Source organism: Corythoichthys intestinalis, chromosome 6, assembly GCF_030265065.1.
Source record: "Corythoichthys intestinalis isolate RoL2023-P3 chromosome 6, ASM3026506v1, whole genome shotgun sequence".
Classification (NCBI taxonomy): domain Eukaryota; kingdom Metazoa; phylum Chordata; class Actinopteri; order Syngnathiformes; family Syngnathidae; genus Corythoichthys; species Corythoichthys intestinalis.
This window is the reverse complement of record NC_080400.1, coordinates 23,772,972-23,830,821: the sequence shown is the minus strand read 5'-3', so window position 1 is coordinate 23,830,821 and position 57,850 is coordinate 23,772,972. Positions and strand designations below refer to the sequence as shown.

The 57,850-nt window shown below is 38.8% G+C and overlaps 2 protein-coding genes and 1 long non-coding RNA gene across 8 annotated transcripts; all 3 read left to right on the top strand.

The window, feature by feature from the left end:
* The first annotated feature begins 2,220 nt into the window (after window positions 1-2,220).
* rtn2a (reticulon 2a) lies at window positions 2,221-34,526 on the top strand. Of its 2 annotated transcripts, none has more exons than XM_057838705.1 (10): window positions 2,221-2,388; window positions 11,638-11,691; window positions 12,138-12,647; window positions 16,526-16,714; window positions 27,230-27,437; window positions 27,520-27,658; window positions 30,850-30,919; window positions 30,993-31,039; window positions 31,123-31,181; window positions 33,460-34,526. In XM_057838705.1, exons 1-10 carry the CDS (start codon window positions 2,358-2,360, stop codon window positions 33,533-33,535), a joined length of 1,383 nt encoding a protein of 460 aa, XP_057694688.1. In that variant the 5' UTR covers window positions 2,221-2,357; the 3' UTR covers window positions 33,536-34,526. The 2 variants fall into 2 exon arrangements, with proteins under 2 accessions (XP_057694688.1, XP_057694687.1); XM_057838704.1 differs by having other exon boundaries at window positions 16,523-16,714.
* On the top strand, window positions 3,464-6,881 carry LOC130917375 (uncharacterized). Of its 5 annotated transcripts, none has more exons than XR_009063454.1 (9): window positions 3,464-3,631; window positions 4,150-4,248; window positions 4,314-4,420; window positions 5,633-5,693; window positions 5,766-5,816; window positions 6,017-6,085; window positions 6,200-6,308; window positions 6,391-6,460; window positions 6,595-6,881. It is a non-coding gene; the product is annotated as an uncharacterized LOC130917375 (long non-coding RNA). The 5 variants fall into 5 exon arrangements; XR_009063452.1 differs by having other exon boundaries at window positions 6,206-6,303; window positions 6,595-6,880; XR_009063451.1 differs by having other exon boundaries at window positions 6,200-6,303; window positions 6,595-6,880.
* A 640-nt stretch (window positions 34,527-35,166) lies between the features above and the next one.
* Window positions 35,167-53,030, top strand: rhoub (ras homolog family member Ub). Its single transcript, XM_057838707.1, has 3 exons — window positions 35,167-35,572; window positions 44,335-44,393; window positions 51,901-53,030. Exons 1-3 carry the CDS (start codon window positions 35,353-35,355, stop codon window positions 52,354-52,356), a joined length of 735 nt encoding a protein of 244 aa, XP_057694690.1. The 5' UTR covers window positions 35,167-35,352; the 3' UTR covers window positions 52,357-53,030.
* Window positions 53,031-57,850: the final 4,820 nt, after the last annotated feature.

The window sequence follows — 57,850 nt, the reverse complement described above, 5'->3', positions numbered from 1 at the left end:
CGGCAAAGTGACTACGGCGTCAATGAGCATTCGATAGTTCTGCGGTGAGGGAACGCGTTGCTCTGTAATTCACCGCCAAGCCACTAGAGGGGTGTGGCGTTATGTTTGTACGGTTCTGGAGAATGCTTGTTGACTTTAAAAAATAATAATAATAATAATGCAAGATGGCACGCTTGAATGTGGATCTTCTGCTCATCAACATTGAATAAATGTTGATCATACAAATGTTGAGGCGCAGGTGACGCAGAAGACTGTTTCGGGGCGGTCCGTCCGACTTTTGATGCCGCACAGAGAGTTCTAGCCTTGGGTGGTAACCAGCAAGCTGTGGCGGCTAGCTTCAAACTGGCGTCGAGCATTGCGTCCAGCGTTTTATCTGCAAAGCCCTCAAACCCGATTTGTTTGCCGTGTCTTACAACCAGCCAGTGGGAAGACATAGCAGATTTCTGGCAGCTTTGGAACTTCTCAAACTGCGTTGGAAGCCTTGATGTTATCGCACTGAGGCGCTCTCAATCTGTGATGAGAGTGTGAACTGTCTGTTGTTGAAAATTAAACATCAAAACAACTCTTTTGACACCAAACCTGTGCTTTATTCTTCATATACTTGTAGTGTGACACGTAAATAAGTCACAGACTCACAGCAAACATACAGCCTATTTGATACACTGCCAATGGGTTTTCCCATTGGCAGTGTATCAAACACTTGTTCTCCCCACTGCATGTACACAATAAAGATGACGTGCGGCAACCAAAAATACAACAAAGTGATAAAAAGCTGGCAGTTTTTGGCCGACTGGGTCACCGCTTCTTGTGGCCATTCGATTCCGAACACACACATACTTGTCTCGGTGGTTCTTCCATTTTTTTATCCAAACTTTGTCTGACCTCCAGCCCCGTATTTTCTCCTCCCACGAATTGCTTGCCATTTGGCAATCTTCATAATGTCTTGACGAGACATTGTAGTAGTTGTCGTACTTGCTCTTCGTTGATACTTTCGTCTGCTTGATCAATTTTTGCTTGTAGCAAAGTCATGTTTGACAATGGCGGTGATTTCGCGATGAACCGGAAGCAACAGTCTGAGCGGACCAATCACAGTCCATTTCCACCACGTCCCTTGCATTGACGCGACGCAAAGTCAGAAGATTGAGAAGGAGCAAGAGAGGCTACGGCGGAAGGTTGTAAATCGGGTCTTCTACGACGGCGCAGGTCTGACGCGGAAGCATAACTCGGCCTTAAGTAATGTAAAAAGACGTCAATGTTGTGGAGGTGGGGAACACACCCCACATTTGGGATACTGAAAGTCCGACCTGCATCAGAGTTAGCATAACATGAGTGTGTGCGAATTTGTCAAACTCGAGGAGGAAGCTGCTTTGAGAGAAATATCTTTCTGTATGTTTTCTACTGTTAACGTTAATTAAACTAAGAAATTGAGTAAACCAAGGTTTACTCTCTTCTCCCCAGTTTTCTTTTTTATTTTATTTATGTGGTTTTTAAGCAGGCCAAAAGAGCTTTCATTTTTTTGTTGAGTTTGGCTGTTGTGGACAAAAACAGTTGTGTTTTACCTGAAGGAAGGCTCCATTTTTGTTTATTTTTGTTATTTCCTGACTAAGAAGTTTTTTTGTCATATTTAATTTATTCAGACAGACAATTTTGAGTGGTATTAAGACAGATAACCAATTATGAGACCAAACCTACGCCCTAGGTATAAAGCACCTTGTAATAGATTCAAAACAACAACAACTCTGTATCTCTCCTGCTGTGCATGAGCTGCAGCTAAACATTTCCCCCTTGTGGTATCTCTGTAGAACATATTTTAGAAGGCTGTGTTGACAAAAACTAAAGGATTCCAGGAGCACTTTGGCGTTCTTCACCATTCATCAATTTCTGTTACACACAAGATTAAAATGCAGTAATGCCGTGGATGACACACAACATAAAAGTGTCAATATTGTTTGTGTGCTCTCTTCTCATTCATTATTGATGGCTCCTCCCTTACCCCATTAGATGCTCAGATGGCTGGTCCGTGACGACCAGGCGTCCAGACCAGAGCCATTCGCTCATGCATCTCCCTGTTTACTGTAGCATACCCTGCTAGCTGCAGCTGCAGCATTGATGTGAGAGCAAGCAGAGGGCGGGGGAGGAGGTGTGGGAGTATGAGGGGGATGCTGGTGCGAGGCAGGGCGGGGCTGTTGAGAGCCGGAGGCAGAAAGCCGCTCACGCACATCGCAGAGGACCACAGAGGCAACAGGAGTGAAGGACCAGAGGGTTTTTCCTCACGATTCCCTGGCAATACATGAGAGTGGAAAGGGGCTGGGGGGTGTCTTCCAGGCTGGGAGGGCTCAGCGATGTCTTGATGGAGTATGGGCCAGATCTTAGGATTCTCCCACTGCCGTGAGTCTTCTCCTCTTTCCTCGTTTTCTGGCTGACGCGGGAGCATATTCCTGCTTCTCCTCGTCATAGCTCTCGCTAGCCATATCATATGTTAGCCCTCCTCTTCGGCTTGCTTCCTTTTCATCACTTTCTCTGGAAAACGGGTTGTAGCATCACCGCTGGTGTCACGCACTGAGTTATATTTGTCCACACAAGGGCAAAAAAAGACCTATTTCATCATTAATAGTTGCTGGCTAACTACTGTAGCAATAGCTACAGAGGAACCTCGAAAACCCAAATACCACAAAAGTCAATATGGTGAAATATATCAGTAGATTTCCGCTAACAATATTTCGAAAACATTTGTCCCACACACCACAAGGGTAGTGCACTTTAGCTTGTGAAATCTTGATATAAAGTGAAACATGTAGACATGACCTAGTTGAGCAAAACCATTGCCACATTTCAATTCAGTGAATCAAAATTGTCTAAAATAAGATAAAAGAAAAGAATGTAACACAGTAAATTTGTTGACTGTTGCATTTTTTAATCATTTGAAAAAGAAACGAACATGCCGTTGTCTACCCAAACGATGTAGTTCAGTCATAACAACAATAATGACAATGCAATGGATTTATATGAAGCTTTTCAGGACACTTAAAAACACTTTACATAGCATTATTCTTACACTCCACACTAGATGGTGGTAACCTACTAAAGTAGCCACCGCTGCAGCAGTCTTGACAGAGGCAGCCAATTTGTACCACTGGCCCATCTGACTACCATCAACCACTCATTTTCTCACTACTTTCACACAGGCAAGTAGGGTGAAATGTCCGTCCCAAGGACACAGCGACCAGTGTTGTAACAGATTACTTGAAAAAGTAATTTAATTACTGATTACGCCTCAAAAAGGTAATCTACTTACTTTACTGATTACCTTATTATCAAAGTAACTAAGTTACTTTTGAAGTAATTTATCAGTTACCTTTTACCATTTTTTTCTCCCTTTGCTGCCTCAACATAAGAAAATGTCATCGCATGCATTTCCGATAATTGAATTTAAAGGGGAAGATCAGAATTTTTGAGAGGAGTCTGGCTGCAGCCCGCCTCTCTCAGTACCCTGCGCCGCTCTTCTCAGTACCCATCCCGCAGACAGGAAATGACGCAATACCGCCGCTCTCAGTCCCCTCAGACCGGAAATGTCGTCAACCCTTGCGACGAAAACAAGTTACGTTATTTCACCTCTCGCGAAGAAAACACGGTAAGTGGCCGCACTGAAAAAAAGTTTTTAAAAGCGTATGCATGTTTAAAAATGTTAAATAGTTAAACAACACTTGCGGTGAAAATATGAAGTGTTTATTCTGAGTTGAAAAGACCGTACTTATATCTAGTATTCTTAATGTAATTTAAATAATGTATTCCTTTACTAACTGCATGTGACTTTGCTCTACTTATATTGTTTAATACGTACTGATGAATTCAGCAGCGAATTGGCTAATGCTGCTAATGCTTTTTACATTTTTTTTTTCACAATGAACAGTCTTCTTTGTGTAGTTTTCATTATATTGCACTCTTATTTTTCATTATGTACATGCCTGCAATTCGCAGCTCGCTGTTTTTGTTGTTGTATGGTGTTGTTTTGCCTTCATTTGTTTTGTCTGGTCCTTTGTCGTTTGAATGTTGTCACATGATCCAAATAGGACAAGGTTGTAATTTTTTCTTGATATTGTTACTCTGCTTAGCTATATATTTTTTCATTATTTTGTTTTTTTTTACTAGCTCCAAGATCACCACCCCATTGGGAAGAAACTAAATCACGACCCCCAAATGGTAGTCTTCCCATGCAGATACAGGGATGTCACACAGATCCAAATGGAAGTAAGTAGCATAAGTAGTAATGTACTTTAGATTTTGGACTGTGCTTAACACTTTTTTTTTGATAGACATCGAACACAGTAAAACCCACGTGGCAGACAGGACCAATGGTGACAATATAAGACCATGCCGAGCTTCATGGACGGTTCAAACTCATCCTGCCCAGGAACGGCTGGTATGTTTTTATGTCTGAGACAAATGTTGTGCTCAGTGGAAATCTGGATAGGCTTATTATTCCTTATATTAGTTAACAATTGGACATAATTGATTATTTACTCTTTGTTTATTTAACCAATCAACATTCTCATGAGCTTATGCAAATCTTGAATATAAAGAGGCCAGAAATGGTGTTGATTGTCTAAAAAAAAGAAAGTTTGATTGACACGTGCTGACTTTTGGAACGTTGGCCTGAACAATGAAATGGAATCAACTGTGAATTTTGAGGATTTAGTTTCTCTAAAGAACATAATGTCACTTGTACAATTAAGTAAAATGTAACTTTTTGTGTTTGTTTTTTGCAGATATGAAATGCATATTTATAACTTGTCTAACAAGTAGCTCATTCAAAGGTATAAAAAAGTATTTTTTGGCGTGTGTAGGGTATTTTAACTATGTAGCCTACAGAATGCTTGTATGGGCTCATGTAGGTGTCTGCGTACGTTTGTATTTATATAACATATGTCCGTGTGTATAGATTATGTATTTTTCAGGGAAGGACCATATTTGTGGCTGACCCCTATGTTGTTGCAACATGGTGAAAGCCTACAGGATGTGACCCACACATGCATTTGCCTGTAAGGCTGATTAGTAACAACTACAACTTGGAGCATTGGTTCATTTTCAAAGAACAGTCAAATCATAACAAATTAAATGATCCAAATTCCAATTATTTGTGGGAAGAAAAACAGATCCAATCATGAGATCAGGGAACTATTGTTATCTCTAATGAAATTCAGTATCCATTCATATTGGCATGGCGTTTCCATGATGATCCAGAATAGCCTTGTTTGGTTTTGAAGGTATGTTCCAGTCGATCCTTTTATGTTGCCCCTTCAATTAAAGCAGAATTGCACTCCAGATGATTCATCCAATCATTTGAAGCAAAATTCTAAAATTGCGAATGTTTTGTTTCAAGGACGTTGGCCCGGTCTCAACATTGGTAGGGACGAATATAATGCAAATAAGGTTGCTGAAAAGTTGGTGGGGACAACTTTAGCATCCTGAAAAGTTGGTCGTGTTATGTCCCTACCGTCCCTATGCAAACCTACGCCCTTGTTTTGTTTGCATGAATCATTTAAACCTGACTGGTTGGTGTTCTTATGCATGGAAACACGTTTGTAATTGTTTAGCTACTGTATTTAATATGAACCTATATTTTCAATTGCAGAAAACGTTGACAGTCAGTCAACAGGGGGACATGGAAAGAGAGGATTGGAAGTGAAATAGAGGTATTTGTAAAAGTGTGTATATTCATTGATTCAAAACTTGAAGGAAGTGACTCGGTTAAATTCTTACGTTAGGGTTTTCCGGGACAGCCATAGGGGAAGGACTGTGGCATCTTCATGTTGATGGTAGGTGAGTTTAACTGTCCAATTTTGTCCTCTGTGATATTTGTATTCATTTGTCCATTTGTAGTATGCTCTTTGCACTGTTCTGGATGCTCTCTTTGAGTTTAACCATTGTAAAATGAAGTTCACCGAATCATTCAAATTGGGCTACAAAATATCCTTGTCGTTATTCTTTATTTACACTTGTTTTTAATTTTTGTTAGACTGATATGCCAACTCTGAGGAAGTGGTGGTGTATATTGCTAGCGGACAATTTCAAACTTGGGTGCATGGTAAGTCTTTGAAACTGTTGATATGGCATTCATACGAAAGTAGGTGCACAGCACCTTAATTCTTTGTTGGAAAATGTGGAATACTTATTTTTGTATTTTTTCAACTTATGTGAGCCACAGGAAAGAGTTTGCCCATTGGACAGATGAGGCAAAAGCATTACTGCAGGGTGAAGTGCCACCAGTCTATCAGTTACAGAAGAGAAATTTGAATATAATTGGTGAGGTCAGCTTTTAAAGACTTTTTAGTGTCCATTACTCTGACGCACTTTTGAACATGCCCCCTTTATTCACTGATTTATTTTTAGGAAGAGGTGCAACCACAGCTCCTTCAAGTTAGTGGTGGCCCACTCCAAAAAGATATGGCGGGAAAAAATGGTAAGATTGTTTATATACCTAGTTTAATGCAATGCCTGAAAAGAAAAATCAAGTATAAAATTAACAAAGCATCATTTTTATTTTACTTATGTAATATTCAAATAGCTCTTTTCTTTCTCTTTTCCAATGAACAGTTTTGGTAAAAGGATTGTGCAAGACAGCACAAAAGCCTCGGACAGGGCTAGGGGGGAAAAAAAATCAATGCAGTAGGAGTTCCCAAGCATCCTGCAGATGGAAGAGGATGAGCACGAACTACAATGTCTTGGAGCCATTCAAGTTCTGTTTCAACCATCTGGAAGATGGATTTACCTTTTTTGAGGAGATTGTTGACTAAAGAAAAGATCTATTCTCTCAATAATAATAAAAAATAATAAAACTAAAAAAATAAAGTTTACCACATCAGAACTGGTTGTATTGAGTTCATTTTTCTACACTTATAAATTAGTTGATTTTTTTTCTTTTATCCCAGATGTTAGTTGTAGGTAGTTTTAATTACCTGTGATGAAGGCGGGAGTGCTTGCCGAAAAATGTCAGGTAATTAAAACAACCTACAACTATTGTCTGGGATAAAAGAAAAAAACAACTAACACATGACAACTTTTGTCATTTCTGTTTGAAATAAAGGTGCCTTTCCTGGAGCAGAAAGTTTAATATAGTTTCTGAATTAGTTAATTAGGATCTTCACCCACATGAATGAATTTAAGTAGCAAAATGAAAGACAAAATTGGTTTGGTTGCAACATTGAGAGAATATTACGTTTTAGATACATTAAATTGTAATGAAGCTATATTAATGTGTCCGTTCATAAAAATGTAAGGATGACAGCAATTTTGTAATGATTCTCAATTGGAGTATATTTTACAATTGACAAACTAAAGTACACACTGTGATAGGTCACAGGCGATCTTTCAGTCACTAATTAAACCTTTATTGCAGTAGTGTGTATTTTAATTTTGATGTACTGTAACCGTGTTTTTCATTTTGGTAAAATCAGCAGGCTTTAACAAACTGACCGCGCTTAAAGAGTTAATCTCTCGATTACACCAAATCAATTTAAGGAGCATGTAAATAAATTATTATTTAAATAATAATGAGTGATGCTGAAACCGAAAATAAAAGACGTGCGAAAAGAAAAGTAAACTAGTATTTACGTTCGAATGGACGCTAACTATTACGATAAAACCGGAAGCTCGGAGCTCGAGCGCTGCTTCATGTTGTCATTTCCGGTCTGAGAGCTGCGATATTACGTCACTTCCTGTCTGCGGGATGGGTACTGAGACGAGCGGCGCAGGGTACTGAGAGAGGCGGGCTGCAGCCAGACTCTCTTGGAATTTTTCACATAAGGCTTAATCTTCGAGTTAGCGGGGGTTTAATTAGTTGATGGAGTTGATTTTAACCATCGCTGACTTGCGCTATCTTAAGCCACTCCGGACTAAACTAACAAATAACTGACAATCTGCATGGAATTTGTTGAAATCAACTCCCCCAACTAATTAAACCCCCTACTAACTCGAAAATTAGGCCGGATGTAAAAAATTCTGAACTTCGGGTTAGGGGTTACGGTTAACATCATATCAGTGTCATTGTAAAACAATGCATATTGAATGCACAATAATCAACAACACACAAATGAATTGCACAGTGCAATAAACACAAAGGTGGGGGCACAACACGGAAGTACGCCGTAGACACACGCGGTCAATTTGGCCACAAAATGTGGCGGCATCTAAGCACTTTACACTCAATCCATCCCAGAGATGCTAAACGAACACGTCACCTCGCGCCATAAATGTGCAACATGAATATAATGTAAGCAATGCTCCCCGACTTCTCAAGGACGAGTGGGAGCGATGACTACCCGCCTTTGCAATGCCAAAGCTACGAAACTGCCTCACATGTAGCGGCTCCTACCTATCGCAGGAACCCTCCAGAATGAAGGAAAAATACTCGTCATATCTCAACAGGTGGCTGCACTCGGCTCGAATATTACCTGCGCTGGCACATGCCTTTCTCAGTCCCATAACTTTAAACATGTGTGACTCGAGAGCAAAACAGGAAGTAGCTATTAACGGTAACCATGGAAAGGAACGCATTGTAGGAACCTTTCTATTCAAAATGCTCTTCGTACATGACTACAATATTCTTCATTCTACATACATTATGAGGCAATAACAAATTAGTAACACACATACTCTAAGAAAAATAGCTTTAATCAGATTAGTGGTTTGGAAAAATGAATGCGTTAAATTGCTTGTTACTGAAAAAAAGTAATCAGATTACAATAACGCGTTTACACTGACAACAACAGCATGCACAAGTGGAAGCTGGATTTGAAATTCCGATCTTTTGCTCAATGGATGAGCCAGTCAACCACCTGCAACATCATCTCCCCTAAAAATGCATTTCTTTGCCTAAAATCAACAACACTCAAATAAAAAACAGGAAATACAGACGGGAACGCATGACGACTTAATAGTTAAAAGTTAGCATGTTATGACACAATGTACATATATGAGGCCTCCTTTTGGTTAGGGAAGACACCGTGTATGCTGGATAGGGATGGGAATCGAGAACCGGTTCCCTGTGCTTTAATTCCATGGAATCGTTTGGCAGTTTATCTAATGATTCTCTTATCGATTCCAACCATTATGATTTACGTCATGTAACTTACATGTAACTTACATGCATGCTACGCACATTCAATTCAGCAAGCAAGACTACATGATTACTCAATGATGGACCACTCACCAAGTATAATATGGAAAACCGTAGCTGAGTGAATTTGCATCGAGTTTCACAGGCCATGTCCTTATTCATGAGACTACTTAAAGAAATGGTGATTTTTTTTCCTCAAGTCTATTAATGGGTCTATCATATTCCTCGTCGATTACTCTATAAGAAAAATATAACATACAGTGGGGAGAACAAGTATTTGATACACTGCCAATGCATCTAAAATATTCCTAAACGGTTTTATTAGCAATTTTAATACTCCTGTTAGAACGGTTCCTTGGGTATGCGTTCATTCCCATAGCAACCAGTCAATTACTTCCTGTTACTGTCCTACGTCACAAGCGCTGCGTATTCTGGGACCGAGAATAGGCGTAAAGTGCGCATTTTGAGTGTGGCCACCTGTTAATCTCTGTGTGTCCATGAACGAATGTAAATATTTCCTCTTCATGTCATAAAGTTCTTATGATAAGTTACAGCCGTTATCAGCGCGACCGTTTTGTGTCTTCACTGTTACGTTGGCTGGTTGCTCCCGCTCGCCCTCGCTGTGTCTGTGTTGTTTACATTATATTCGTGTTGCACATTTGTGCTAAGAGGGAATGTGTGAGTTTAGCATTTTAAGATGATGTTGTAAATCCATATGAGTGTACAGTGCTTAGTTTTCGCAACTTTTATTGCCAAGAAGACCGCACGTGCCCGCAGCGGGTAGCGCGCTTCCGGGATGTGCGCACGCACTCACGCCCCCCCCACCTTGTGTTCATTACACTGTGCGAGTCATGTATGTGTGTTATTGACTGCTTTACAGTCAGTTTGCATTGTTTATTGCATCAGTACTAATTTTCTTTCCTTTCATAACCACACATATGCCCACACATCCCAGTCTTCTTTCACACACATACAAATACATCAACATCTTTCCACGCATGCTCTCACCTGCTCATTGAGTGATTCTCATATCAAGTGCCATTGCCTGTATATAGTTGTGCCTGTTTGTTGTTTGTTATGCCAAGTTGGATTAAAAGTGCCAAAGACCAACTCCACTCTACGCTCCTTGTGTTCCAACCGACACTCGGAGGTGAATGAAACATAAAATATATAGAACCCAGAACCTCACGCAGTCCATTAGTCCGAATTAAAATGGATAAAGAATCGAATCGTTAAGCAATATTGATAATGGAATCGGAATCGTAAAAATCTTATCAATTTCCATCCCTAATGCTGAAGTACTGTATTTTTCGGACTATAAGTTGCACCTGAGTATAAGTCGCACCAGCCATAAAATGGCCAACGAAGAGGAAAAAAACATATATAAGTCACACCGGAGTATAAGTCGCATTTTGGGGGGAAATTTACTTGATAAAATCCAACACAAAGAACAGATATGTCATCTTGAAAGGCAATTAAAAAAAAATACTAGCTGAATAAGTGTAAAGTATGATAATGTTACTTGATGCACGAACAACCAAAAGCGAACGTGGCCGGTATGTTAATGTAACTTCGCTATTAAGAGTTATTCAGATAAAATAGCATAAAGAATATGCTAACAAGTTTACCAAATCGTCAGTGTCAAACACCAAAATAACATGTGAAATGATTAGGGCTTTCAAAATTATCGCGTAACGGGCCGTAATTAATTTTTAAAAGTAATCACGTGAAAATATTTGACGCATTTAACGCACATGCCCCGCTCAAACAGATTAAAATGACAGCACAGTGTAATGTCCACTTGTTACTTGTGTTTTTGGTGTTTTGTCGCCCTCTGCTGGCGCTTGGGTGCGACTGATTTTATGGGTTTCAGCACCATGAGCATTGTGTAATTATTGACATCAACAATGGCGAGCTACTAGTTTATTTTTTGATTTAAAATTTTACAAATTTTATTAAAACGAAAACATTAAGAGGGGTTTTAATATAAAATTTCTATAACTTGTACTAACATTTATCTTCTAAGAGCTACAATTCTTTCTAATACAGTACTTATGTGCCATATGTTGCGTGTATATATCCGTCTTGTGTCTTATCTTTCCATTCCAATAATAATTTACAGAAAAATATGGCATATTTATAGATGGTTTGAATTGCGATTAATTACGATTAATTAGTTTTTAAGCTGTAATTAACTCGATTAAAATTTTTAATCGTTTGACAGCCCTAGAAATGATATAATAATGTGTTAATAATTTCACACATAAGTCACTCCTGAGTATAAGTTGCACCCCCAGCCAAACTATGAAAAAACTGCGACTTATAGCCCGAAAAATACGGTACTTAATAATAACCGGAATCTCAAAAACTGTTGCTTAAAAATGCTTCGAGGTAATACGGGTTCACCTGACATTCATTTGCATTTACAGGATTAAGATAGTTGGCTACATTTTGCAAATCTAATGCATTGCATGTTTTTAGAGGAACCGTTTAAAAAAAAAAAAACCTTTGTTGTCTTACAGAGGAATATGGCTCAGTGGCTTCCACTCCAGATTCAACGCCCCCGTGCACTGATGGTATGAAAGCTGCAATCAAACAATCTGACATACAACTTACTGGAGTTTCTTTTTGTTGGAATATAATAGTACATAGTGAGCTGACATCTCTCTCTCCCTCCTCAAAATATATGAATTGAACAGCCACAAGTGTTCGCTTGCCTCTTTTCTGATACCTCAAAGACGCTTTTGGCACTTTCATCAGACATCAAACATTAGACACTCCTGAGGAGATTTTATTTGAATAAACGAGTGATACAGAGATGAAGAAACCACCACATTACAAATACAGTTAGTTAGTAAAAAGATCATAATATGCGTTCTAATCGAAATTGAGTTTGTGAAATGCTAATGCTAAAACATGGATAGCCTCCTTGAATTTGAGAAATAAGTATCCAGAAAATCAAGTCTTGTCAGAAGCAGAAACTCTAGCTGGGAAAAAAAAGTAAATCACTCTATTTTTCCAGGTGGTAATGAGGAATCAGAGCTGTATGAGCTACAAACTGCGAGGGACTGGTCCGAAGATGAAACAGCGGGATTCGATGATGACGACACGCTGGCCTCCTCCCCGTCCATCTGGGGCACGCCACGACAGAGCTCCCTGGAGTTGACGTTCTCCTACATCGCCATAGCTGAGCCTGAGGCCGTAGGGGCCTCGCGCACCCATCGGGAGAGGCGTAGGGGCGGCTCGCGGGGAAGTCGCACATCCCTGGTGCGCACAGACACCCCAGAGACACCCCTTGAATCCCCGGACGTTGACTGGGACCCGCAGGGCTTTCTGACTCGGGCGGATGTTGAAGAAGAGCGGGTGGACACGAGGACTACGAGCCCAAGGAGGAGAAGGAGGCTAAATGAGACTGTAACAATGCAGCCATCATCCCAAACTGTGGACGTAGAGACTCAAGGGGCTGATGCAGGTGTAATAAATGAGGAGAGCAGATTGATCCAAGCTATAGCTCAACCACAGATACTTCCAGGTAAACAAAATCCTTACCTATTTATTCATCTTACATACATCTCGTCACAATTATACAGAGGTCAGGCACCTGTTCACCATCATTAATCAGATATTTTTTTTGTGACACCTCTCCTCAGCTACTGTATTCGCCATTTGTGTTGTGTATTTATTCCAGCGAGAAGGAGACTCAATTAGAATGCTAATTTAGAATGCTAACTTTTGGACTGCAAAGAGACCTATGTTGGCTCGAGGTGTTACTTAGTAAGTAAGGTAAATCTGCCAATACACGTGATTGACGACTAGACGTTTGCCGGTATGATATTCTGACGATATGATAACTTTAAGCCAAAATATCACGGTTTCACGGTATTGCAATTAGGAGTGGGAACCTCTTGGTACCTCACGATATGATACGATTTGCGATACAAAGCTCACGATAACGATGATCTGACGATATGGCGATACAACGGTTATCGATACATTGGTCAGGAAATCATTCTAGGATATTCTACAAACAACTAATAAACAGAAAAACAAGCTTCTGCTGTGAATTGGAATGCGTTTATCACTAGTAGACGTCCAATTCATTTGAACTGGGAGGGTGGCAGCGAATGAACATTCGTCCATTCGCTGCCATCCCTCCACTTCAAACGGATTGAACGTCTATGGCCGTCAGTGGCAGCCAATGCCAGGCAATGAGGTAATTTTGGGCCATTTAAGGTCATTTACCTGTTGATTTTCAGTTACTTCCTGTTGATTTTGGGGTATTTTATGAGTCACTTCCCGTTTATTTTGAGTTACAGAACAGGAAGTGACCTGGGAATCACCCAAATGAATAGGCAGTGACTCAAACTCAACAGGAAATGACCTGTAAATGCCCTGAAAATTGGACAGAATGACTGCGAATGCTCTGGTTTCAAATGAACGAACGTTCCCAGTTTAAATGGATTGGGCTTTGTGCACCGTCAATGCAGCCTTGGAGTTAACTGAGACACTATTATGGTGGAAGATTTTGGTAGCAACTTGTTGGTTCCTTTTTGTTTATTTTTCTTTTTAGACAGTGACACCTTTTTAAAACGATATCTCGATTCTTGGCAGGAGCATATCGATCACCTTTTGGGATACAAAGTATCACGATATATCACCATTTCGATATTTTGTCACACCCCTAATTGCAATTACAGCTTTAAAATCTATTACTTTGAGTTAACTGGGTTTAAAAAAAAAAATCCATTAAACAGGATTTTTATTTTTCAAAAATATTAGCAAATTGTAACATAAGTATAATGTTAGTTAAAATAAAATTTAAAAGACAGAATATTCTAAATAAAATTAAAATAAATGCAGTCCTTTAGGCGAGGCTAAACCCACAGCTCAACATCATTAGCATCAGAACAAAAATAATTAAATTATTTTCCATAAAAAGCATGCGTGTATGACTTCTATCATGTTTACATTATACACACACTGTCTTACTCAACACAGACAGTTGCCAGAGAGAAAAAAAGCACCACATTTTACCACCGCTAGACACACTAAAAACGCTGGTGGGAAACATTCATGACAGTGTTACTAACCTTTAACCTTGTATAAATTTGAAATCATATAGGCGGTATTGCCTCCTCGGCAGCCACCCTCAGCAAACATGTTTTACATGTTGGTTGGCCCTCCTCCTCTAAGCCACGGCCGTCTGTAACTATTATTTAGCTGAAGTATTCGCATACCAGTGATTTTGTTTTCTTCAATGGGGGAAAAAAGTTCAGGAGTTTCACCTCCTCCAGCCATTGTCTAGTATAGTTGATTCATTGACACTGAGCAACAACCAGTGGGGGAGGGTTCAGCTTTACAGCTGCAAGCTGTATAAATATATATATATATATATATATATATATATATATATATATATATATATATATATATATATATATATATATATATATATATATATATATATATATATATATATATATATCCCTGCATTTTTGGGACATTAAAAATAGCTAACATATTAGGGACTGTATGATGGAAAATTTTTGCGGTTTTGAAACGGTGATGTTTTCATACCATGGTAAAAAACGGTAATCGGCGTATGTCTATTGACGACTGGACATAACTAGGAATATATTTTCCCTAGTGGACCATCATCAAGTGAGTTATCTAGTGATAATGGCTGAAACACGAGATGGTCTTAGGATACATTACTGTGTCCAGAAATTCTGACATAAAACTTTAACCGTCTTGCTCTTGTCATGTGTTATGTACAAAGTGAGTGACATAGAGTGGGTCAGGGCGGTTCCATGAAGATAGCTAGAAAAAAGCCTGGATACATATTTGGTGGTCTCCCTGTAACATTTTAGGATGTCACCAAACCCCAACTATTAGGAAAGTACAGTAGCACCAGTTTTACTGAGTACCGTAGTCGCAACTCATGGATTAAATCTATTTAGATTTTTGGGGATCCATTGCAGTCCTTTCATATCAAGTTTGTGTACTTGTGCTCAGCCCATCTTAGTCTTGGGGAACTTGGTTGAAGTGTTTAATATGGACAAATGTTACTTGAATTGTGTTGGAATACATTGAGAAGCTTTCATATATGTAGAGAGAGATTTACAAAAGTTGGTTTTCTCCCATTTTCTGTCCAAAATAGTTGATTTAGATAAAAAAAAACAACCTTTGTTTGACTACCGATTGCTAAAAAAATGAATATGGTACAATAGAAAAACATATTTTTCTGATGAAAGAAGAGTCTTATCTTTCGTTTGGTGATCTTTTGTTTGCTGTCGTTAAACTAAATATTTTGTGCGTGTTGACATCTCCGTCAAAATGCTGTGATTAAGCGCTCTTTTGATTGCTTTTTTCCCTGAAAATTGTTTACATTAAAGCAGTAGGGCTAATGCCATAAAAAAAGCTTGTAATTCATTTGAAATTATTTTGGGAATAGTGGTTTGACAAAATATCGAAATGGTGATATAGCGTGATACTTTGTATCCCAAAAGATTATCGATATGCTCTTGCAAGAATCGAGATATTGTTTTTAAAAGGTGTCAATGTCTTACAAAAAAAAAAAAGAAGAAAAATACCAAAATCTTCCACCTTAATAGTGTCTCAGTTAACTCTAAGGCTGCATTGACTGTGCTCGACCCACGATCCATTTAGCCTGGCAACGTATGTTCTTTCGAAACCAGAGCATTCACAGTCATTCTGTCCGATTTTCAGGGCATTTCCAGGTCATTTCATGTTGAGTTTAAGTCACTGCCTATTCATTTGGGTGATTCCCAGGTCACTTTCTGTTCTGTAACACAAAATAAACAGGAAGTGACCCATAAAATACCCCAAAATCAACAGGAAGTAACTGAAAATCAACAGGTAAATGACCTTAAATGGCCCAAAATTACCTCATTGGCTGCCACTGACGGCCATAGACGTTCAATCCGTTTGAAGTGGGAGGGATGGCAGCGAATGAACGAATGTTCATTCGCTGCCACCCTCCCAGTTCAAATGGATTGGACGTCTACAAGTGATAAACTCATTCCAATTCACAGCAGAAGCTTGTTTTTCTGTTTATTAGTTGTTTGTAGAATCATCGAGAATGACTTCCTGACCAATTGATAGTTGTTGTATCGCCATATCGTCAGATCATCGTTATCGTGAGCTTTGTATCGCAAACCGTATCGTATTGTGAGGTACCAAGAGGTTCCCACTCCTAATTGGGAGCATACTTTACTTTTAGTACAAGCAATTGTAGACATCACCGCAGGGCTGGATCCCTGTCCCCTGCTCACAGTGGAGTACCGCCAATTTGTATTAACAACTACTAAGGCCCAAATAAAGAAGTACTATAATGATTACATCTTTTAGTGATGTAATATGTGATGTCATTTCATATTTTCCCAGCAGCGTCGGCATCCTTACCGATCCCCGAGCCTGAGTCACCCATTGTTTCAGAGGAGCCTCTTCGACCGACTGAGCCCGAGTCCATGTCCCTGGATGCCGTCATTTCAGATACTCAGGAAAAGCTGCTGAGCCAGTGTTTGTACTCAGCCTTTAACCCCTCAGACAGCGCCACAGTGTGCCCACAACAAGAAGGTACCCATCCTATTTTCCCCCTTCTAAATGTCTCAGTCGTTATCAGGCGAGATGCCTGCAATGATCTCTTCAATGGGAACAGATCAGATTTCACATTGATCCTTCAATAGCAAGCTAAGAAAGCTGCACACCCTTGAAAAGTCCTGTCTCTTCACTGCATCTCCACAGCAACCATCTCCCTAGATAATTGTGCGGAATGTGTATTCCTGCCATGCCCTCATCTTGGAGTATATCAATATAATAATATCATAGCTTCTTTTAGGTTTTTTACAGCTTTATACTTGCTTGTCAGGTGTGAGATAGCATCCTCTCTGCCTGCTTGGTGGCATTTTAAGTGGTCCGTCATTCAAAAGCTTGGCTTATTTTAGGGGTCTGTGTGTTGGGGGTTGCAGTGAACCTTGGGACTTTGGATGAATGTGAAGGGAAGCTGCTGACAGAGTTTAGGGTGTCTCGAATAAATAGCACGCATTAATCTATTGGCGCATCGTGTTTCTGACGCGTTGGTCTGTCACTGCGCTTCAAACCAATAATAGGTTTAATATTACCTATTATAGAATTTACTTCCCTCTATTTATTCTTTTTTTTTTCCAGTTGTGAAATAGCTTTGCTTTTAACTCTTTGGTTCCCATTGATGTCAAAATAGCGATCATTAGCTGTAGCGTCTCCCAGTCCCAGTGTTTTTCTTTTATAAACTACCACAGCACATACTCTGTGTTCTCCTACTTAGAAATGATGGGCGGGTTTGAAATTTTCATGGTTGCTGCTTGTCCACTGTAAGTGACAATCTAAAAAAAAAAAATCAGAAATCACAGTGTATGATTTTTTTTGCAATTTATTTGGATTGTACTGCTGCAAAAATGTATTTGAACTTTGAATGTATTTGAATTTTGAGCGTCAAAGACCTGTTAGTCGCCTTTAAAAAAGTCCACCTGGAGGTGGACTTTTTAAGTCTGACTTTTTGACCTGTTTGAGGTGGTTAGCTGCACATAAACAGCTGTCCACCCTATATTCTCCAAAGAGCTGTCCAAAGACACCACAGACAGAATAGTAGACCTCTACAAGGCTGGAAAGAGTTACAGGGCAACTGCCAAGCAGCGTGAAAATTTAAGATCCACCGTTGGAGCAATTATTAGAAAATGGAAGAAGCTAAACATGACTCACTTTCCCTCGGACTAGGGCTCCATGCAAGATCTACTTTGTAGGGTCTCAATGATCCTAAGAATGGTGAGGAATCAGCCAAGAAGTATTCAGGAGAAGCTGGTCAATGACCTGAAAGCTGGGACCACCATTTCCAAAGTTACTGTTGGTAATGAACTATGATGTTATGGTTTAAAATAGGGCTGTCAAACGATTAAAATTTTTAATCGAGTTAATCACAGCTTAAAAATTAAATAATTGCAATTCAAACCATCTATAAAATATGCCATATTTTTCTATAAATTATTGTTGGAATGGAAAGATAAGACACAAGACGGATATATACATTCAACATTCTGTACATAAGTACTGTATTTGTTAATTATAACAATAAATCAACAAGATGGCATTAACATTAACATTCTGTTAAAGCGATCCATGGATAGAAAGACTTGTAGTTCTTAAAAGATAAATGTTAGTAGAAGTTATAGAAATTTTATATTAAATTGTTGATGTCAATAATTACACGATGTTCACGGTGCTTAAACCCATAAAATCAGTCGCACCAAAGCGCCAGCAGAGGGAGACAAAAAATACAAGTAACAAGTGGGCATGACACTGCTGTCATTTTAATCTGTTTGAGCGGGGCATGTGCGTTAATTGCGTCAAATATTTTAACGTGATTCATTTTAAAAATTGATTACCGCCCGTTAACGCGATAATTTTGACAGCCCTAGTTTAAAAGCATGCATCGCTCGGAAGGTTCACCTGCTTAAACCAGCTCATGCCCAGGCCTGTTTTGAATTTGTATATTGACCATCTGGATTATCCAGAGGAGTCAAGTGAGAAAGTCATGTGGTCATATGAGATAATCAAAATGGATTCCACTCATAGTCATTGGAGGAAGAAGAATGATGAGTACCCCACCCCATGAGTATCCCACCATCCACACCATCCTTACTGTGAAGAATGGGGTGGTAGCATCATGCTTTGGGGGTGTTTTTCTGCACATTAGACTGGACGACTGCATTGTATTAAGGAGAGAATGACCAGGCCCATGTATTGTGAGATTTTGGAGAATAACCTCTTTCCCTCAGTTAGAGCCAATGTTGTTAATAACGGCGTTAGAATATAACGGCGTTGCTAACGGCGTTGTTTTCTTCATTAGTGAATAATCTAATTAATTACTTTTGATGAAAATTGATGAAAAAATGAAAATTAATGAATTTAAATAAAAAATAACAATTACGAGATATTTACAGAATTTTTACTTTTCTGTTTTTTAAATTAAAAATAAAAATTAACTCATTGTCATTGACATTATAGTTGTGATCTTTTGAATTCATTGTAAATGGAACTGAACACACAGGTATTACATTGGAAAAGAATCAAAGAAAATGAAGTAATTATTAATACTGTAACTTTTTTCTCTTTTAATAACTTTTTTCATCAAATAATTTCAATATACAAAATCATTCCATATCGTTGTTAGTGTTGCACGAGAAACGATATGGCACTAAGATGACGTCATCGGTATTGGGGAGTACTACAAAATAAACTCCCGATGTGGCGCAATATATATACATATATATATATATATATATATATATATATATATCTTCTTCCAGATCAACTGTAGTTTCCAATGGCTGGTCGCCCCACCCAAGGCCGGGAGCTACGTATGCCGCTCTAAATTCGAAAAATAAAGGAGCACTTGTCCCCCTTCCCGAGATGTTTTGCTGCTTTGAATTTAAACGAATTTATCACTAGTCGACGTCCAATCCATTTGAAGTGGGAGGGTGGCAGCGAATTAAGTCCATTTGTTGCCACCCTCCTACTTCAAATGGATTTGGCATTAACCGTAGACTCTGGCAGTCAATGGATTAAGCAATGTCTGATTAAGGTGTGATAGAATTACTTTAAATTAAGGGAGTATACAGAAATTCAGTATTAAAAGAATATGTATATATTTTATATATCAAAAACAAAAAATGGATTTGTACAGTGTCTGCCGATGAAAAAAAGCCAGTTATCGGAATTGGTATCTGGAGCCAAAAAATGGTACCTATTCTGTGCAACACTAGTTTAGAGCTGTCCCGACGTAGTCGATGTCATCGATGACGTAAACGTATCGACGAGCACAACATCCCGTCGAGAGCTAATGAAAGGATTAAAAAAATATATACAGTATATGGGTGGAAAGTTGAGAATGTCGGATGCTAGGTCTGCAAGCGGGGAAAGCAGCACAGAGCCAAAAAAATGCATCAGAGTGGCCAAAACATTGACTTATTTCTACAACTTAATTGTGTCCTGTTTCTTCAATGCTAAGCTTGGCTGCACGTTGGCCGTGAATGAACTTCTATAGCGCCGTCACCCAGTTGTAATTTTGGAAGACGACAGGAAACAACAAGCTGGCAGATCGTAAGTCCATCTAACTAACAGACGACATGTTTTATTGAAGTTGCTAAGCCTGTCGCGATATGCAATGAGTCCATTTATCGCACGGTAAATAAAAATGAGGGCGGTAATTTTCACGGCTGAGTTTTATCACCGCGTGCGTGCATACATTTGTGCGTGCATGTTGATGACATATGAGACAGACATCAACACACCGTAGAATTAAAGTTCATACATACAAAATAAGGAAACACATCTATATTAAACACTGTAAATGTTAGCATTGCTACATTGAGGCTAATGGGGAAAAAAGACAACCTACTTTAGTCTGCTATAAAACATTGGCAGTCTTCTCCAAAATGCAAACTTGCGCTTAAAAGGTGACACTTCAAACATAAAAAATCGCTGGTTAACAGCATTTGCAAATGAAAAAAAAATCGATTGCAATGACGACAAGTGCTATTTTGGTGGAGTGTAAAGCTTACCGTTAGCGGTTTAGCGAACGTACTTCCGGTAAACATTTCAAAATAAAAGCACGTCATGTTCGTCATATAAATAACGATTTCTGGAGTTAATCCCAAATACTTCATAATTTAGATTTTACACTAAGAATAGCTATAAAATGACACGTGAAAAATCAAATTGGCAATGAATAATTATTATAATACTATTATTATACAACAATATTAGTGCAAGATATTTTTTCTAAGAATTGTTTTGAATCATGTTGGAAAGGCAAAGTCAGTGTTCTGAATCCGTTTACATTCCATTCTTTTGCACTAGTTAAGGCTATCGGCATTTGACCTCATTGTTTTTTTGTGATTTATTAATATTATTTATGTGTTTATTTGTACTTTAATAAAGAATGTAAGTGTTACAAAATGTCTTTGTGAATTAAAAAGTGTCAACAAAAATTTAATTGCTAAATTAGTTATATAAAAAAATAAAAATTATTAGATTAGTCGACTAATCGTAAAAATAGTCAGCTGACTAATGAGGAGAAAATTAGTCATTTGGGACAGCCCTACACTAGTTATAGTGGTATAAAATGGACCATACCATGATTTTTTTATATCGCCCTTCACTACTGTAGTCATAACTCTTTCTGAATTAAAAAAAAAAAAAAAAACCTTCATAGCAGAAGTGGTAGTGGGCGGTGCTGCAGGAAAGATTATTTTGGGCCGTCTGAGCCAGGGGCTGCTGAGCGAGCAGGGCCAGGCCAAAAACAGCTGAAGGGGTTCGAAGGGGAGCACGGCGGGACAGAGGGGGTAGCGAGGCGAAACAGTGGTCAAAATGGCGAGCAAAGGTGAGAGAATTTAGCTGAAAATGTTGAAAAAGAGAAAGCAGCGGTCACCTACACTATATAGGCTTTGTTGTCGAGTAGTGTTGTGAACAAAACTAGGAATTGTTCTAAATATCTTGCAGTTTGGGCTACTTAGAACTGCAGTTTGATCGACTGAATATCTGACAGGGAAATGAAGGTGTGAAGAATTTTGTGAACATAACTCAAAAGAAAGCTGCTTCCATAACTAAATGCACTTTTGACATTCATTCTCCTACATTTGGATTATTTCAACATATCTGCAGTCACTGAAATATACGTTTGTGTTTGTAAGGTGTCTGTGGTGTGAGTTCAGTCAACTTCTTTGAGATTTGTGAGCCTTCTTATTGCTGTTCAAAATGGGTTCTAAATCTTTACAGTGGTCAATATTGAATGCAGAACTATACACAGAGACCAGATGGATAGTCTGGTGTAGTACTAACACTGACCTGTGAGAGACAGCATGATTCCGCAGGTTATAAAAACTGCTGTTAAGTACAGTCGAAAGGAAAAAGTAGAGCAGTAGAAACGGCAGTTATTGTTAAAATATCTGTATTTGTGTAACTTAAATGACTGACATAAGCATTACAGTTCCATTTGCTTTGCTGCAGCACTCGGATCAGTAAATGAATGTTTGGCTTGATGTTTGAAGACAATGAGTGATCATAATAGATGAATGGCGGTTGACCATTTTCACTACTTCAATGGTGTGTAAAGCACAGGCACTTTATTTTTTTGGGATTTGTAATTTACTGTTATTAATTTGGTTGTCCACATGAATTCATTAAAGCAACTTGACTCACTATGAGAGCGGCGTAGAACCTGAAGTTTACTTGAGCTCTGCTGCTTGGACTGTTTTTACTACATTGTAAAAATCTGAGATGTCATCAGGGCAATAATGTTATTTGTTTTGTCTCAAGTCAGTTGTCACCTGCTGTTGAATGAATATCCCACCAACACACAAACACATATAAATCATAGTATCATGTTGTATATACACAACACTCCCAACAGTGGCAATTTAACAGTCAAACTCATCTTTATTCACCAGCAAAATTAAAACAAATGCATTTATAATGCATACAGAGGAAAACCAATGTTATATCTTCATTTTAAGGCAGTTTATCCAAACATTTATTGAGCTATACATGAGAAAAATCACACAACACCTAACAATTCATTCACAAATATTCTACATAATGGAATTGAAATGATCCTTTTGCAGTGTAAAATGTAACAATATGTTTAAATTACGTGAGACCCCTTTTATGTAGAATAACTCATTGTCTACCATTGACAGGGATGGATGTCCAATGCATTCTGACTGGGAAGACTCCCTGCCAGATCTCCCAGTCAAAAGATGTCTCTCCCCATCAATGGCACTGAAACCTGATCATTTAATGTTCCAGTATTGCTTTTGGCAGCCCTTTTAATTTTCGTCTTAGTCTTTTGGATGAAAATAAAGTCATATTTTAGTTATTTAAAAAATGTGTTCGTCTTCGTCTAGTTTTAGTCAACGAAAACTCAGACAAATTTCGTCTAGTTTTAGTCGACAATTACTCAAAATGTTTTCGTCTGTAAACTTTAAAAGTTTTAGTCCATGAATAAATACTGTACATAAATAAAAGGTTTCCAACAATTTTGACTGAACGTTGACAGACGTGCACATAACTGTAGAGCGTACAAAGACATCACCATCTACGTGATGATAATACACACTTAGCAGTAAAATAGTACAGTTATTTTCGATTAATTAAACTCACCTGTACGCCACGAACTGTATGCAAAATGTTTTCCAAAAGTCTAAGGCTACGCTCACCACACTAAATGCTAATGCTTACATGAATGCTATGCTAACGCAAACACTATGCTAACGCTATTGTGATGATCACTCAGCACAGACCTTAAAAAGGCTAAGGCAAGATGGCATATCTAGCCAAGAAAAGCAAACAAAACTTACCAAGCAGCACCTGACACATGTGTTATACAAAAGGAGCCTGGAGTGGAAACACTATTACTTACCGGCGGTGAGTAGCTAAGTGTGTGGGGGGGTGGGAAGGCGCATCGGAAGTTGTCTCCACAACAACACAGATGACAAACGGGGGAGCCGAGACTATGTTCCAATCTGCGGTAAATTGAGTTTTAAATGTCCAAAAACACATCAACACAAGTCATTGACAACAGTCTGTCTCGTGCAAGCCATGTTGAATAAACGTCTCCGTTCTCCGCTCGCGCTACAGTTTCTTGTCGCTTTACCAACGTCACGTCCGCCCGTCGCTGATTGGTCCACTCCGCTCTGTTTGCTGTGGCGTGCTCCGCCTTGGGAATTTGTTCCGCGGGACGGTCGCCAGACTCTATCGCTGGAACAGCGGTGAGTCTGGAGTTCCAGGCTAGCATTTTATAGCATTTTAGCTAGCGGACTTTTGTTAGCCAATTGTTCTCTTGTACTTACATCCTCATTCATTTATTTTAAGCTCAGGTATAGTGCAAGTATGCATAGTTTAAAGAAAACCTCGGGAATTATATTTAGTATTTGCATTCAATGCTGTTTTGAAAGGGCAATCTTAGATAGCCTTTGTTTTAAATCTACTAAAATTTATTTGGCAACACATTATATGTTCCTAATCCAATCACTTGAATATTCAAACTAAACAGTTAATAGATTAATAAACTACTAAAATAATTGATAGCTGCAGCCTAGACACGACCAAACACTCCTACGATGCATGCTAACTGCACTTACAATAGGAAAATGTCACACGTTGTGAACTTCTGTGGCAAATTTTCATCTCATTCTCGTCTGGTCAGACAAAAACTGGCATCGATCTCGTTTTGTTTTAGACACGTTTTTAGCTCATCGTCATCACGTCATCGTCAAGAAAAAAATGTTTTTTTTGGGCGAAATATTTTCATTATCGTCATCGTTAATATAGTGCAGTAGTGCTCAAGGTACAAAAATACCTCAAATCTATTGTTTCACAAAAGAGGATAAATAACATTCATTTTCTTTGTTTCGTTCATTTGAAGGAAAGAAACTAGGATAAGAATAAAGCAGTGCAGTATTGGCCTTAGTCAAAAGTTCATGAAAGACAGAAAACAACATTAACATCTTTGTTTGTTTCACCTGAAAAGAAACAGAAGGGGGTTACAAAAAAGTACCGCAATTGTTGTGTGTGTCCAAAAAACCTTTAGATCTATTTTTTCACAAAAAATGATAAACAACACTTTTTTGTTTGTATAATCTGAGGAAAAGAAACTGGGATTAGAAAAAAGTTTTGCTGTTATGGTCTAAATCAGACATGTCCAAAGTCCGGCCCGGGAGCCAAATGCGGCCCGTGGTCAAATTTCATCCCGCCCCCAGCCTCTGTCATAAAATCAATAACATCTGGCCCGCACACAGACTTAATAAATTGGTCGGCAGTACTGCCACCAGCATGTGAAGTAGCTTCCACACTAAATGCTGCTCCTCATTTACCACTAAAAGGCAGCAGCACTCTAAGCAACATTACCCCGTGAGACCCTTTACTCCCAATTTTCTAAAATGGCGACAATCAACAAAAAAAAAAAAAAAAAGTTGACTGCGACGCTCGACGCTTCAGGGATAGGTGGAAATTGGACTATTTCTTCACTAAAATACGCAACAACTGTGTCTGCCTCATTTGCAAAGAGACAGTCGCTGTTTTTTAAGAGTTCAATGTGAGGCGATATTACCAAACAAGACACGCTGACATGTACAACAAGATTGCAGGGAAGATACGCAGTGAGAAATTGAAGCAACTTGAAGCTAGTTTAATTTCACAGAAGCAGTAATTCGCAAGAGCCCGAGAGTCGAAAGAGAACGCCACAAAGGCTAGTTGCGAGATTGTAGAAACTATTCATTAAAAAAATAATAATAATAACAAAATCAAATGTGACAAACAGAATGGCTTGCTAAAATTTGCCTGAATATATTGTTCTACGTAAAGGACGTCAGCCAAGGTCGGCCTCCCCACATTTTTACCACACCAAATCTGGACGCTTTTGCAAAAAGTTTGGACACCCCTGGTCTAAGTCCAAAATTAATGATAGATGGAAAACAACATTACTTATACTAACATGCTGAAGCAATGGTACCCAGACAAAATTATTACTGGGTAGGTGCTATGGTAGTTTTCTATATACCTCTCATTAATTTTTTGGTGATAGGTGAAGCTATTTTTGTTAATTAAATAACCAAAATAGTGAAATTACTTTGTCACAAAACTACACGCACTACGTACTGAATGATTTTGCTATTGAGCATATCATTGTGAAGTTTGAAAAAACATTAGGAGACCAAATTCCACAGTGTGTTTCATAATTCTATTACACCATGACTGTACAGACGCCACTTTCAGTCTCCACGGCAGCCAGCTGTTGCCGGGTGACGAAAAGAGAGGAAACCAAACAGGGTGTAGAAAATGGTGCTGACGCCTGGCAGCAGGTGCCGTTAAAGGCTGCATTTAAATTCTCATCGACCGCTTGCTTCGCTCTGTCATCCAAGGCTAAATTTAGGTTCCCTTATGTGTCCTCATCGCCGTTCTGGCTTCTCATGTTGGAGGATGAAAAGCACTCGCTTCTTCCTCATGTCACACTCCTAATGTTACTCGAGCCCCTTGCCCCTCCTCACCATTTTGGAACTCATTGATCTTTTGGCATGCTCAAAATTTAAAGAACTTCCTTAACTCAGTGGTTCTCAAACTTGTAATAGTCAGAGGTGGGTAGTAACGTGTTATATGTACTCCATTACATTTACTTGAGTAACTTTTTGACAAATGTACTTCTAAGAGTAGTTTTACTAAGCCTAACTTTTACTTGAGTAGATTTGTGAAGAAAAAACGCTACTTTTACTCAGCTCGGTCTGTTCCTCATTGCGTTCCAAAGACCGCGGTGACTGTGTTTTAGTTCCGCTTTACTTGAAATACTTCAATAATTGGAATTTGGATGTTTTTGAATCGTTTTTTAATCTTGCACGGCTGAATTGCGAATAATCTAAGAATCGGTAATTTCACACTCCTCTGTTTGATATAAAGCGCCGCCCTCAACATGACTTAAAAGCGCAGATTTTGTTATCATTTAACTTTAATTTCAATGCGTTGACTTTGATGGAAAAGTCGCCCCTGACAATATGGCCGCCCTGAGGCCATGTTGGGAGGTAAGATAAAAGGCCTTTTAATGCTTCTGCCGTGAATTGAAATAATCCATTTGAAGTGGGGGGTTAGCAGCAAATGAACGAACTGGATTAGACGTCTAGCTCCGTCAGTGACAAACAATGAGTTAAGTAGTGTCTGACCAAGCCATAATATCAATTTACATTAAAGTGAGTATGCAGTAATTTAGTATTAAAAGAAAAATAAATGGTATATTTTTTCAAATAACGTGGTATCGGTACGGTATCGGCATCGGTCGATACGATACATTCCGATGTTGAAGTGTATCGTGAGTCAAAAAATGGTATCTGTGCAACTCTAACTTGTTGTGGCTACAGTAGACACTAATAAATGATGTCGCAAAAATTCTGAAAATACTATATTGACTATAATTTTTTCCCAACCGTTTTACGTCTCTGCTGTAATATTAACAACCAACACCTTGTTTTTCATATCATTCTTTTCTCCCATCTTTTGCATCATATCTTCCAGTTATGGACCTGATCTATTGGAAGGACACAGAACGAACAGGAATGGTGCTGACGGGTTTAGTGGTGGGCCTGCTGTGCCTCTTCCAGCTCAGCATCATCACCGTGATCTCCACAGTGTCTCTCGCCATAGTGTGCTTCACAATCTCAGTGCGCATCTACTACAACATCCTTCACAGCCTCAAATGGGGCGATGGAGAGCACCCCTTCCAGTAAGTCATTTTCTTTTAGTGTTGTCTTACATTAGGCTATACCAATACATGGCAATTAATATCTTTTGAATGTGTGCGGCAGGTCCTACCTGGACATGGACATCAGTTTTAGTGGGGAGCAGGCTGAGCTGCAAATTCAGAAAATGATCATCATGACTTTGTGTGCTGTGGACAGCCTGAAAAGACTCTTCTTCGTCAGCAACCTCTTTGAGTCCCTCAAGGTGAGACAGGACGTTCCAGCTAATGACGAGCCTGCGCGTATGTCTGTTGATGTGCTCGGCCTTCTAAGACCTCCTCTCGTACTCATTAATTTTTTAATGTGCCTCTTTCATTCCACCCATCCAAACCCACTCCACATTGGTGGATGTGACAGTACTATTCTGCGCATTACTCTCGCTCTAGGCCTTTATCTCGTTGGCAACTGTCATGCCTCATCACATATTTGCAGTAATCATGTGGCACCGACAGATTTGTTTTTCGTTGTTGATGTTTTCTGTCAGAATCAAAGCCAAAAGATTTAAGAATTGATAAAACTTTAATAACATATATTGATGAATCATTGGGTTTTGGAGTCAAAACAAATCACTCAGCGCTACTGTATATGCTGGCATAATAACCAGACATGTAGGTTGGCACAAGGTTAAATAAGTATATGTGTTGTAACTCACTGGCCGCCACTGACGGCGGTAGACATCCTCCTCGCATGAACAGGCTTATATTAAATAATGGACCCAAGCTGAAGATAAATGCAGATAGAGGTTAAATTGTTCTCTTTTTTTATCTTTAAGGCAAAATAGAGCACGTTCATTACCCTAGAGCAATGACCCCCAACCAGCCAACTAGTGGTTGGCCGCCATTACTGGGGTGTTTGCACACCTATAGTAGCCCAGCGTCAGTCAATGTAAACAGTAACGTTAGCTGCTCTTGATGGTGTGCTGCAGACGGCGACGTCTTTGGACAGCTTCTTTACGGAAAAAGGCCACTTGCTGAGCCAGACGGGCCTAAAACCATGTCCATTCTGCACAGTATGTGTGTAAAAGCAGGCAAACGAGGCAACAAAGTGAATGCACTGAGAGCATCTTACCTCGCGACGAACCATTTTGCGAAAGCCAAGAAACCTTTCACCATTATCCTCATTATGCTGCGACCGAGGATATTTGCCGTTCAGGTTTTGGGAGAGGCCCCTGTTTAAAAAAAAAAGGTTGATTCAGCATATGGCGAGTTACATTTTCCCTGCACTCAATGTTTGTTTTTAGCCCCGTCGGGTTATTTTATATTCACTGTAATTTTCTGACACACATTGCCAGTCCGTGGAAAATAAAAAGGTTGGGGACCCCTGTCCTAGAGGGCGAACGATACAATATTTGCCGATATTACAAGGCCCGCCATGATTTGATTTAAGGGCCTATGTACAAATCTAACAGGATCCGTTCAATTTTCACATGAAGAAAGATACAATTAAATATAATTAAAATGTCATACGTTTTTGACAATTTTGTTGCTGAAACATTTCAGACATTTGAATGACAACAATTTTTGAACAAAACTGCATAGTAATAAGATGACGGTGTTGATTGATATGCGTTGTGATTAATTTGATGGGATCGTTACTTTTTTACTTACGACTGCCACCTCTGGCCTAAAGTATGAATGCAGCTCATGCATGACGTGCATATTTTCATAACATTTGTGATAATATATAGACTGACAACAAGTTGAATGACACCTTTTTTATATCTTCACGCAGTCTGTATCGCTTTCACCGGCACTAATTAACACTGAGGAGGGTGGCAGGAACCCTGCCACACACAAAAAACTACAAATGTGCTGACTGCTTTACGGCATACGTCACTTCCCCTTTCCCCGTTCATTATAAAGACGGAAGTCGATGCGGTTGCGTTTGTGCGAATTCTGCAAAGATGGCAGAGCAACAAATTAGACAGAAAGTTTAGTATGAGGAGGAAAAAAACGAAGGCTACCAGGATATACAGAATAAACATTAGCCCGGCTTTCAATCGCTGGCGTGACAACCCCCCTCAACCGAACTCGTCAGCGCTGGCGAGCCCTGTAAAAATAGTGGAGTAGATAGATTGAAACAATGACATTTTGTGGCTCTCTCTATCGCATTTTCCTCGTTCTGAATAATTACCCCTCAATGGGCTGAATTCTAAATCAGATGAAACCATAACTCTGCCGACGTCATCCTCCTCTTGGGGACGATAGAGCACTATAATGACAAGCAGGGGCTAAACGGCAGATTAAAAGAGTAATTTCTCGTCAGCTGCGCTTTGCCATATTGTCGTATATAGTCGGATCGTCTCAAAATATGATTCTAATTCACATAATAATGCTATACTTTTATACTTTTTTTCTTATCCTGTCATAGGCACTTAAAGGCAAAACACCACCACTTTTGTCCGCTGCGTCGCTAAAGTCGACCAAAACTGAAAAGTTACCAACCGTTGCTTTAAATTAGTCACGTAATTTTTATTGCTCTACTTTTGCGGTACGAAAAACTATCAGCAACTACGTATTTCTTTAGTTTTAATAATAAATGTCTCTCTCTTCATTTTGACCACTTAAACTGTTAACAGCACCAGTTTATATTTCAAGAAGGCTGCAGGACATTAGCAGTAAATGTTGCTCCAGTGTGAGCTAAGGGAGCCTTAACCTGAGGACCTTCCAAAGTCAACCCTGACCTGGCTGGAATGTGACATGACATGCAGCAGCAGGATGAGGACAGGGTGGGGAGGGTGCGTCAGATGCAGCTCTCCCAGGCTAAGACTGTCCCGTCCCATATTGGGATACAGTTACGGTAGAGTATAAAAGGAGACACTGACACCATTGATGATCCCACTGACACCTCTTTTAGATGTTCATAGGACACAAAGAGATGGGTGGCAACTTTTTATATTTTGGAGGAGTAGACAAGTAGGACTGCACTATTTTCACTCATTCACTTTCATTGATGGGAATGGACACCCAATTTGTTTGAGCTTTATTAAAAGAGCAACATTAGGTGAAAACTGCTACATTATTATTGGTATTTTTTTATGGGAACAAATCAATGTCAAAATTCCAAAAACAGTGTTTTTTTTTTCTGATCCTTTTGGCACAGGATACCATTATAATACCCTCTTAAGTAAGCACGTGTAGCTATATAATTTCTTAAAAACATATTGTTTTTGGTTTTGTTAGATTGTTTTGTTTGTTGTTTTGCATATTTCTCCCTCTGATGCAAATGAAATTAAAAAAAAAAAAAAAACTGCCGTAGAAATATTGATTTCGCTGGCCTTTCTGGTGATGGTTGGTTGGGAGGTGCGCCGACGCTTGTTATGTCCTGGTTCCCCTAGACTGGGTCGTAACAATATTGAATGTGGATGACTCAATGGATTTATATCTTGCTTTCTAGTTGCTCTTCCTGATTTATCTGGTGACGTACCTCGGTGATCTGTGCAATGGCCTCACGCTCCTCATCATAGGTACCGCATCACATCTGGAAATTGTCAAAAACTGCTCTGTCTGCCTTTCTGATGTACTTCTTATTGGGTCCAGGTGTGATTGCGCTCTTTTCAGTGCCGCTTTTTTACCGACGGCGTCAGGTAAACCCTTTTACATTCCTTTATTTATTATTGTTTTTGTTTTGTTTTTTATCACAACGTGATTGTTATGAAATGTGTTTTAGGAACAGGTGGACAGTTTCATTGCAAAAATCCAGGCTCTCATTGACAACGTCAAGGACTTGTGAGTACAGCGCCATCTAGTGAGGTTTATGGAAATATTAGAAAACAGAACAATAATAACTCATTGATGACCTGCCTGTGCTATTGTAAATTGTCTTTGGCTGTTGTTGGCAGGCAAAAAGGTAGCAATAACATTAAAGTCATTACGAAGAGTAGCAAGAATGTTGATGTGTTTCCATAGAGTGTTGTAAGTGGTAATATGCCAACACTACTTACTTGTTGTCAATGTAAAATCGAAAATTTTTAGAGCAACTCTGGTTTGTCTATCATCGTCAATGGCAGCTAATTTAAGTTATTAGCATTAGAGTTAACGGACAAGAAAATTTGTCAAAAGTTCCAATTTGAGGGGGAGAATTGAACTTTTTTGCCACGATATGATATTAAAATGAAGAACAATTTTAGGTCAATAAAATAGGAAAATGTGTTTGTCAAACAATGCAGAACAGGGATTTTGTCTAAAAACCTATTTCTCAAAAGTACATAAAAATGCATAATCATAAATAAAATGGGTATACAATAGTAAAACAAAAAGAAAAATATTCGATAGAAATAAAATAATGCACAAAGTATTAAAACCATACAAACATATTCAATAATAAATCATAAATATCGGAAAAATATTTTTATGGCAAGTAAAAAAAAAAAGATAACTTCCAACCTCTCGGCGGTCTCCTGCTTCCGACTTCAGCTCTCTTTTCTACCCTGGACGCCGGGGTGTCGCCCCCTGTAGGTGGACAGCGTTGTTTTTGTCAACGAGGACGATAATGAAAATATTTTGTCAATTAACAATTTTTTCATGATGATGACTAGCTAAAAACTAAGTCTTGGGAGACTAAAACATACTACACAGACTACAACAAGATGAATGCCAGTTTTTGTCTGATGTGACGAAAATGAGATGAAAATTTGCCATAGTGTCTGTCAGACGTTCACAATGTGTGACATTTTTTTGTGTATGTGTAGTTAGCACACATCATAGCCATGTTTGGTCGTTTCACTCAGGTGACGTGCCGGGCCACCCCGCCCACACATACACGCTTATTCACCGGCCGGTGACTAAGCGTGTGTCCATTCCAGGCTACTTTTGTGAAACATGTGTCAGGTGCTGCTTGGTTAGTTTCGTTTGCTTATCTTGGCTAAATATGCCACGTTGTTTTAGCCTTTGAAGGTCTGTGCTGAGGGATCATCACACACTAAATGTAACTTGTAGCGTTAGCATAGCGATCTCGTTAGCATATAATTCGCAATAGCATTAGCATTTGTTGGTGCCAGGATTCGTGATCAGGTAGTTTTTGGCCATGTCTACACGTAGCAGGGAATTTGGCAAAAAGAAGAACTTTTTCTACGGTTTGGCCTATCATCCACATGCACATTTAAATAAGAGTTCTAATAAACTGTGTCGAAAGTGAAGATTTGTGAATTTTGCATTTATGGCTAAATTTTGTGGACACTGATAACTGAAGATTTAACAGTGGAAACGTCACTGACATCGTCAAACTTTGTGCCTATGTCACACTTGAGACCAATGTTTTGGAGTAAATTAGACAGGTGTTTTTTTTGCTTCAGTTTATTTACAAACGTTTGCAGTGGTTCATATTGAAGAACACATGCAAAGGATTATGGACAATTATTTTTCACGCATTGTTATGAATGTACTTAAAAATAATGAATGCGGCTGTGGAAGCTGTGGAAATTATTTTTTTCCTGACGTATTAGGGGAGGATCCTCGTTTAAATTAAAAAAAAATGCTATGTGTAGACATGGCCTACCATAATACTAAGTTCCCCGCCTCACATTGCTAAATTGTGTACGCTCCACCCCGCCTAATCACATCTCATTTTGACTCCCCTTCCCTCCTCTTTCACCTAGGCTATCAGGTCCCCCACATAGTGTCCACGGGTACATAAAGTATAATTAGCTAAGTATATCACCACAATGTTCCTAGGTAGCACAGGTGTATAATTATGTATTTATTCTTGTTGTTTGTTCTTCTCCTCTTCTGCTTCCTTACTTTGTCCTCCAATAACCCCTTTGTGATAATAAAAACGTAAATATTTGACAGCAACAGAAATAATTTAAAAAATCTTGATTATTATAAAAATTGTTGTAGTTTAGCTTGGCTGTAGTGAAAATTAATCAGCATAACAATAAAAATCATTCTTATTGTTTGCTGCTTCCCTTACGTTTCTTGCGTCTATGTTCAACTGAATTTCAAAATCCACTTGTGAGATTTTCTGCTGAAAAATCAAAATTTCCTTATTCCTATTTTTCTCTCGCAGCTTCCGACGATTGGCCCACGGTGGCAGCCCCCCGCCCGACCCAACCCCAGGTGGTGCCAAACCAAAAATTCAATAAACACTGACGAATGACAGGATCACGAAGCGCTGCGGGCCGTCACTCCGATGTCTTACCCAGCACGTAGTCTCGGCACCACATGACTGAGCTGCTGAGTCCCAGAGGAGGAGGGGACGTTTACTATTAAAACTGTCTAACTTATTGGGTTTTAAGAGGGTTGATTCTTAATCAAGATGTACGGAGAGAAAAAAAACTTTTTTTTAATATCCAAAAGTGTCTGTCGGAAGCTGTCGTCCAAATGTGGCACCTGAGACTCCCATTTGGAAACTTCATTTTCATGGCAGTGACTGACAGTTAGTGTGCACGTGGATTTCCGAATGGATATTCATTTCCATGACTGTGTTTCATGAGTGTGTGTGAGTGTGCGTATGAGTGAAGAAGCCATTGAAACGGGCAATTAAAGTCACTTTTTGTCATTTTTCCTCTTTTCCTCACGTCAGTTCATCACATTGTGCATTATTGCAGTTCGACCATCAGTTGTGGGCTAGGTTTCCTTATTCTGGAAAGGATGTGGGATCAGATTCTGTATGAGAAAATGGAAGGGTGCCTTTCTGCTGCATGTTCAAGTGTATTCATGAATGATTTCTTTTCTCAACATAAACTCATCCCTTGTTCACATGCACATTGCCCTTCAAAGAATAGACTTTTGTACCTGTGTGATGCCTTTGTGATGACATGACTTACTTGTAAGTGAAATCACTTTTAGAAATAATAAAACTTCAGGATAGCCTAAAAATGGTACTTTCTTGACTTCCTATCCTGTCATGAACATGTTTCAACACCTGAAATGTACTTTATTGGCATTGAACTCAAAGGGGAAGGTATTTTAACAAGGAAAAGCGGATTACTGTATCTTGGTATTTAAGTATAGTTATTCCAATTATTGTTTTTTTTTTTTAATCATCATTATTATTATTAACTGAAACATACAATCAGATACTTACGATTTAAAAAGTAGACTTAGCATACTTTTTTTTTTTTTTTTTTTCATTTTGAGTTTCAAGATATCTACACTTTAAACGACAGATAAAACATTTAGCTTGGTAACCACAACAAAATTGAATACGTATCAACTTCTGCTGTGTTACCACTTTTAGCCGCAAGAGGACGACAAATATCCAGTGTTCAATCTGGCCAACGACTTTTGACTCCACAAACTTGGCTCTGGACAATGAATTAATATTTGTTTTTTTTATTAGTATATATATTTTTTATTTTTATTTATTTCTGCATAACATATTTATGTTTTAATCTTCAACCTGCATAATGTTACAGTGACGAACCGAATAAGTATAAGAAGCATGTAGTATGATTTATTATGACAGTTTTGTGTTCCATGACAGAAAATAAGATGTGTAAGAAGGCCAGTTGTGTGAGACAAGTTGCAATAAAAGACTAAAAAGAAATAGAAATTTGGCATCCTCGCCAATGCTTGTGCCTCATTTTTAAAAATTATTATTATTACTATATTGAGACAGTATCTGACACGAAATGTGATGCTTCTTAGACCAAATGTCCTTTCTTTATTGCTTTTCTTGTGGCAACTGACAATAACGTCTCCAAACGTGCAGTTCACTACGCATGGTGGGCGGAGTTATGTAAATGAACCGAACATATAAAATCCAGATTTGCACGCGCCGTGTCATTGTCGTTTAAAAAACGACGCTGACTACGTCAAATTTTCGCGATAATGACCGAAATCCCTGAAGTTTCGACGTGTTTTTACAGCGAAATAACTCTCATTTTTTTGTACTTTTAAACGTGGGACGCCTGAGTCCAGGGTTCTAATGTTGGAGACCGTCGAGCGACTTCTTTGAATGTCCCCTCATTCAGCCTCCATGGAATACCATCCGACGAAGGCACCACCGGTGCCGCCTCACAAAGTCCAAAGTGGCCGGCCGGGGCAGCCTCACGAGCGGCTGCTCAAGTGTGTCCTGCTCGGGGACGGAGCGGTGGGAAAGACCAGCCTGGTGGTCAGCTACACCACCAACGGATACCCTACTAAATACGTGCCCACAGCATTTGACGACTTTTCCGGTGAGTACAATGAATGAAATTGACGTTAAATCCATTGCTGTAATATTATTCTCAGGCCACATAATGACATTTAAATACAAGAAACGGAACCATTTTATTATATTACTTTAAAGTACATGTAAGCTAAACTAAATGGTTTTCAATTATGTGTTTGAAAACAAAACGTGCTTCAATCTTGAATGGACACATTGTTATTATTTTTATTAGTTTTTTGGTCAAATATTGTACATTAGATTTTTTTTAAAATTTTTTTTTCACTTAAAATGTTTTCCATTATTTTAAAGAAGTTTTTTGGCGGGGCTTTTAATGAATAATTATTTATATATATTTGTTTTTAATTTTGTAATGTAGCTTTTTTTTGTTTGTTTGTTTAAGCATTCAAAACTTTTTTCCCTCCCCCAACTCAAAATTAAAAATTGTTCCAACACCAGCGTGTATTTTGGACACTTAAAAGTGTAAGTGGTTGTCTTCGACTACCATGTATCTCCACTAAACCATCTGCCTGAAGTTAGCTACGTTAGCCTCCAGGTCCCTGTACCTTGATTTGAGTAGGCAGTGCTAAGAATGGACAACTGGGTGGACTTTGGATAGCCAGCAAATAAAGTTTGGTCCCTGGCCACTTATACATTGTGGAATCAAACAATAACACCCTCTATCAACCGCCTAGTTCCGAAAATGTATTTAGTGCTGCAACGATTAATCGAGTAATTGGATTAGAAAAAAGCTTCGAATCAAATTTTGCCGCTTCGAGTATTCGTTTAATTAGAGTGACGTTGTCATGGTTTGTTTTGAAAGTGTTTGTATTAGTTTTATTGATTTGGGTAGATAACTGCCTTCTAGTGGGAACAGTGAATATGACATAACTTATTTAACATGGCTGAATCCAACTGTTCCCTGTTAAGACCAAAATAAAGTAAGTTTTTGTTTGGGCTAATATTTTTTTAATGCATTTGTAATTTAGTTTATAGGTATATTTAGCCGTTTTGGAGGGGATTATGTGTTTGAACGATTTGTTAAGAGTATTGTCAAAAAACGTTAGCATTGTATGGCATTTAGGCTAGTGGACTTTTGCAATGCAAATTAGCTGATTTTTCTTTTGTCGCACTTAGATTCTTATTTATTTATCATAAGATCAGGTATTTTATAAGGGTGTAACGGTACATGTAATAGAATGGAACCGTTTCGGTACGGAACAAGTTTCTGACGTAATAAAGCCCTTACTTTTCGAGGCTGTGAGTCGATCGGATTACAGTTCCTTTCTGTAGATTATATTTACTCCGTCTTCTCTACTATAATGAGGACCAGCACGGTACGACAGTATAACCTAGAAATGTCAACGGCGCGACAACGTAGCCGCCGCGAGAACGCAGTGAAGCGCGGGCGTTAGTCACTCAGCCAATGCACACCAGTCGCAATGCGGCCGTGTGTTAGATTCGTCCCAGAAGCGGCTCAATGCGACACAGAGGAAAAGAACTGCAGAGTTTATTATTTGACGCGAGACGCGGCCCTCCTGCGTCAATACTACTACCGGTAGCTAGGATCGGGCCAGAAGTCACTTGTGTAAAAATACGGTGGATCCGGTCGATTTTCAAACTAATATACTATCATAACCCACTTTTTGAGTCCATTAGATCTCTTGAGTGGTAGATCGGGGCACAGTTGACTTGTCTTTGTTGATTTACTGCTGTCTTCTCTGCTATAATAATAACCAACGCGTCCCCGTGTTCAATACAAAACCCTCCTACCACAACAAAACAAGTAGGTACTAATACATAGGAACTAAAGTTAGACAACATAAAATATACAATATAAATGAATACTACATCACATTTGTAAAATATAAACACATAGTAAAATAAATAATAGCCAATTTAAATAAAATAAATTGAAATGTGCTAAAACACCTGTAATTAAATAATAAGAATAATACACGCATCCTGCTTACACAATTAAATTTATTAATTTCTGTGTGGCGCTTAAACTTGAGAAAATCCACCAATAAAGCTTTTGAAAACCGTTCATAAGAAAAAAAATGTTTCTTTGAGGCATTTCATTTGTAAAATACATGTTTAAATCTTTGTCAATGGGATTGCTTTTCTCTTTAGCACAGGGCTTCTCTTTTTCTTCTTTCTTTCATAAAGAAAGCTGACCAATACGCAGGGTCTGAAAGGCAAATTGTTGTTGGATTATCTTTAAATACCCGCTACTTTTTGAGCAGAATTCTAGCTTTGTATAGGCTAATGTTCCTATTGTTGAAAACACAAAAGTGTGTAATAAAAAACTAGCACATTTATATTTTGCATTTTGTTTTCTTACTGTACCGAAAATGAACCGAACCGAGATTTTTGTGTACTGTTACACCCCTAGTATTTTAATGTATTTTTAAATGAAAGTGCAATTCTACATAGAAGAAACACTCGTGAATTTTATTTTGTATCCACATTTATTGTTCTTTTGAAAGTGCAATCTTAGCAAGCCTTGGATTTTCATCTCCTAAAATTGATTCTGCAACGCATTAAATTGTTCCTAATCCGATTACTCGATTATTAGAACTAACTAGTTGATGAATTAATCGACTACTACTAGCTGCAGCCCTAAATGTATTGTGAGCAAAAAGTCACAAATATGACCCCCAACCCATATGTTTCACACCTCCGACAAGATGGTGTACCTCCAAAATAATGTCTATACTTTGCACAAATTTACTGGATTATTAAAACCTATTCTAGGCAGAGGTGATGTGAACGTGTTTCTACCTGTTTGACACTGTAAAAAGACAGCACCCACCCAAATTTGTTCCATGTCCCATAGTAATAATACTAAGGCGTGTTTGTTTTTCCTACTACCCTTATGCATGTGGGTTTTGTTTCCTGTGGTTGACTCCTCCCTGTTGTTGTTGCCATGTTGCCACTTTGCCAAACGTGTCTCTGCAAGCTTTTGTGCGCGAAACATTAGCAAACTAGTGATTTGACCCGTGCACGAAAGTCATTTTCAGCAAGTCCGCGTTTGTGTTATGTCATAATCACATCCAGCCATTAGTGTGCCCTTTGGCTTACGTTTGCAACGTTGTATGGATTTGCGAGCTATTATTATTATTTCCATAGGAGCTGGTGGAAAATGAAATACTGAGACAAACTGTCTTTGTCATTAAACTTTTAACTGTGCACACGCATGTTGAAGTAACATTTACAGTAACTATCATTTCTTTGTGAATATAGGTTTCTCCTGACTCTAAACAAGTTTTGAAAGATTCCTTGTAAAAAATCTCCTTGGTTTCAGAGTGACCAAGGGCATATAATGCATTGATTCTCTAGCCAACAATGGTGGCGCGCAAAATAATCGATGTCTTTTACAGTTCCGTTGTATTTAATTTTTTTTTTAATGCCCAGTCACTCACTACTTCAGGCCCTGCCTTTTAAAGCCATACACACTTAAAGTCAGATATATTACAAAATAGCGCAAAATACAGTGGATTTAATATGTGAGTCAAAATATACTGGTAAACTGCAGTGATTCCATTTGTCTATAAATTACGAGCCCTGCGCTAATTAGCTTTTAAAGCCAACTATACTGCCTCAAATCCACATAAAAACACTCCACTGTGGGAAGAGAAACCACAAAGACCCACTTGGCGGCTCGCTGTCAAGTTTTGGTTAACACAAGCGGACCCGTTGTTGTGGTCGTCGTCAGCAGCCTTGACCCGTGGGCGCTCTCCTCCACATCTGTCACAGAGGCTCAGAGGCACAGATTGTCTTGACAGAGACTGATTGTGCACTTGGTGGGGGGAAGCCAGGAAGGGGGTCGGGCGGGGGGCATCGCTCCATGATGATGTCATCGCTTTCAGGGCCCCCGAATGAATGAAAGCGACCCAGTTTTTTTGTGTGTGAAAGTTGACTTGAGAAGGGTTACGCAACGCGGCAGGTGCTAACAAGTATCATATGACCCATGATGACTGCAAGAGAAAAACTGGAATATGACACTTGATATTTCTTTGCAAGTGGAGAACGGAATGACCAAACAGTCTTTTTAACGCTAAAAAACATTGACTCTATGAAGCACGCAGTATTATAAAAAATTATGACCAACTTGCACGGGTTTGACAGATAGTGAACAATTCTTTTTTTAAAATGGGCTTCAATCTGTTTCTTGGCTCTCACCGTTAAAGTTTGCTGTCAAACCAAACAACTTGTCTTTAAAACAACCACATGGGTGATTCTAATGAAAGCTATGCATGAGGGGTGGGACCCTCTTAGTACCTCATGAGACGATATGATTTACGATACAAAGCCCACGATAAGGATGACCTCACGTTATAGCGATACAACGATTATCGATAAATTGGTCAGGAAATCATTCTAGCATATTCTACAAAGTAATAAACAGAAAAACAAGTTATTTTCATCTTTCTGATGTGAATTGGAATTTGTTTATAACTTGTATACGTCCAATCCATTTGAAGTAGGAGGAGTGGCAGCGAATGAACAAATCCCTCTCACTTTGAATGGATTGGACTTCTATAGCAGTCAATGGCAACCAATGAGTTTAATTTGGGGGCATTTCATCCCCATTGCTGATGATTTTCAGTCACTTCCTATTGATTTCGGGGACAGGTGTATGGTAATTATTGGTCCGATAATAGGAATAATGACGTCATCCTAATAAATCAATAACATTATAAATAGGCCCGATAATAGATAATATTTTTGGCACGGTGTCGGTGGATTGCGAGTGCGTTTGTTTCCATTCTTGTTTTGACAGTTTTGTTACTGTTCTAGAGGTCGTATTTTTCCATCACTGAGTGATGAACCTTACTATGGCATTTAGCAAATGTTTGCGTTTTACAGTGTTATGTTTTCAAGTTATTGAGAGGCCTTTTGGTTATCGATAGGCTTTTTGTCCTATGATTGCCAGGTTAAGAAAGTTTTTTCATAGACCAAGACCACAACGGTCTCCTTTCCTGTTGCACCAAATGTTTTATCTGCTGACAAAGCACAATACCTGTTGGGTTTATGTTCATTTTAGTTCAGTGCTCATTGTTCAGGGGAACACATCGTCATTGACATTGATTGTGATTAACTCAAACTATATTTGAGAAAAAAGGGCACTTTATTTGAAGTTAAAGCTTCTTGTCTCTGTTTTGTTTATTATAATAATGTTCATGTCATCATGCAAAATCTGGTTAAGTCAAAGGCAAATCTATGCTGAATCCACCATTAGTATTTTTGACCTCCAGGGGTCCCAAAACCCAGGTGAATATACATTTAAACACTATATTATCGGTTATCGTATTGGTCTCGGCCTTGAGGAGCAGGAAGTTAACGATACCGGTTTCAGAAAATGGATATCGTGTACCAGTGATTTCGGGAATTTTTCAGGGTCACTTCCTGTTGATTTTGGGGCATATATGGTTCTCTTCCGTTTTATTTTGGGTTACAGAACAGGAAGTGACTTGAGAATCTCCCCAAATGTATAGAGAGTGACTCAAACTCAACAGAAAGTGATCTGTGACTACCCTAAAATGAACAACAGTTGAATTGTAAATGCCCTAAAAATCGGAAAGACTGGCTGCGAATGCTCTGGTTTCAAATTGACGAGGGTTCATACAAGGGTATCTTGTCAAGAGTCAAGAATCTGCATTGGACAAGGTGTCAACAGTCAAGAATCTGCATTGGATGAGGTGATGATGCTGGAACTTTGGTTTGGTGCTGTTGCAGTGATATTTACAAAATGACTGCCTGCAGAAAACATCAAAATTCCCCTCAGTCCTTGATGATATGGGGCTGCATGTCAGGCAAAGGTACTGGGAAGATGGCTGTGGTTAAATGCACAAGTTTACATTGAAATTTTAGACAGCTTTCTAATCCCTTCAATTGAAAATGTTTGTCATTTCTCAAAATGACAATGCATCATGCCACAAAGCTAAAACTTAAAGCATTCCTTGGAGAAAGACTCATCCAGTCAATGGCATGGCCTGCAAATAGCCCAGATCTCAACCCTATTGAAAACTTGTGGTGGAAATTGGAGAAAAAAAAAAAAAAAAAAAAGATTCACAACAAGGCGCCGACCTGCAAGGATGATCTGGCAACTGCAATCAAATAGAGTTGGCACCAAATTGATGAAGAATACTCATCAAGTCCATGTCTCAGAGACTGCAAGCCATCATAAAAGCCAGAGGTGGTGCTACTAAATACTAGATATGTGTTTTGATTGTTATTTCTTTGTTTCTCATGATTTTATATATTTTGGGATGTGGAGTGATTCCATATATATTTCCCTGCACTTGCTCTATAAAAGTAACATTTACTGACCACCACAATGTTTATTATTCATTTTTTTGTGTGTTTCTGAATGCTAATGAGTTGCACTTTTGAAATAATTCACAATTTTTTCAAGCTTTTTATCTGAGTTTGTTCTACATGATAAAAAAGGGGGTTGTATATATAAATATATAAAATATACATATATATATATATATATATATATATTTTTTTTTTTTTTTTTTTTTGAACACACATTGCACAGTAATATATGTAGACAGACATAATACTTGAGAATATTCTTTATCCACTGCCAAGAACTAATAACATTACTGTGGCTTTCGCATGAGGTATAGCTGGATATTTTTTTTTCATTTCATTGGGGAAAGACGATATGACATACTACTCTTTAAAGTGTGTATGACAGGAGAAAAAGTCTTAAATAACATTATTTTGTGAATTACAATCATATTTTGAGACGATTCAACTATATACAACAATTTGGCAAAGCGCAGATGACGAGAAATTAGTCTTTTAATCTGACGGTTAACCACGCCTACCATTATAGGGCTCTAGCGCGCCCAACAGGAGGATGATGTCGGCAGGAGAATGGTTTCATTTGTTTTACTATTCAGCCCATTGAGGGGGAATTATACAGAATGAGGAAAATGCGACAAAGAGAGCCGCAAATGTAATTGTTTCAGTCCCTCTACTCCAATATTTTTACTTTTATTTTTCCCCAATAGCTAAATAAATGGTATGGTCATGACAAATAACAGTCTTGTGCTTAATGGAATATGAAATAATAAAAATACATTTATTCAGAACGACATGGCAAAATTATTTCATAATGGTCAAAACTGTCGACTTAACCTTTACTCTCGCACCTCACGAACGGTATTATGCCACTGTAGTTAGTCGGGCTTTTGTCATTTCCCTGCCCCGGCTTTGGAGAATGTAAACAAATTAAGAGACATGACAGCTAGCCGACATGCTAACCCTAACCGAGTAATGTTTCAAAGTCTTCGAAGCGAAAAATCACACATAACTAGCCCGGATCATTTTACACGGCAGCGGGGTTGTCGATTGTCTTCGCCGATCGGCAACTGCCCGGCGGCGAGCAAGTTAGAGCTCGTCATTCCCCTGCAGAGGGCAGAGGGCTTGTTTGCGGAGAAGCAGCTGGACAATGACCGCCGGACAAACCGGCCGATGTCGGAGGAGCGCGTACCTGCCACATGGTCATTACGAATATGGCAAAATAATGCTTTACTACACGGCGAAGACATAAACAGCGATAGAGTCATAGGAGAGCAGCTGCATTGTTGTGCAGCTAACATGGCAGATATGTGTCTGAGCAGAGCTTTTCTACGTGCCCCTCCATGATCAAACGTAAAATAAATAGTCCTTTATTTTAAGAGAGTTTGTAGTGTTTACTTTGTAATCGCTGTATTCGCGGCTATTTTTAACACAGAGTTGCAATTTCTGATCGGGTGGAAAATTTGACAGAACACCGGGCATCGGAAGAGGGCAATAAACCGAGTATAGTGCTCTCCGGGGGGGCATAACACGATGTTTACTCACTTCTTTGTAAGTCCAATGGTCCCACATTAGTAGGGCTTGTTTTGGCCAATATCCGCCGGTGAGTGGGAACCTTTTGAAACCCCAAAAAGGCTCACATGCCTCTCCCTGGTGTAGCACCATTTTTCTGCAGCCGTTTGGCTGGCGTGATGTGAAAAATAAATAAATAAATCTGCAGAATCAGCTGAATCCGCAGTCCATCTGCATGCTATAAAGCAATGCTTTATTGTGAGACACTGACCTGGGTTACATCACGTATGCATTTGTCCTAAACCAGAAACTGGAGCCGGAAGGAACTCATTTTCATGGCGCGGGATTCAAAAATTGAATATATAAAACGATCGCTTCCACACACATCCAAGCGGACCATTTCATTCAGGAGCATAAAACACCGCGTGAAATATGAAATAAACATGCTTTTTTTGTGTCATACGCACTTAGTTTTTAGTAACACTTCAAATGTATCAATGAACAGTGAATATATAAACACTAACCATTAACAGCGACACCTTTATAGCCACGTAATGTTTAGGATAATGTTTTGTTTGCCTCCATTTTGAATGTGTACGTATTCATCTTGTTTCTGGTGTTGACTTCACTGTTCTTTGTTAGTGCTATGATGAGGCCGGCGGTTTCAAGCCAAGGCTTTGATCAGGTGGATATATGCGACCACACACACCCTTTAGGCTTATTGTAAACGTTTCCATGTGCCCGTTGCTTTGTATTGCAAGAACGAATGACCCCGTCGTTTAAACTCGGGATGACTCACGAGCTTTTCATAAATGGGGCCCAGGGAAAGAGTCGCACTGAACAAACAAATCTGCTTCCCGCTCGTGTCAAAAACACAACCGACGAGTACAAACTGTCCCAAAGGCCGTGTATGCCGTGAAACCAATTGATCTCTTCTTTTTTTTTTTTTGCCCACAGCTGTGGTTCAGGTGGACGGAAGCCCTGTTCGACTACAGTTGTGTGACACTGCGGGGCAGGTGGGTTCAAGACACACACATAGATATCCAATAATTAACTGCTATAAATTCCCATATGGGGACACATAACCCATACTTTAGTATGAGCTTCTTGCGAAAGATGGTTGCTGAAAGTATTTAGGTATGAAAGTTTAGTTGTATAGAGTTCATTTTGCCGACATTTATAAAGCACCTGACGAAGGCGGAAGTGCTCGCCGAAACATGTCAGGTAAATAAAACCACCTGGGATAAAAGAAAAAGTTTGACGAATTTAGGTATGCAAGTTGTGAAGTTCTTAGAACTCTGATTATGGATAAAATGTTTCGTCTTTTGTCATTTTAAAAAGGCCATTTTGTGACATTTGTGACATGATTTGGCCCATTGATTTTTCTCATACTGAGGTTTCATTTCATGAAACCAATTTCAATACCAAAATGTGACAAAGACAACCCAAAGAAATATAAAATGCTGTTTCATAAAGATGATTTTTTTTAATCTAGGGGGAGAACATTACAAACCTATCTGGCCCTATGTGAAAAAGCAATTCCCCGCCCCACCTTGTTGAATCACAAACTAAGTTAAATTTTACTGATCACACCCAAACGTCATTGCCACTACCCCTGTTTAATCAAGAAATTACTTAATTAGAACATTGTGCCAACAGAGTAACATGACGTTGGCATTTTAACGTCCCGGGCTGCTTTGCTAACTCAGGACCAGGACAGCTTTCTGTGATTGATGCTGTCCATCAAAAAATTGTGAAGCAGAACGTCCGACCATCAGTTTGTGTCCTGAGACTCTAGCGCTCTTGGAACTTGAAGCAGTTCAACAATCTGTAACACACCAGCAAGTCTACCTCAACAAAACATTTTAGAGTGGCCAAGTCTCATCACCAATTATCGCAAACTCTCGATTTCAGGTATGGCGGCCAAGGGTGGCACAACCTGTTATGGAAACTGCAATTTGTATTTCCTTGGGTTGTCTCTCTGTGATATTAAAATTGGTTTGGCAAATACTTTTTCATGGCACTGTATACCTAACCTCAAAAAACACTGATATTCTTGAACACAGATGTATGTAGGGATGCCCTGATAAGAGTGTAACGGTATTTGTCCTTATTTGTCCTTACAGGCATCACAGTTCGGTGCACGCATCCAAGACTAGGGGTGTGCAATCTTAGGCACCCCACGATTCGATTTGATTATGATTCGGGGCACTACGATTCTATTATTGAACGATGATCACAATTATCACGATTATCACGATTGTCGATGCATCATACATTACTAATTAATAAAGCAGCTGAACAAATTTATGTCCATTATTTATTTAAAATATCCTAATATTCAACGTTTGTTTTTTGTTTTTTTTTACAAGAGATTGAAAAAACATTAACCATTTTAAAGGCAATACTTATTTCTCAATATGCCTATACGACATACAGCTGACCTTGAGATGCTCTTTTTCACGAGAAAGTGCAAAAACATTAGCTGTTTCAAAGGCAGTACTTATTTCTCTCAACAGTACAATAAAATTTACACTGGTGGAACCAATTCCGCATTTTCTGGAAACAAACAAAGTGTCTTTAGAAATAAGACTTCTTCTAACCAATATACTTAGTTTTCACAGATTTCTGTACTATTTCGCATGTTTTTAATGTTACCGCTGTACTTATTCCTGGTTTTAAACATTCTGCATCTGGAGTAACTTTTGTACACCACCAAACAACACACAAATTGACATAGAAATACATGTAAGCAAAGTAGCGCTCGGCGCTAACTAGGAACATCGCAAAAACAACAACAATGAAAGCTAAACAATACAAGAGGGTTCGTGTACTCACCTCTGATAGACGGACACGGGACTTATCAGAACACTAGGGACTTTTTCCAGTTAACACAACTTGAACCTACTGCTGGACAACTGAATGACAACGGAGAACGAACTTTCTCTCTTCCCCTCTTGCTCTAAAAAAAATAACTTACGCACAGAAGAGGACCCAAAGCGCGGCTGCCGTGTCCCTGCCTGTCTCATACACTAATTTATTTTCGAGTCTTTTGGACAGGAGTAAATCTCAGTAACTTCATCTGTATCCATCCATCATAACGTTGGGCGTCCGTTAAAGGTGTCCGGGCGGCAGACATGTGTTGAGTTTTGTTCCGCTTTTAGCGGCTCTCATAAAGTTATTATGGAAAATCAGCGTTTTTGAACATTTGTGAATCGTAATCAAATCGTCACGTGTCGAATCTCGATGCATCTAATAATCAGTTTTTTGGCACACAGCTATTCAACATGGTGAATACATTTGAGTTAAAAAAAATAAAATAAGAAGAAATCCATGTTGGAGTTAGTCCTCCTCTACTGCAGGGGGCTGTAGAGGTAATGCACCTAAACCAATAACTGACATTGCGGGAAAAAGAAGACAAACCAAAATAAACAAAGAATTTATCATTGATCAGTACTAGGAAAGTTATGGGAACTGTCAAGTGCAGTACAGTGATACCTCGTTTTTCGCGGTTAATGGGGACCAGAACACGCCACGACAAGTCAAAAACCGCAAAGTAGGAAAGGAAAAAACAAAATGTTGTTTTTTTTTTTTTGTGTGTGTATTTAATGCATTTATTCAGATTTCGATTTGGAAAGAGATACATATAGGACATGTTTTTTTCATTTTTTCCCCCCAAAGTATAGTTAAAAAACACCCAAAACTTATATATATTTTTTAATAAATGTTTTTAAGCACCTAAAATGTAATTATTATGATAAGTTTTAAACATGTTAGTGTCCCACCGAATTATTTTTAAACAAGAATAAAGTAGAAAAATTATTCTTTATAAAATGCTTCATTGAGTGAGTCTACTCAAATCCGCTCAAGCTGCTTACATACAATGAGTTGCCTCAGCAACTGTTTAACAAGTTAAACTATGAAGGACGCATGTGGCGTTTTGAAGTGTCGGCTTCCAAGTATCTCTGATAAGATCAAACCTTAACGCCTGTCAATCATCGTTAACTTTCATTAGCAACTCCAATGCACTGCCTGACCAAGAAAAGCAGCAGGATGGAGAGTGAGACTACCTGATTGGATCGGGACAGCTCATCTGTATTTATTTATTTTATTTATTTTTTTTTTTTATTGAAAAAAATCCACGATGGACTGAGGGCCCGGAGTTTGAAGCGCGAAGTAGCGAGGGATCACTGTATTACTAACACTATTTGAAGCAAGGGCGTAGGTTTGCATAGGGACGGTAGGAACATAACACTGCCATCTTTTCAGGATGCTCAAATTGTCCCCACCAACTTTTAAGCAACCTTGTTTGCATTTTGTAATGAGTTCAGTTATACTAGTATCAGAGGTTGCGCTAGACTTTTTCGTTGTCTGTCATTTTGACTGACAGTGTCATAAAAATCCGGTCATAATCTATTTTTACCCGTCACTTACATTTTTTAAATGATAATAATGACATATTCAATAGTATTTAGTTTTCATTCATTTTTAATTAATATTCTGTCCGAACAAGCTTAACGAGGCCAACAGACAGCGGAGTGCACCAATCAGCGACGGGCAGACGTGCCATTAGCAAAGTGACGAGGGCAGGACGAGGGACTTGCGCGCGGAAGTAAACATACGAGAAGAACGGAGTTTATTCAATATGGCTAGCGCGAGACAGACTGTTGTCAATGATTCGTGTCGATGTGTTTTAGCTCAATTAAAACTGAATTTACCGCGGATTGAAACATATTCTCGGCTCTCCCGTTCGCCATCCGTGTTGTTCTAGAGACGACTTTCGGCACGCAAGAGTGACGTTGCTCGTGAAGAACACGTCACGCAAATAAACAAATCTGATTTGTCGATTGATTTTGTACCTACTCGAGAGGCTGTGTCCCAGACTTGTCTATCAGTGTTTGAAAAATACAGGGAAAACAGTCTGGCCGTGCTAGGCAAACACTCAGTTGCCTTGACATTTTTCCGAGTAAGGCCAACGACATAATGCATCAAGAGAGACAATAGCTAATTAATATGCTCACTCGCCGCCACCCTGTGGTCTGGGGTGTGAATTGCAACCTGTCAAAATGACGGATGGACTTCAGTTTTTTCCGTCACCGTTTTTAAAAACCGGTCAACGACGGAAAATATTCGGTTAACGCGACCCCTGACTAGTATATGTAATTTAGATTGTCTTCCCATAAGTTGTAAGGATAGAATTTAACCTACCATTATTAAGCTAATTATTTTCATTATGTTCAGACTTACATTTATCCCTTTTTACTTGCTGAATGTGCCAATCCCCCCCCACCCCCAACACACACAGACACATGCTGCCCCGACAGATTCATGTCGACAACATGCCGCCTCCTCTGCCCCCTTCGAAGGGGAGGAATATTAGAAGTTTTTTTGGCCAGCAGCAGCTTCTGCAAGTACTGTAACAAGACATCAATGTTGTGGAGGTGGGGGAAACACCACTAATTTTGTTACCGAAAGTCCAACCTGCATCAGAGTTAGCATAACATTAAACTTCGTGAACCTGCTAAACTGCAAAACTACTGCGGTCAGGAACGCCTCCTCAAGGAATAACGAAGTCAAGCTAGCCATCCCTCATTTGGATCATTGTTTGGATTATGTGCATTACGGTAACGGAACGTGGTGGCTTCAGAGTCCAAGTCCCTTTATTTAACATGAACATTAAATGACACAAGAAAAAAATCTGAAACTAAATCACACATCAGAATTTCATGAGAGTACTTTGGTTCTAGCCTTGGGGAAGTCTAGTATGCCTCAGATGTAGATCAGTCCTTGGATATCTTGATATGTTATATCGTCCCTACCAGTGTTGAGACCAAACCTACGCCCTTGATTTGAAGTGTATTCATTTTATATTTTCAAATCAGGAAACGCGTGTTTTTGCTTTAGCCCCAGGCTGAAGTAATTAAAACACTGAGTGAGCATTAATTTTTGCACTAATTTAAGTTGTGCTTTTTCAGTTTTGGAACGATTACCACTTTATATTTTATTTTAGCTAATATATAACTATATCTTATGTGGGAGTGTATGTTCACTGCTAATGGTTTTATAGTTAACTGTGTGTATTCCAACATTGAAAATGGTAGTATCTTATTTTTATTAAAAAAAGAGTTACAAAGACTGCCAGCTGGCAAGTGCTACCTGACACTAACCTCAGCCGATCCCTACAAAAAGAGGCGTGTTTATTTTTGCACATAAACTGAATTCAATAAAAACAATAATTCACGTGTTTGATATTTTCTTCAATTTACTTTGCACTTTAACAAGAGCGGCTTTTTAGTTTTAGCCAATAGAAAAAAACTTCAAATGCTGTGATAAAAACCGCCTTTGTTTTCCCTGTTTTACCAAACTGTGACCCCCATACCAAATTATGTACCAAACCATGAATTGGGTGTACGGTTACACCTCTACCTGGTTTTCTTTTTCTTCTGATCTGATGCGTTATTTTCATTTTTGCTGATACTGTTCCGAACCCTTATATTTTTCCTCCATGGAAATTAAATTCTGTGTCTTTTCAATTTATTAAAAAAAAGATACATTGCTCTGGAGAGCAGATGAAAAAGTTGGCTTTCCTTTTAGGGTAGCCCTTTTCAATTCAAGATGCAATTTTGCGAAACGAAGCATGGGTGGGGTGGCCGTTTGCCTGGGCTGGTCGAGTTATGACATTGGGTGATTCTTAGTGCATGATTGTTTGGTGCATCATCAGTTCAGTACATGAGTCATACTCAAAGGATGCTGTTTGGTCATGTATCCTAACATGATGCTGTTATGGCAATAAGATTAGCGTACTAGTGGTCAAGCCAAAATATATGATCAGGCAGAAGGGAACTGCTGCGTTCGGAATAATCCAGTCATTCTCTTCACCCTATTAGAGGATATTCTACAACAGCTATAGTTGACACCTGAGTGAAATACCATAACAATACCTGATTTACGTAATCATTGATTAATTAAATAAGCTCCATTGCCATGAATGAATTCCACATATCACGTCAGCATGCCAGCCGTAGTTGTGAAACTAAAGCATCATTACTTCAAGTGGAACCAATAAAGTCTTGTTTCATAAGCACACTCTGATGAACCCCACATTTGATACGCGTCGAGCCCGCCGGCCATTGCCAGATCCCTTATTGAGCCGCTCCTAATACCCGGCTCACAACGTGTCGTGAGCTGCAGCGAGCGGTCGCGCACACGTTGGCGTGTAAGGGCAAATATGAGCAGATTAACGTCCGCGCTTATGTAATTCCACGTGCCAGAAATGGTCGTCATGTCTGCCAAGCGACTGACACGGTGCAAGCGACACGTTAAGACGCGGCGCGGACACGAGATGGATAGATTTGGGAAAGGGGGATTAGTGGGAAGGGAAGAAGAGATTTGATTTGTTTTTTCAAACCATCATGTCATTAACTCATAGTTGCTCTAATCGTTTGTCACGTGACATTCACTCCTCTCTGTCAGATCTGTTGTAATTAATGGTTGACAGCAGGGATGTGAAAATATATCAAAAAGGTGATATAAAAGGTGTTGTTTTTTGTTTAACAAAAGTTGTGAATTATTTTTAAACAAGAATAACGTAGAAAAATGCTTGTCTTTATTAAATGCTTCATTGAGTGAGTCCACCCAAATCCACTCAGGCTGCTGAGAACAGCCTCTCTTAGACAATGACAACAATGACAAAGCACACTTGTGCAAGTTTAACGATGATTGACACATTTGTGCCTTTGATCATAGAGCTACCAAGCTTCTCTGGCAAGATCAAACTACAAACCTGTCAATCATCGTTACAGGCATGAAAATGGGTCCGGGGTTAAAAAGGTGAGAAGGGTGTGGAGGAAATATGTTCCGTTACACTGCACAACAGTCCCAAACGACTAATTTTCTCCCGATTAGTCAGCCGACTATTTTTATGATTAGTCGACTAATTCACTAATCTATTTTTTTTTTTAACTAATTTATCCAGGAAATTTTTGAGGATACTTATTAATTCACAAAAACATTTTGGATCACTCAAATTATTTATTAAAGTACAAATAAACATGCAAATAACAACAATAAATCACAAGTAAACAAGGTCGAATGCTGAAAGCATTAACTAGTGCAAAAGAATGGAATGTAAACAGTTTCAGAACACTGACTTCGCCTTTCCAACATGACTCAAAACAATTCTTAAAAAAAATATTGAGCATTAATATTATAGTATACTACTATATATAATAGTATCATAATCATTCCCAATCAGATTTTTCATAAAATGTGTAATTTTAAAACAATTCTTAGTGTAGAATCTGAATTCTGAAGTATGTGGGAATTAACTCCAGAAATCATTATTTATATGATGGAAATGATGTGCTTTTATTTTTGAAATGTTCACCGGAAGTACATTCTCTCAACCACTAACAGGAAGCTTTACATTCTACAAAAAAAGCAAAAAATTTGGCCTTGCTTTATACAAAACAAAACTTAAACAAATCATAACACAGGCAATTTTTTTTTTTTTCCTTCACCCAGGACGAGTTTGACAAGCTGCGTCACTTCTGCTACAGTCGCACCGACGCCTTGCTGCTGTGTTTCAGCGTGGTCAGCCCGGCGTCCTTTCAGAACGTGTGGGAGAAATGGGTGCCGGAGATCCGCCGGCGCTGCCCCCTGACGCCCGTCCTCTTAGTGGGCACACAGTGCGACCTGCGGCAGGACGTCAAGGTGCTGATCGAGCTGGCCCGGCGGAAGGAGAGGCCCGTGGCCGAGGAGGACGCCCGAGCGCTGGCCGATAAAATCGGCGCCGTCACCTACGTGGAGTGCTCGGCGCTCACGCAAAAGAACCTGAAGGAGGTGTTTGACGCCGCCATCGCCGTCGGACTGCGCAATTGCGAGCGCAGGCAGCGGCGGGAGAGGAAGGTCCGCAGCACGGCCGATAAGATGAAGATGCTCTCAAAGTCGTGGTGGAAGAAGTACATGTGCGTCCAGTAGAACGAGAATTCTTACGTCTAAAGGACAAACATAAGACCTTGAGCGTCGGCTGACCAAACCACGCCCCATATGTTGACTGCGCACTCAAATGTGAAAGAAAGTCAGATCAGCATATGAACTGAAAACATAGACTGTATATTTCAACTATATCAACGATATGTGCTGTACACTGTAAATCAAATTGCCAAAATCACAATCTATCGACTTGCATTCACAAGATGAAGATACAATTTGTTAAAACCACCTTTGATGCTTTACTAGTTTCACAGTTTGTTCCCTAATGAGTACCAAATTGAAGTACTCGGTAGTGTACTGTACGATAATGAAAGCCAGTACGTCCGGCACCATTTTTGTATTACCAATCATCCCCAGCAAGTGATAGAAATGTGCGGATTATTGAGAAATTTTCAAATCAAATGTATTGAAACTGGATTTGAACAGAATCTTTCACTTGGAGAATATCCTCTTGCTGGAATGTGCTTTATTTTTTCAGAAATCTAATATTGAACAAGCCTAAATCCTGAAAATAAAGCAAGTCGATACATTCATTTGTATCTAAAAATCAACAAAAGAACATACCCTAATTATGTGATATTGATTTTAAGGTTATAAATCTGTTAAAAGCTGTACATTCGGAGAAGCTGATTTTTTTTTTTTTTTTTTTTTTTTTTTTTTTAGTAAAACGACTTCAAAATGGCATTCAAATTTCTTTATTATTCAAATTTTGCACATTTTTGATTTTCTGTGCAATTTCAAAACTTCAGTCTATTTTCATTATTTTTTTTTTATTGCAATCATTTCATAACTAAGGTTCTAAATTCTTGATTGTTGCCTATATCGAAATTAAACTGTGATTTTAACATTTAAAAATGTGCTAAATTTGGACCCCCAAAGTTGTGTTTTTTATTTATTATTTTTGGTTAAAAATACAGACCTCTTGATTGAATTTTTGTTTTATTCCTAAAACAAAAAAGTCATACTTTATCAATGTTGACTATTATTATGTTCAAATGTTTTAATTTTTCCCCCTTATCATTAACTGAGGTCATATAGTGAAAGCCTGCCCGTTCCGTTTAATGACTAACTAAAGTTGGGTGTTACTGCTGTCCATTACACGTTCATCTTACATTCAGTTCCAATACTAGATTTAAGCAAATGACATGCAACGGATGGCCTTTGGACTGAGAGGCGTTCAGACACCAAAGTCAGCACATATGAGTACTCCTTCAACTAAATAGCGTGCCAAAGCATTACCATAATGTGGTGGTGGTACATTGTTACTCTTCTGATGACCACCAAAGAGACTCGAATTTGTTTGCTTCTTATTTTTCAGAAGCCTATCATTCATTCACGCTCTGACTGTTTTTTCATTTCTGCTCTCTCTGGGCATACGACTGATCATGAACAAAGCGGATGCCTGAATGTGCCATATTCACTTTTTATGTATGTTACATAGTATATATGCGCCCTATTAAATGATGTTTGTAATGTCACCATACTGACTGGAAGTGGTAATTAACAGCAATTTTGTTAATGTTTGAATGGAACAAAATAAAATGTGAAACATTAGAAAGCTATGTTTTCAAGCGGTTCATCAGTGTATTTTAGATTTAGTTATGCCTTTCATGCACGAATTACGATTTTTTTTGTTAAATGTTTTTCTTACATTCACATAGGACGGGGGTCTCAAACCTGCAGCTAAGAGGCCAATTGTTTCCTGCTGGACAATATTTTGCAGCCTCCATTTCACACCCAATGGTAGTATTTGTGTTGCCCGTGTGAATTTTGTGATTGACAAAAATATATATGGCGGAAAACACTCAAATGACTTTAAGTTCCGCTCTGAGACCCCTAATTTGGCAAAATTTCAAAATTGTCCTGTATGCGTGTGTGATACATCATTGGAAGGCTTAAAATCTCAATTTTCTGAGGTAAGAAACATTTTGAACAGGAGGGCATTTAAAAAAAAATTTAAACCCCTAAGCCTGAACTGGAGGTGAGAGCATGAGAGAAAACAAAGACACAATGAATTTAACGAGATATCCGCATACTTACCTTGTTTCGATCTAATGCTCACAGCCGGGATTTCATGGGTGAAACACGGTAATATAACAAGGGTGCGATGCAGAAATCGCAGACATCAAGGTATGGTCGAGATTTTCTTTTTTATACATTTACCCTTCTAAACATTTTTTACATTTTACTTTGGATCAATTATCATCTAAAATATTGGGTAAAATGCAGCAGTGACCAAAAATATATAATTAAGAGATAGTTATGAGGTAGATATTCGTGACCTATTTACAGACACACTTTTTTTCATTGTGACGTAATTCGTTTAAAAGTTTAAGATATGTGAGTGAATAAATTTAAATTATTTTTTTCTTTAACTAAAAATTAGATATCAATTAATGATTCTAAGCTAAAAATGACACATTTCGAATAATAAATATGATACCTTCTTTTTATGGCTGGGTTGAAACAAAAGCGGTTGCGCTGTGTTTGTAAACGGGGGTCTCCGGGGTAAAACGGATAAATTTAAAATAGTTCGGGGGCTTAATGCGCAATGAAACTGCTATGGCAGCATATAGACATATTGTTCTATCAAACACAACAGTTCTTTTGGCTTAAAATACAGCAGTTCATTTTAAAGAGGGTTGCAAGAGCAGGAACTGCTTTTTCAGCTTTGTGTTTTCAGCCATATATATATGAAATTAATGAAAAATCAATTTTTGGGGGAAAAAATCAACTGTTTATATAGCAATAATTAATTTTTTTTAATGCAGTTAAAAATGTCATGAGTTTTAAAATTCAAATTTTGTTTTATACTTTATATTTTTTTAAATAAAAAGACAAATTTAAATATCTATGACCTGCATGTATTTTGTGCCAGAAATTTGATTTGTTTATGGGGCCTCGCATAGTTCAACTCTTTGGCTGTTATGAACAGCAATAGATGCCCGATCCATTTTAACTGGGACGGACGAAAGATCGCTTCCAGCCCTTTCAGTCCAAATGAATTTCCCTTTTTTACTAACAACCACAATACTCTGTGACCTGAGCTAGCAGTGAATTAGTTAAGCCAATGATAAAGTTTGAATAGATGTATGAGGTGCCTGAAAGGGTCGACTAGCAATACTAGTCAGGCTCTGTGGCACAATGGATAGCGCATTGGACTTCTAGATAAATGAACGAAGGCGGATGTGGGTTCAAGTCCCACCAGAGTCATCTTATAATGAATTCCTCAACATTAAATGTACATTTCAAGATGTTCTGTTACCTCCAGCTCTTGTAACCCTCTGACTTGGCCTCTCCATGTAAGTTTCTGGCAGAACCATTGTGCTAGTTTTATAAAAGATTAGGCCAAAAGGCAACAATGAACTTTTGTTCTATTAGTGAAGGTTACACAATAACAATCGTATAAAGTCCAAGAAGTGGACTAGCACGTCTCCAACAACTAGTTGCAACCCAAACCATGACTCTGCTTTCAAAGCCTGAGTCCATGCAGATGAGATGCTGCCCCACAAAAAAATTAAAGCAATAACCACCATTTGTATTACGGTATATAATTTTTGTGTAATCAACAATTGAAGTAGTCCAAAAGTTGTGCATTCATCAAGTCAGGAGCGTCACTAGACCTAATACATTACTGGGGCACTGAGGGACACAGGGTTTTGTTTTTCAGCCATCAGTATTCAAAATTGGGACACCATTTGTTGATAGTCAATTCTCCTCTGCTCATGCTCATGAACTTCCACCTCTCCTTCACCTCTTCTTACACTCTGCATGCTCTACTTTGCCTGAACAGAAATTGGGATATATCACTGTAACTGTTATACAATTAATTATTGTTTTTCAACTGGTAGGTTGTGACCTTGGTGGCTTACCTAGCTTACCTCTCTTTTTCCTCCTTGCTGATTTATCCTTGTTACGAGCAAATAACTTTTTAATATCCATTTACAAGAGTAATGCTGTTTGAGTAAAATAGAAATAAAAACAATACGTTTTGTTACAGTTTACAGGGACTGGAGTAACAAAAAAATGCTTGTAAAACAGCTGGAGATTATGATGAGAACACATACAAAATTGTTAGAGGTTACATCCCAAAGATAGGCAATTAATTCATACAGATTGATTCTATTCATTTTGGTCATATAAACAAATAACAATAAATAGCATCTTTATTGATACAGTACAAATACAGTGGGGCAAATAAGTATTTAGTCAACCACCAATTGTGCAAGTTCTCCTACTTGAAAAGATTAGAGAGGCCTGTAATTGTCAACATGGGTAAACCTCAACCATGAGAGACAAAATGTGGGGAAAAAAACAGAAACTCACATTGTTTGATTTTTAAAGAATTTATTTCCAAATTACAGTGGAAAATAAGTATTTGGTCACCTACAAACAAGCAAGATTTCTGGCTGTCAAAGAGGTCTAACTTCTTCTAACGAGGTCTAACGAGGCTCCACTCGTTACCTGTATTAGTGGCACCTGTTTTAACTCATTATCGGTAATTAAAAGACACCTGTCCACAACTTCAGTCAGTCTCCCTCCAAACTCCATTATGGCCAAAACCAAAGAGCTGTCGAAGGACACCAGAGACAAAATTGTAGACCTGCACCAGGCTGGGAAGACTGAATCTGCAATAGGTAAAACGCTTGGTGTAAAGAAATCAACTGTGGGAGCAAATATTAGAAAATGGAAGACATACAAGACGACTGATAATCTCCCTCGATCTGGGGCTCCATGCAAGATCTCACCCCGTGGCGTCAAAATGATAGCAAGAACAGTGAGCAAAAATCCCAGAACCACACGGGGGGACCTTGTGAATGACCTACAGAGAGCTCTCAAATCCTGCACTACCGGACGTGTTGCCCTGCTGAAAAAAGTACACGTCCAGGCCCGTCTGCGGTTCGCTAGAGAACATTTGGATGATCCAGAAGAGGACTGGGAGAATGTGTTATGGTCAGATGAAACCAAAATAGAACTTTTTGGTAGAAACACAGGTTCTCCTGTTTGGAGGAGAAAGAATACCGAATTGCATATTAAGAACACCATACCCACTGAGAAGCATGGGGGTGGAAACATAATGCTTTGGGGCTGTTTTTCTGCAAAGTGACCAGGACGACTGATCTGTGTAAAGGAAAGAGTGAATGGGGCCATGTGTCGAGAGACTTTGATTGAAAATCTCCTTCCATCAGCAAGGGGATTGAAGATGAGACGTGGCTGGGTCTTTCAGCACGACAATGATCCCAAACACACAGCCAGGGAAACAAAGAGGTGGCTTCGTAAGAAGCATTTCAAGGTCCTGGAGTGGCCTAGCCAGTCTCCAGATCTCAACCCAATAGAAAATCTGTGGAGGGAGTTGAAACTCTGTGTTGCCCAACGACAGCCCCAAAACATCACTGCTCTAGAGGAGATCTGCATGGAGGAATGGGCCAAAATACCAGCAACAGTGTGTGAAAAGCTTGTGAAGAGTTACAGAAAACGT

Coding starts and splice junctions, on each gene's coding strand:
- rhoub (XM_057838707.1), top strand. CDS start 35,353: ATGTCCCCTCATTCAGCCTCCATGGAATACCATCCGACGAAGGCACCA. Junction 35,573..44,334: donor AGCATTTGACGACTTTTCCG/GTGAGTACAATG, acceptor TTTTGCCCACAG/CTGTGGTTCAGGTGGACGGA. Junction 44,394..51,900: donor TGTGTGACACTGCGGGGCAG/GTGGGTTCAAGA, acceptor TCCTTCACCCAG/GACGAGTTTGACAAGCTGCG.
- rtn2a (XM_057838704.1), top strand. CDS start 2,358: ATGGGCCAGATCTTAGGATTCTCCCACTGCC. Junction 11,692..12,137: donor AACGCCCCCGTGCACTGATG/GTATGAAAGCTG, acceptor CTATTTTTCCAG/GTGGTAATGAGGAATCAGAG. Junction 30,920..30,992: donor CCTCACGCTCCTCATCATAG/GTACCGCATCAC, acceptor TATTGGGTCCAG/GTGTGATTGCGCTCTTTTCA.